At 38.5% G+C, this 64,815-nt stretch overlaps 7 protein-coding genes and 1 long non-coding RNA gene across 9 annotated transcripts; 4 read left to right on the top strand and 4 right to left on the bottom strand.

The window, feature by feature from the left end:
* Nucleotides 1-8,351: 8,351 nt before the first annotated feature.
* On the top strand, nt 8,352-10,100 carry LOC126783286 (protein ALP1-like). The gene has a single exon (XM_050508730.1). It carries the CDS (start codon nt 8,434-8,436, stop codon nt 9,772-9,774), a length of 1,341 nt encoding a protein of 446 aa, XP_050364687.1. The 5' UTR covers nt 8,352-8,433; the 3' UTR covers nt 9,775-10,100.
* A 2,114-nt stretch (nt 10,101-12,214) lies between these two features.
* LOC126782627 (glutathione S-transferase DHAR2-like) lies at nt 12,215-14,115 on the bottom strand. The gene is made up of 5 exons (XM_050507910.1): nt 13,919-14,115; nt 13,656-13,799; nt 13,458-13,575; nt 13,208-13,348; nt 12,215-12,497 (listed from the first exon to the last, which is right to left on the bottom strand). Exons 1-5 carry the CDS (start codon nt 14,065-14,067, stop codon nt 12,408-12,410), a joined length of 642 nt encoding a protein of 213 aa, XP_050363867.1. The 5' UTR covers nt 14,068-14,115; the 3' UTR covers nt 12,215-12,407.
* A 1,927-nt stretch (nt 14,116-16,042) lies between these two features.
* On the top strand, nt 16,043-22,189 carry LOC126782555 (zinc finger protein ZOP1). Of its 2 annotated transcripts, XR_007670773.1 has the most exons (10): nt 16,043-16,192; nt 16,735-16,935; nt 17,186-17,282; nt 18,481-18,576; nt 18,678-19,081; nt 20,805-20,858; nt 20,938-21,040; nt 21,424-21,504; nt 21,625-21,676; nt 22,044-22,189. XR_007670773.1 is itself a non-coding variant. In XM_050507818.1 (6 exons), exons 1-5 carry the CDS (start codon nt 16,184-16,186, stop codon nt 19,040-19,042), a joined length of 768 nt encoding a protein of 255 aa, XP_050363775.1. In that variant the 5' UTR covers nt 16,043-16,183; the 3' UTR covers nt 19,043-19,081; nt 19,972-20,553. The 2 variants fall into 2 exon arrangements, 1 of the variants encoding a protein (XP_050363775.1); XM_050507818.1 differs by lacking the exons at nt 20,805-20,858; nt 20,938-21,040; nt 21,424-21,504; nt 21,625-21,676; nt 22,044-22,189 and adding an exon at nt 19,972-20,553.
* Nucleotides 22,190-32,463: 10,274 nt separating this feature from the next.
* On the bottom strand, nt 32,464-33,924 carry LOC126783408 (uncharacterized). The gene has a single exon (XM_050508870.1). It carries the CDS (start codon nt 33,785-33,787, stop codon nt 32,567-32,569), a length of 1,221 nt encoding a protein of 406 aa, XP_050364827.1. The 5' UTR covers nt 33,788-33,924; the 3' UTR covers nt 32,464-32,566.
* Nucleotides 33,925-37,177: 3,253 nt separating this feature from the next.
* Nucleotides 37,178-38,556, top strand: LOC126784687 (uncharacterized). The gene is made up of 3 exons (XR_007670973.1): nt 37,178-37,421; nt 37,582-37,645; nt 37,784-38,556. It is a non-coding gene; the product is annotated as an uncharacterized LOC126784687 (long non-coding RNA).
* A 6,491-nt stretch (nt 38,557-45,047) lies between these two features.
* Nucleotides 45,048-50,063, bottom strand: LOC126805503 (polyadenylate-binding protein RBP47-like). Its single transcript, XM_050532278.1, has 6 exons — nt 49,464-50,063; nt 47,872-48,352; nt 46,370-46,455; nt 46,166-46,296; nt 45,833-45,929; nt 45,048-45,493 (listed from the first exon to the last, which is right to left on the bottom strand). The coding sequence occupies exons 1-6, from the start codon at nt 49,872-49,874 to the stop codon at nt 45,356-45,358; spliced, it is 1,344 nt and encodes a 447-aa protein (XP_050388235.1). The 5' UTR covers nt 49,875-50,063; the 3' UTR covers nt 45,048-45,355.
* Nucleotides 50,064-51,426: 1,363 nt separating this feature from the next.
* LOC126783398 (uncharacterized) lies at nt 51,427-54,968 on the bottom strand. Its single transcript, XM_050508859.1, has 6 exons — nt 54,625-54,968; nt 53,895-54,121; nt 53,552-53,810; nt 52,319-52,498; nt 52,081-52,236; nt 51,427-51,865 (listed from the first exon to the last, which is right to left on the bottom strand). Exons 1-6 carry the CDS (start codon nt 54,652-54,654, stop codon nt 51,692-51,694), a joined length of 1,026 nt encoding a protein of 341 aa, XP_050364816.1. The 5' UTR covers nt 54,655-54,968; the 3' UTR covers nt 51,427-51,691.
* Nucleotides 54,969-62,528: 7,560 nt separating this feature from the next.
* LOC126784447 (2-hydroxyisoflavanone dehydratase-like) lies at nt 62,529-63,731 on the top strand. Its single transcript, XM_050509910.1, has one exon. It carries the CDS (start codon nt 62,563-62,565, stop codon nt 63,475-63,477), a length of 915 nt encoding a protein of 304 aa, XP_050365867.1. The 5' UTR covers nt 62,529-62,562; the 3' UTR covers nt 63,478-63,731.
* The last annotated feature ends 1,084 nt before the right edge of the window (nt 63,732-64,815 follow it).

Below are 64,815 nucleotides of genomic sequence, written 5' to 3'. Positions count from 1 at the left end.
CTTCAAACTATACATAAGCGTATGGAGCTGCGAAACAACTCACAATCTACAACAACCCCAAAAGACAAACGATCCAAATTAACTCCGCCATAGAAAGTTTCTTGCCTCGGAGCCCCAAAACGTCCTGATCTTTCAAAAAGTGGGAATACCAATTATTCAAGCACACTCAATCTGAACAATATTTGGTGATAAGTTGATTGAAGGAGAAGTTCTCTAAGTTGTATGAGAAAAGTAATTTTCGATGTATCTTTGATTTGCTTGTCTATGTTGTTATATTTAGGAAATGGTCTAAAATGTCATATATTAAATTATGGTTTTATTATGATCTCCAACAACAAAAGGGCAAAAGGGTCAAAGTGTCATAAAAATGCCAAATGACCAAACTTAGCCCTTTGATTAGCTCATGCCCAAACCAATTGGTGGTGCATATAAAGACAAGTGTCATGATACTAATGACCTAAACCTCTATTCACAAATATAATTTGTAAAAACATTGCAATTATACATAATTATATATATAGCCTGAATCTTGAATATGACATATGTACGTTCATGTTGTTATTTTTTTCGGTCTAAAATCAAATAATTAACTTTTCAAACTATTCGAAATTAAAAAAAAGCTACATAAATCAAAATGATCAATTATTATTTTAGTTTAATGTAATCATATTAAAATATTATCAACAAAACCATATAGGTATGCTCAACCAAACATACACCTTAAAAATTAATTTAACACAAATTCAATGTAATTTAAATTAAATTATTTTATAATAAGTTTACAAATTCGTAAAATATTTGAAATGACTAAAATTTAGTCATTTCTTACCGGAGATGGTGTATTGGATTTTAAATAAAAAAATAATATTTTAGGAGTCTAAATTAGCCTAGGCCCCAATATAGCCCTCTAAAAATAATAAGATTGCTATGAAAAATTATGTTATTGTTTGAGAATGAAATACTTGTATATTATTGAATGATATGGGGGCCTATATATAGGCATTTACAACACCACAATCCCGTAGAATTCGGAGTCCTAATCTACTACGGAGATGCTAATCTATCTCCTAACAGGAAACCTATTAGGCTAAGACACATACAAGGGTAGAATAGTAATTCTCCTGGAACACTCCCCCTTGTGTCGCATGCCTAGGTTGCATGGTGCACACATCGTTGCCTCGGTAAAAACCTTGTCAAGCAAAACAAAAACCTCTTGGGTAAAACAAAAGCTTGATCGAAGGGAAAACAAAAGCTTGATCGAAGGGAAAAAGAGCACAACGCACCAACTACTTAAGGATCTTAACATGTGATGTAGACTCCCCCTGAAGTCTACCAAACTCTAGTGTTCCGATAAACGACGCATGCCAATGCTCTTCACATGTTTCACAAAAGTAGATTTAGGCAAAGACTTGGTGAACAAATCCGCAACATTGGATTCTGAACTCACTTGATTGATCTGAACATTCAAGAACTTCTGTTGTTGAACGTTGTAGAAGAACTTAGGCGAAATATGCTTGGTGTTGTCTCCCTTGATGAAACCTAACTTTGTCTGCTCTATGCAAGCAGCATTATCTTCATAAATGCACGTAGGTTGATCAGTTGTAGAGACTAATCCACAAGAATCACGAATATGGCGAACAAGTGATCGTAGCCAAACACATTCTTTCACTGCTTCATGGAGAGCGATGATCTCCGCGTGATTCAAAGAAGTAGCAACAAGAGATTGCTTTGTGGATCTCCAAGATATCGCCGTATTCCCAATGGTAAACACATAACCGGTTTGAGAACGAGCCTTGTGAGGGTCAGAGAGGTACCCTGCATCAGCATAACCAACTAACAAGTTGTTTGGAGTCTTTGCATCGGGGGAAAGAGCTGCACGGGACCGGTGACTGCTCTCGGCACCGCGCACGGTCTCCACGCCATGGCGGCCGGCGGCATCGCTGCGGCGTACGGCGGCAAGGCCGGGGTCGGCAACGGCGGTGGTGTGGGGAGATACCGTGGCGGTGTTCTCTCTGCAATAGGGGTAGAACAATCCCATGTCAATGGAACCTTTCAAGTATCGAAACAAATGCTTGATTCCATTCCAATGACGTAGCGTAGGTGCGGAGCTAAATCTAGCCAATAAGTTCACTGCGAAAGATATGTCCGGTCTAGTGCATTGAGCAAGATACAATAGTGCCCCAATCGCACTAAGGTATGGAACTTCAAGACCAAGAACGTCTTTATCATCCTCTTTAGGACAGAAGGGATCCTTCTTGATATCTAGACTTCGGACGACCATGGGAGTAGACAATGGACTGCATAGATCCATATTGAAACGTCGAAGCATCTTCTGCGTGTAATTTGACTGATGCACTAAGATGCCGTCGGCCCTATGCACAAGCTCAAGGCCGAGACATAATTTCGTCCTCCCTAGGTCTTTCATCTCAAATTCCGACTTCAGATAAGACACGGTCTCTTCAATCTCATCAAGAGTACCGATTATGTTCATGTCATCAACGTAGACCGCAACGATGACGAATCCGGAATTTGTCTTTCGTATGAACACGCATGGGCATAGTTTATCATTCTTGTAACCCCTTCTCACCAAGTATTGATGCAACCGATTGTACCACATTCTTTCGGATTGCTTTAACCCGTACAATGAACGACGTAATCTGACTGCATGAGCACTCCGTGGTCTGGAGGCACTTGATGGAGGTAAAGGTAGTCCCTCAGGAGCTTTCATGTATATCTCTGCATCAAGATCCCCATAGAGATAAGCTGTGACCACATCCATAAGCTGCATGTTTAGTCTTTCGGACACTACCAGACTAATAAGGTAGCGGAAGGTAATGATGTCCATAACAGGAGAATAAGTCTCTTCATAGTCAATACCAGGTCGTTGTGAGAATCCTTGCGCCACGAGTCTTGCCTTATAACGCACGATCTCGTTCATCTCATTATGCTTACGAACGAAGACCCATTTATGTCCAACAGGTTTGACATCTCTTGGAGTCAATTCAACCTTTCCGAAGACTTCTCGCTTCGCTAATGAGTCAAGTTCTACCTGGATTGCTTCCTTCCACTTCGGCCAATCTGCTCTGCGTTCGCATTCAGCTACAGAGCGAGGTTCAACGTCGTCTTCAGATATGATCTCAAGTGCGACGGAATAAGCGAAAACGTCATCAATGCATGTAGTGGCTCGGTTTCGGACCGACTGCTCACTTATGTAGTTCACTGAGATTTCGTTGTTCTCTGGCATCAAACAAGGTTCCATAGCGTCCCACGGTAACACTTGAGTTGATTCATGGACATAGCTGTAATCAGAGACAACTTCATACGATGGTGATTCATCGTTGATGACGCGCTGTGCCTTAGTCATTCGCTTCTTTCTAGGTTTTGAATCCCTAGAGTTTATCGGTCTCCCCCTTTTTCTTTGAGGAGCCGAGGCCGAAGCTGTTCCATGCCAGGCCATCTCAGCATCGTCGCCACAAGGGGCGCCGGCAACACCACGGCGTACGGTGGTGCCGCCGTCGGCCTCCGTCCCACTGTCAGGGGCGGTGCCAACGTTGCTAGGTCCAGGAGCTTGTCTTCCACGCCCGTATTTCGGGACATCCAACCGTGCCGGTACGTTCGCAGCGGGTATGTTTGATCTCGTCACTTTAGCAATATCTACAAAGCCGTCGGGCATCGAATCCGCGACTTTCTGGAGGTCGATAATGCGTTGTACTTCTAACTCACTTTGAGCAGTGCGGGGATCATAATGAGACATAGTGGGGACACACCACATCAATTCCTGACGTTCAATTGGAATGATAACATTCCCATCTCCCCCTAACGACGGGAAGCATGTCTCATCAAAGTGACAATCTGCAAATCTTGCCGTAAAGAGATCTCCGGTGGTTGGTTCTAAGTAGCGGACAATCGTTGGGGAATGATAGCCAACATAGATACCTAATCGTCTCTGAGGACCCATCTTAGTACGCAGCGGAGGCGTAATAGGCACATAAACGGCGCAACCAAAGATGCGTAAGTGTGAAATATTGGGTTCGTAACCAGTTACCATCTGGTACGCACTAAACGCTTGGTTAGCCGCGGGTCGGAAATGAATAAGTGTCGCTGCATGCAACACTGCATATCCCCACGCAGAGACCGGCAGGTTAGTACCCATAACCATTGCCCGAGCAACAAGCTGAATACGCTTGATGGTAGCCTCTGCTAGACCGTTCTGTGAATGAACATGAGGAACGGGATGTTCAACTTCGATCCCAATAGACATGCAGTAATAATCAAAAGTTTTGGAGGTGAATTCTCCAGCATTATCCAAATGAATGGATTTGATAGTATAATCGGGGTGGTGAGCCCAAAGTTTGATGATCTCAGCTAATAACTTAGCAAATGCAGCATTCCTTGTGGATAGCAATGCGACGTGTGACCAACGCGTCGATGCATCAACCAATACCATAAAATATCGAAAAGGTCCGCATTCTGGTTGAATAGGTCCACAAATGTCACCTTGGATACATTGTAAGAATGGAATGTTCTCGGTTGAAGCCTTAGCAAAAGAAGGACTTCCTTGAAATTTAGCAAGAGAACAAGCTTTGCAAAACGAGCGATGGGCATCAGAAATTGCCATGGAGGCATGTGAAAGCACGGGAGGCATCACAAGCTCCTGTGAAGGAGGGGATGCCGCCACCGACGGCATGAAAGCCGAGGAGCTGCCGAGTGGGGCATGCTCGGCCGCGCCATGCGGTGCATGGGTAGGCACGGCCTCACCGTGCGGAGCACGGGTGAGGTGATCCTCCAATCGCTTCCGGGACTTGAAAAATGGATGACCATGTGAATTCTTAAGAATTCTAATCATCATATCACGTCCAGGGTGCCCGACACGGGCATGCTAAAGCATATAAGAGTCCGAATCACAAAAGTTGCGTTCAACCGCATATGATTCAAAGATCCGAATGGAAGTAAGATACAAACCATTCCCAAGACTCTTCATCTTCTCTAAGATGCGGCGATGACCTGCTTTCTCAGAGGTAACGCAAAGATATTCCTCTCCATTCTCAACATAAGTATCGAGGTGAAAACCATTGGCACGTATGTCCTTAAAACTTAGCAAGGTGCGGGGAGACTTCGGCGCATAAAGAGCGTCTACGACGTTAAGAGTCGTACCATTAGGCAACATGAAAGAAGCAGTGCCTCTTCCTTGAATGATGGATTTCGAGCCAATCATTGTAGTCATCGAAGAAGTCGAAAACACTAGATCCGTGAACAACTGCCTGTGCCGTAGGACAGTGTGGGTGGTTCCGCAATCAGCTAGACATTCGATTTCACCGCGGGACATCTACAAAATGACAATTAAGAGAGTCAGCGACACGGGAACAATTCTATACAATACGCCGTAGGATATTGTAAGAATGGGAATCGGAACGAAGGTCGATCCCATCGAATGTATCACATGGCAATAGTACTACATTCTTCAACTAAAGAGTTGGAAATCATGGTATTGAAGCAGTGAAATACCAAACAGTAAACTAGGGTGGTATAAACCATCCAAAAATGGTGTGGAAACACACACAAAGAGTACCGGTGAGTGCATATAACGGACTTGGAGAAAACCGGAAAAACAAACCGGGAAACCATGTCAAAAGAACTCTAAACCGGGTGAATTTTGGACGAGGAAAACGTGGCAGCAGGGGCTGCTGCAATATGCCGGAAGAATCACGAGAAAACGACGAAAAAATCATCGAAAAACTCGGTGGAAAACCGGCGGCACCTATTGCCGGAAAAACCAGCCGGTATGGAGGCCGGGACTTCAGGTCCGACAGGGGACGCCGGCAGGAGCCGAGTGGCGGTGCCGGAAACGCCGGAACATGGCCGGAAGACGGCGAATACGCCGGCAAAACGTGCCGGAAACGCTGGAATAGTAACCGGGGCCGGCCAAGGCAAAACGACGTCGTTTTTTGACGTTCCGAGGTTCGTTTTCCGAATTTTAAGTTCCAAATTCACAATGTAGTGCTATTGGGATCCCATGTAACCCAAAAAGCGTCCAATTTAAAAACCACGTGAGTTGCACACGTTGATCATCATGCTAAGTGTCGGATAAATAAAATTCTCAAAGAGATCGTCTTGTAAGCAAGAATTGAGAAATTTTATTGAATGTCAATCTTTAATACATCACACATAAACTTCTAATTCCAAAATCAAAAGACTATTACAAAGTCAATGAAAATAACAATGGCGGTCGGCCATAACAATACTTGAATCATAAAGCTAAAGAAGCTAAAACGACTAATCAAAGTCGGAAGTATCCATGGTAGCAACCGGAGGCCTAGCTTTAGAAGCAAGGGGCTCGGGTTTCATGGAGATATGGTGAGTCTCGATCTCATGGTCCTCATCCACATGATTCGATTCAGGTTGTAGAAACTTCTTGTAGGCGGAGTAAGCCTTGATCATCTCTTTGCTAGCGCGACAATCGCGATCAAAGTGCTTGAAGGAGCCACATTTGAAGCATGGAGACTTGCCATTACCGGAAGTGGAGGCATTAGGAGGCGCACGGCCTCCTTGGAGTGTGGGACGGGGACGGCCTCCCCCTGAGGGTGCGGCGCTGCCACCATCACGGGTCCATGTATTGGACCGAGGCCGAGATCGGCCTTGTTGCCTCCCACCACGAGAGTTGTTATTTTGGTGCTGATATGGAGCGTTCCTTGATTGATTCTTTTGGTTAGGAGCTTTCCCATAGTTAGCCTGTGGCGTAGAAATTCTTTTAGTGCCAACAGGTCTAGTGTCGTTGTTGAGGAGAATCTCAGAATGTCTCTCCTTCTTAGCTAAGAGTGTCATTAAGTCGGCAAAAGACCGGATCTTCCCTTCCTCTACATGAGTGCGGTACGTATGAGCTTGAACCTCATAGTTGATTGGAAACGTGTCCAATGTCTTATTGAGAAGATCTAGGTCGGTCTTGATGACACCAACGGTGCCAAGATCGGATTGCAAGCATAGCATATCCTGATTGAAATCATCCACTCTCTTATAGTCCAATAGACGGATGTTGTCCCATCTAACGGTCAATTCAGGAAGAAGCTTATCATGAACGTTGTTGTACCGCAAGCGTAGTTTGTCCCATAATTCTTTAGGATCTTTTACGGTCAAGTATTGCCTCTTGAGAGTTGCATAGATGTGACGTCTCATGAAGATGAGAGTCTGAGTCTTAGCCATGGGTGGGAAATCAGCAGGAGGGTCGGCAAACATGCCTTCAATCCCTCGGCTCTCGAAAGCGAGTTCCATGTCGGAAACCCAGCGGTGGTATTCCTTTCCTTCTAGATCAAGAAGGCCAAATTCCGGTCGAGATGGCGATGACATCTACAAAACGAATACGGAATCGATTAGATTCAAGTATAATAGGAATTAGAAGGGGTGACGTATATGGTCACAAGAAAAATCGATGCAAGTGACGATACTCATGATCGCATCCAAAACAGCGGTGCACTCAGGCGACCACACGAAAATCGATTAACTTCCCTTTCAAAACAATCGTGACTCCCCCAGGACCGTCACACAGAAAACATCGACCAAGAGGGGAAACCCATCCCTCTATAGTCTCATCGGCGTTATAAGAAAGGCCGGAATTAAGACAAGAAGAAGGCTAATAGCGCCCGATATAATATATCTATACGTTCAAAAGCGGGAACGTTTATAAAAATTTACCTTGGGAGGTTTGTAGTATACGGGAGTAGCTTCTCTTGAGCGAAGTCCTTGCTTGTGACTTTCACGTCTCTTGCGTGAATATGCGGGAGGAGCAATTTTGAGTGATTTGATGCGGGAACTTGCGGGGCAAAAAGATTTCTTTGCAGAGCGAATGCAGAGGAAGCGCTGCGGGGCTGCGGGGCTGCGGGGCTGCGGGGCTTGCGAGGGCAGGGGCTGCGGCGGCGGCGGAGGAAGGGAAGAAGAAAAAATTTCGGAAGGCTCTAAAAGATTCAGGGTTTTAGGGCTTCGTGCTGATAACGTGTTTGAGGATGAAATACTTGTATATTATTGAATGATATGGGGGCCTATATATAGGCATTTACAACACCACAATCCCGTAGGATTCGGAGTCCTAATCTACTACGGAGATGCTAATCTATCTCCTAACAGGAAACCTATTAGGCTAAGACACACACAAGGGTAGAATAGTAATTCTCCCGGAACAGTTATGACTTATGAAAATCACAATGATATTGATCTCTTGTTTAATGTTTACGTAATTTTTACTACGGTAAAACTTTCCCATTCTCGTAAATATTATTACTATAGCACTTGCCATAACTTAATGTGAAAGGTAGTGAATGGGTCGGTAAATAAAAACAATTTCATCCGGTCCAAAAATCCTAGATCGCTACCAAAACCATCGGCTCTTCTTCTTCTTCAGTCAAAAGTGGACAGACACTGACGGAGGCAAATCGGAGAGCCGCCATGGATCAATCCTTCCTCCTAATGCTCTCAAACCTCCTCCACCTCCACAACTCCATCGACCCAACCACCTCCCTCATCTCCTCCCCCACCTCCACCTCCACCCCTTCCTCCGCCTCCTCCTCCCCCACCTCCCTCCTCACCTCCTCCTCCGCCGCCCCTCTCCTCTTCTTCACCATCGCCTCCGTCCTCTCCTACATCGCCTCCTCCCGCCCCTCCTCCTCCACCTCCTCCTCCTCCCCCTCCCCTTCCGCCTCCTCCTCCGCCCCCGCCGCCGCCGACTACTCCGTCTCCGCCTTCCGCGCCCTCTCCACCGAGCACATCTGGTCCCTCGAAGCCCCCCTCCGCGACGCCCAGTGGCGCTCCCTCTACGGCTTGTCGTACCCCGTCTTTACGACCGTCGTCGATAAGCTCAAACCCCACATCGCCCTCTCCAACCTCTCCCTCCCTTCCGACTACGCCGTCGCCATGGTCCTCTCCCGCCTCGCCCACGGCTTCTCCGCCAAGTCCCTCGCCGCGCGCTACTCCCTCGAGCCCTATCTCATCTCCAAGATCACCAACATGGTCACGCGCCTACTCGCCACCAAGCTCTACCCTGAGTTCATCAAGATCCCCGTCAGCCGCCGCCGCCTCATCGAAACCACCCAGGCATTTGAGGAGCTCACATCACTCCCCAACATGTGCGGCGCTATAGACGGCAGCCCGATCAGGCTGCACAAGCAGAGTAATCTCCCTCTGAACTTCAAATGTCAATACGGCTACAATGCCGTCCAGCTGGAGGTGGTTGCCGACCACAAGAAGATCTTCTGGGACGTCTGCGTCAAGGCTCCAGGGGGCACCGACGACGCCGCGCATTTTCGGGAGAGTTTGTTGTATAACAGGCTCACTTCCGGCGACATTGTGTGGGATAAGGTTATTAATGTCAGGGATCACCCCGTGAGGCCTTATGTTGTGGGGGACTGGTGCTATCCACTGCTGAGCTTCTTGCTGACTCCATTTTCGCCGAATGGGATGGGGACTCCTGCGCAGAATTTGTTCGATGGGATGCTGATGAAGGGGAGGTCTGTGGTGGTTGAGGCGATTGGGTTGCTCAAAGGGCGGTGGAAGATTCTGCAGGACCTGAATGTGGGGATTAATCATGTGCCGCAGACTATTGTTGCTTGCTGTGTGCTGCATAATTTGTGCCAGATTGCGAGGGAGCCTGAGCCGGAGCCGTGGAAGGACCCTGAGGAGAATGGGATGCCTCCCAGGGTGCTTGACAGCGAGAAGTCGTTTTACTACTTTGGGGAAAGCTTGAGGCAAGCATTGGCTGATGATTTGCACCAGAGGCTATCATCGAGATAGGGCATTTTTTTTCCTTAGTGAAGGGATGGCTGTCCTCAGCGGTTTAACCTATGTAAGAATTTCCTTTCAAGTGTATTTCTTTTGTTGTTCATTTTCTAGGTAGGCTGCAGAATTGTATTTCGAATGAGTAGAGCTAATATGTAATGACTGTTATGTAGTTGTTGGGACCAATTGACTTGGTAATGAATTACTAGATTGATGAAAATTGTGGAAATACACCATTTGTTTATCAATTGTGTTGCAATTGTTCTTGGGTGATGGTGATCAACTCATCAACTAGACGCCAGGGTAGTAATAATATGATCTTAAAGGATGTTATTTGGCAATCTTTAGTAAACATCTTGTGCACTGATGTTGCTTTGAGTGGCAAGTTGCCAGTCTTGACCTGCAGTAATATCTTTAGTATTCGGATATTCATGAGGAGGCATTCTTTTATCCATTTTGATTCACTATATGGCCTATCTGATAGTTTTTATGATAACATTTCTTCTTCAAAGATTTCAGTCTGCTGCTATATTATAAAGCATATATAGGGGCATTCTATTGTTTTTCCAAGTGGTATACAGATTTCTGGTCTTCTGATAGATAGATAGTTCGGATCGTCATCAGTTTTCATGTGCATTGTCTGATAGACCGGATGATACACAGGTACTACAGAATCTGCTCTATGAATAATGCCAAAGTGTTATTTGTTTTCTTCTGCCCTTCTTTTGAATCTTTTCATGAGCTGATGTTTAGCTCCTGGTGTTTGAACTGTGCTGTACATTCATAACTGGGGTTCAAGCATTGTTTTCTTGATTTTGTTGTATGGTTTATGTGTGTTTGACTGGTGGGTCATTTTCACTGGCTAATGCCATAATTAAGCTAAGCAATAATCACTAGTGGAGATATTGTGCAAAGAAGAGTCGGGCCAAAGTCAAAGTTGGGTTTATTTTTGTATCCTCGGGTTTTACTGGAGGCTGTTCTTGATCACTGAGAATAAAAGTCTGCTGATGATATTGTGTAGGAGGTACTGTAGAGTGAAAATGCAGCTGGTTTTTGAGAGAACGTTTCATTTTTATACTTTTAGTGACCTTGTTCATGGGGTACTAGGGTCAATTGACATTAATATTTGGATTATTTTGTAAATGTAAGGTTTTTTTAATTGATCAACCCTGTGCCAAACCAATGACTTTACAAGCATATATTATGTAAACGTAAGCTTAGTTTTACTGCATAAACAGAGATACTTCTACAATGGATTAAAAAGAATTTATTTTCTTTCCTTTTTCTTTTTTGAGCAAGAGCTGAAGCTGTTGTTGACGTATTACTGCATAAACAACCAAGAAATTTCTTAAAGCCAATGGCTTTAACCTGTTCTCAGCGCTTAGTGGGATTTGTTTTGATGTTTGCACAGTTGATAACTTTACTGTATATAATGCCTCTATTGTGGATTTACTTTCTAACTGCGTTCTTCAAAACATTACTTTCTAACCGGCTCACTTTGACAAGAACTAAGAAATTTCCCTTTTCCTTTTTGGATTAAGAAAATCTTCACATGAAAAGATTACTCCTAGTCCTACTAAAATTCCTCTGGTACTATGGAAAGGGAAAACAAGTCCTATATATAGAGGCCCTCGGTCTTACTCTAATCATCAATTTAAGCTTCAATTAAGAATTTTAGCCAATATTTGTTCTCCAAAGATGAGTTCTTCAAACAATTTCCAAGGGTATGAAGCCAAGGATGACGACAAGAAGTCGACATCAACAAGAACCCCAACAGACCAAGGATCCACACTACCTCCATCTAATCAAGCTTCTTGTCCGCCAGCCCCAAAGCGTCCTCCTCCAAAAACTACGCATAGCGATTCTTTCAGGCCACTCAATTTGAACACAGTATGGTGATAAACTATTGATTAAGAGACTTGGATTTCAAAGCCTAAGAAAAGTAGTTTATTAGATGCATCTTTAGTTTGTTCGTCTATTATACTATGTTTATGTAATTTCTTTAATAATAATTTTGATGTAGAAAATAAATTCTCCTACACAACAACAACAAAAAATTCATCTATTTTGTCAAATTTACTTTTTCATCTATCGTTATGTAGAGTACTCAGAAATATTTTTCTCTAATGAGTGCCGGGTAATATGTAATTAACTGGCATAAATACGAACAGTCTCACAGGTCTAGAAGTCCCAAGTTGTTTTTCAATGAAAAGATCATGAGAGTGATGAGACCATCGGCTCTTCAGCGGAGAAAAGATTCTTGTGCCCTCCAAATGTTCTCAAACATCCTCCACCTCCCAACTCCATCAACCAAAGTTACCAAACCACCTTCTTCATCTCCTTTCCCATCTCCACCTCCATCAATAGTTCTTTGCATTTAGATATTTCACAGGAAATTTTTAAAGGGTCCTCAAAGATACTGAGGGTAGTAGTTTCTAATATAACACAACAGTCAGATCCGAGTACACATCCAGAAATTTTACTGTGTTACCGATAATTACCATAATAGCATAGCTGGGTGATAAAGACTTGATACATTTATTCGACATAGGAAGAAAGTCTAGTTTAGTTATCAGTTGACATCCATAGCTCAAAGTCTCACACATTACATGGCATAAATAAACTTCAGCAGACCTTACAATCTAGACTTATTTGGGGTTGACTTTCGGCTCCCATCCTGCAAATATGTATTTATCTTCGGCAATGGTCTTCTTAAAAGATTCCCTTGAGAACAACAACTGCAAAATTGATATTAAAACACAATTAGAAATCAAATTTCCAAATTCTAACTTAAGCCTACTTCACTAGATCGCAGTATAATCATAACATGGAAAGCCGGAGAGTCTCAGCCAGAGAAGATATAACCCTTTCCGTTATTTTAAATGCATCGTGCAAAGTTTGTTAAGGTCTAAGTCTTACGCACACAGTAAAGGTGGTATCAAAAGTGAACAAACAAATGAGAAAGGCCAGTCAACAAACTTTCTCATACAAACTTTCTCATGGTCAAATGAGAAAAGCCAGTTAACAATCTTTCTCAAACACACAGAGTAGGTGATGACATAACTCATAAGAGGCATTGGTTTCTTTTACTTTTTTTTTGTGACAAAAGCATTTGTTTCTAGTCTCACACTGATCAACTACTTGCCAGTCAAGAGCATGGTTTTCACACATCAACAAAATTTTACCAACATAAATAAGCACCATATCAGCTTCACTAGATTATGCAAGAACGCTAGCTCAAAGAACAGAAATAACCTAATATATCAGTAGACACTAGTAGTTCTCAAGAGCCAAATTCTATGCAGAAAATGGATTATAAACAGAACAGTGGATTTTCATTGCATCAGCATTGAAGTAAAAATAAAAGGAACAATACCATTTCATACTTAAGTAAACATAATCGGCACAGTTGATATCCTAAAGTATGGATATTGTTCAAACGGCATACCTCAGTGTACTTGTGGTAATTGCTCAAACTTTTAGGGACAGTCCACCTCTTGAAATGACTAAGAGCCACCTTCAAATGGTACAATTTTGGTCCCAAGCTCAGATCAACAGCAGTGACCTTCTCTCCAGCAATGTATGGACCCTGTTTACCCCAATCATATTAGCTCATATAACAAACATACTAGTACAAAAGACAACGATTTTCATTTTCAAAGAGTTATGTTATTCTTAATCTGAGAACACACACATACATGTGCCTTGAGATGGTCATCCAATGCCTTCAGTTCATTAAGCAAAGCCTGTTCTGACCCATCACTGGGATCCTTGCTCTTGAGAAATGTCACAAATGACCCAAAAATCTTTGACCCCCTACAAATTACAATATGAAAGCCCAAATATAATCCCACATCAGCAGCACAAAAAAAAGAATCCCAAGAGAAAGTACATACACTGAAGCAAATTCAGGAGGTGTTTGGAGGCAAGGTTCAGGGTATTTCTCCTCAAGAATCCCAACAAGAACATCAGAATCAGAGACCCATTTGTCATCAAACTTCACCACAGGCACCTTCCCCTCCGGATTCGCCTCTGTAAACCTATAAATAACAAAAACCCAAATCCTCAAATGATGCAAAAACCATACATTTAATAAAGCAAATCAAGTCTCTGTGTGTGATCCATTAAGAGTTGGAAAGTTTTGAGGAAACAGAAATACCATTGGGGCTTGTCAGCCAAGTTGATGAGGTGGAGCTTGTAGGGCACTTTCTTCTCCTCCAAAGTGAGAAGAACCCTTTGGGTGAAAGGACAGTCCCCAAGAAGTTCAGGGGCACCTACAGCAGCCTTGGCAGCAACCTCGAGAGCCATTTTTGATAGCGCAAAGATTGGTCGGAAGAGAGAGTGGAATGGAATGGAGTGAGAGTGTTGCTGTGGTTATGGATGAATATATACGACAAAATGGGGAATATTGGAGTCGGTGGGTGTTGGGCCCAGAACTTTATATCGTTAGCTCGCTAAAAATATCGATGAAAAAGAAAGGCATTTTACACGAGTTTTCGTTTTCTCTTTGAAAGAATCAAAGGGATGAAACACATTTTAATATTTATTCGATGTTGAATTAATTAGGGCTGTTAATCGGTTTCGTTGGAACCGAACCGTTTAACAGCAGTTCAGTTCGGTTCTTAGAAAAAAAATAAAGTTATACAGTAGAACTGAACCATTTTTAAAACAGTTCGGTTCGGTTCAGTTCTAAAATCTAAAATGTATAAGAACCGTTTGAAACCGTTTTGGGACCGGAACCGTTTGCAAAAGGGATAAATTGTTTTAAACTAAAGTACTAGTTATACTCCATTTGGTGGAGGACAGAGACTATGTCCTGGTTTGGAATTATCTTGTCTCGAATTATCGATCTTCTCTCATTTCTTGTCACCAGATATAAGTATGATATGCTCAAACTAACATAAGTCTTAAATTTAAGAAAAAAAATTTTGGAACCGTTTGGAACCGTTTTGGAACCGGAACCGTCATAGAACCGTTAGGAACCGAACCAAACGGTTCTTATTCTGAAAAATACAAGAACCGAACCGTTTAAATAACACGGTTCGGTTTACGGTTCCATCTATTTTTGACTGTTTTGGAACCACTTACAGCCCTAGAATTAACACATTGGATGATCTTTTGGTTGAGTGTGTTTCTGAGTCTAGGGTGGCTTAAACCAAAGAAAGTGAAATTTGCAATGTCACCCACTTTTTACTTTAGAAATATATAAAATGTTCTCTTCAAATTGTCTAGAGATAGAGACATCTTTGACAATTTTATCGTAGAAAGTGAATCGGGGATGGGGATGTTGATGAATCTATGACATTCAAGATGAAAACGATGGAGATGAATTTTCTCATTTTATTTCATAACAACTACAAACTATAAGAGCAGATATATATATATATATATATATATATATATATATATATATAAGGTTTTGGACAAGTTGAACAAAACCAATCCTAACAACTAAAACTAGCACTATTTAAATTGAGATATAAAATCCTTAGACTTACTTTAAGATTAAGGTTGAGTTTGACCCAAATTATGGGCTTAAATTCTTAAATAATTTAACTAAGGTATTTAGTGAATCAACTTATTTCCTAAATTTACGAACTGCAATGCAACTTTTAAACAAATTATAAAAGTTATAAAATTGAGTTTTTAAAACTGCTGCTGATTAAATAAGTAAACGCACATTTTTCCAATCACATTTCAGAACCAAACTAGGACTAAGTATGGCCTAACATGCTTCAAGGTGAATGAACAAATCGGGAAAAGAGCAATAGCATTAAATGCTTGAGACACCACAAACTCTTCAATCACTCCCAACAACTCCAACATCCCAATATCTTCGACAGATGGGGATGGGGATGTGTAGATTGTAATAGGACGTGTTCAATTCCAATACCCTTGATCAATCATGGAGTAGAGGAGTCATAATATTCTGCGATGGCAGTGTCGAAGTTGTGAGATAATACATGCATTCTCACTAGGAAGTTAGCCGCATTGCTAATATGTTGTCGAAGTCTGGTCTGGATGGAGCTACCTCCTCCACAAGTGATGCTTTTCTTACTTAATGCCTTGCGTGATTTAGTAATGTAACTTTTTGATATATATGTTTCTCAAAACAAAAAAAACAAATCTGATATATATGTAGTTTCTTCTTTTCAGACTTTTTAACACGAGTGTTCTTTACTTATTTTATTGATAAATATGTCAATAATAAACACTAGCATATCCACTCTTGCTCCGTGTGTGCCCGTTGGAAATAATATTTGATAAATAATTACGATAAACATTAAGTTATAAGAGACAAATAATTTTGAAAGTGAGCTTTCAGGGTCAGAACAGACCGGCCAAAATCCGATCCTCTTTTTTCCCCCAACAGTCTGATTCTACGGTTTCCTCCCACCAGCTTCAACAACCCTAATTCGCCACCATGACTGAGGTAATCTTCTTTCAGTTTTCTCAAATTTTGATGCGCGCTTGTTAAAGCCTTTCTTGATTCTACTGATTCTTTTGAATTCTGATTTGGTTGGGTTGATTTAGTGCTTTGTATTGGACTTTGATTATTGGCAATCACGACCAAAGTTTATGAGTAATAAACGAAATTGAATAGCACAGTAAGATATGAGTGGCCTTGGCAATTGGCATTGTTAGAGTTAATGATTTTATTGAATTTAGGTTGATTAGATGGTAAAACAATTTAATTTGTGTTTGTTAAACTGCAATTGAAGCATTTTTATTGCGATTTTCGACTGAAAGAATGTGTATCAAGCTCTGTTTCGATGTTACGACTTGAAAGTAATGTAATTACTTACAATCAAAGCCTTGGAATTTAGTTTGGATTTTGCAAGTACAGTTGTTCTGTAGTTCATTTGTTGTTGGCAAAAGAATTTTTTTCGTGGAAAACTTTGAAATTTTTGTATACAATACATTGCGTCTGTTGTTAGCTTGCGTCGTTAATGTTTTTGTTTTTCTCTATTGCAGTATTGGGTTAGCCAGGGTAACAAGTGGTGTGATTTCTGCAAAATCTACATATCAAACAATCCTTCTAGCATTCGAAATCATGAGCTCGGTACGCGTCACAAGGATGCTGTTGCTAAGAAGCTTGCTGATATGCGAAAAGACAGAGCTGCTAAGGAGAAGGAAGAAAAGGAAGCAGAACGTGCCCTTCTGCAAATTGAAGCGGTGAGTATTAGATAATCATTACAAAGCTGTGATAAATTTATATATGTGCTTCTGTTCCAGTGATGGAAGAGTTGGCAATTCTATGATGGCAGTGCATCACCCCTTTAGTGATACCGATACATTAAAAGGCTTCTTATATATTTGCGCCCCCAGAGTTGTTACAAACTTAAAGTTGAGGCTTCTATCCTACGAGTAATTGATTCTTTTTCTTTCTTTATGCTGAATCTCTCTCTGACTTAAATGTTTGCAGAAAACTAAGCGCAGCTATCAAAAGGATATGACGAACTTTCAGGAAGCTAGAGATACTCATGCTCTTGCACTAGATGTTGGGGACGATGGTGAAGAAAGTAAGTACTATATATCTAAATTTGTCAATTTTAGATTAACACTGTTCTCTTAGATAAGCCTTGTGTGATCACACCTTTCGTATGTTGATCTTTCAAAATCTGATATGGAATGATTATTTGTCCAGCTGGTTGGATCTGTCAGATTCTAATATTATCAACCGATTTATGCGCGCATAGGTGGAATCTTTCTCATTGTCACCTAAGCCATAAGTTTTATGGTCTGAAAGTACTGTGTACTTGGCCATATTCTAAGACCCCAGCTGTGATCATTTTCTGCAGCTCAGCTAATTGACTGACTCACTAAGAACCATGTCTGGGCTATTACTATGATAGTTTTATATTACACAAGCTATATTCCTCATTCTTTAACAAGCTAAGCTTGAGGAGTACTTTTTTGAAGTAGGTCCTTACAGCTTATGTAGCCACTCTATGCTCAATTTGTCTTAAGTATGATATGATCACCTGTAAAGAAATTTACCAAAGCACTTTACAAAAGAAACAAGAAAAAGAAGAAGGAAAGAACAAACAAAAGTATTTAGCAAGAATCTTCTTTCGTTTGAATTTTTATGATGTTTCCTTAACACGCACAAGTTGTGTAACAATAAATCTAAAGGCTCTGATGTAGGGCTGGGATAGATATGTATCTGAGTTAAGCTGATTAACAATTCATATTTGTTGATTAACAATAAGCTTACGTCATTAGACATTTTTTGGGTCTAACTCAAGTATGTTTTCGAATGGTTCTTATGCTATCCTTGCTGTGGTCTAGATTCATCCCTTAACCCTATTCAGTGAACTCCTTTGCAGGCTGGTCAAATTCTAAAATGGACTGTCAGGGATGGCATTGCTTGTGAGTAAATAGTTATTCTAGAAAGAACAGAAGTGTGCTTTGTGGTTTGTTCTGTTGGTCTTGTTTGGTCTGGTAGTTGGTTCGCAACAACTAACAAGTTTGTAAAGCTGATTTTCTTAGTGTTAAGGTTGGAACAAGTTAAAACCAATTGACCACAATTCTAATAATAGCAATAATTTGTTCCAACCGGAGACGTACTAAAGTCAATGATAGTTGTTCTAGTATCTTTCAGTTGTTTCACGATGTAGTGTTATACTTTTATTGTTTTCTGAATGCCTTTCTGTCGAAGGATATATCCTATGTCATGCCTAGTACTGTTAAAACTGATTCAACTGTGTTTGATGACAGCATGGTGGTATGACAGCGCTTCTGGGTATTACTACCATCAAAGTAATGGCTTTTGCTATGATGCGAACTCCGGCTTCTACTATTCTGATGCTATAGGTATCAAGTAATTTCATGTATATTTAATCATTGTGCTGACTTGATTGCCCTTCCAGAATAAACGATATTAGTTGATTTGCTAACATTACGATACACAACAGGCAAATGGGTGACACAGGAAGAGGCATATGCGACCCCTCAGTTTTTATTAAAATCCAGATATAAATCAACGATGTTGAAGAAGAAAGTGCCAAATTCAGGGACTGGATCAGCTTCAGAAAATAAAGGGGCTGATAAATCTCAAAATGGTCCTCCACCAGGACCAGTTGTTTCAGCTACTTTAAACCCTATGAGATCCGTTAAAGGTGCTCCCTCCAAAGTTCTCGTTGGCAAAAGAAAGAGGCAAGAGGTGAAGCCACGGGCTATGACTGCAGAAGAGGCAGCTGCACTTAAAGCAAGGGAGGCCGCTAGAAAGAGAGTTCAAGACAGAGAAAAACCATTGCTGGGCCTTTACAGGCCACAATGATTTGTCTTCTCACTCAAGTTTGTGTCTGCAACATAAGTGGTAAGTTCTGAATTTTTAATTATTTTTAATATATTTATCAACTACTTCTTTTGTAGTTTCATAAGTCGACATTACATCATACAAGCTTTCTGCTGGACACTGGTTTGAGCCCTACCTTATTCGAGCCAATGCTTTTTGCTCCCATCTCCTCTCTTCCCCCTTATCATACTGGTTTCCTGAATGGTCTAATTTTCATGTGAGGTTGTGGGAATTAGGGCCATGTTAATGTGTACAAGCTTTCTGCTAGACACTGGTTTGAGCGCTACCTTATTTAAGCCAATGCTTTTTTCTCCCATCCCCTTTCTGCCCCTTATCATACTCTATCTGGTTTCCTGCATGGTCTGATTCTCATGTGAGGTTGTGGGAATTGGGGGCATGGGAATACCAGCTTTACTAATGAATTGCTTGCATAATACATCTCTAAGGTAGCGTCTATGCACCTCAGAGCATAAAAAGACAATTTCTGTAGTTCTAAGGCATATGTCTAAGGGGTGAGGCATCAACACCAGTCTTTAGTGATCTGAGGCATAAATGTATTTATGATCTGCCGAAAGACAATGCCGTAGTTCTGACACATATGTATCGGGGGCAAGGCATCGACTCCCACTTTTAGAACTTTCTTCGAAACCCATCAATGTTTTATGGTCCCAAATGGCATGCATTTTTATAAGAGCAACTCCAGCAGCTATGTCTTTTGACAGAGTGGAGCTTCAACGGTGAAAAATGACATAAATTTTGGCTTCAATGGAGCTGTTAAATCCGACGTGGATTTTGACATTCCTCTTTTCACTGTCAAATTTGACAGTTCTCTCTGAAGCTGTCAATTTTTTCCTCATTCTCTTCTTCTCCCAATTTCATACTCTGATATTTTTCTTCTTACCCCGATGTAGTCATGTAGAGCCCGATGAGAGGAATGCGATCCACCACCATCTGCCATACCTTTCAGGCACACCTTGTTCCTCCTGATCAACTCGATCACCTCCTCCGGCACCTGCGGCATATCGCCGGTGACCTTGTACTTCTCGAAGTAGAGCGGCGCGTCCATCACCTGCTCCACAACGTTGGTCACGAGCGGTCCGATTCCGTCATCGGGGATTAGGGTTACGGCGCGCAGAGCATCGTTGTTGGGGCGGGGCTTGTAGGTGACCGTTCGGGTTTGGGCCGTGAAGGAGGGAGTGGCCGGCTTTGTTAGACGGTGGCGGAGGATCGGTATGGATCTTCTCGCTCTTCACTCCCCATCTGGATGAAGTTCCGGACGTAATGAGGTTTTTTTTTAATACAATTCATTCTAATATTTGACATTTGCCAAAAGACTTCACCATTGGAGGAGAAACCTTGTAAATTTGACATTGCTGAGAGGGCTGTCAAATTTGAAATTGCCACAAGCTAAAAGACATCTCTGCTGGAGATGCTCTAAGCTATCTAAGTGAGTGTTAAAAACCGCGCACTATGCTTTTCCTTCAAAACCATTGTTGCCACAATCGTAATTGAGAGAGTATCAAGGTATGTGATTTTCAATTGAGAGAAACATAGATGGTAGGTATAAAGGTATGCTGATAATTAGCTAGCTTCCAAGTTTTGAGTCATTGTCATTAGAATCGTATGTAAACAATTCCCCTGGATTTGTTCTTTGTTTCATAGTATAATTGGGAAGAGACTAATCTGATTTTAGTTGTGAAATGGTTGTTTGGATTTTCGTTTTAATGGTTTTCACTTTTTACAGGCAGCAGCACTAGAGGGACAGAAAACCACTGCTGCTTCAGATTATGTGCTCAAGGTACCTACCACTCCTGTAACTCATCTTAGTATTTGTCTACATATAAAGATACATACAACTTCTGCTCACTGATCATAAGGAACCTACTTGCAACCAAGAGAATTTCAAATGCCGGCAGCAATGCCCTTCCTGCTGCTAAGAGACGCGCGGCAAAGCATATGCCAGTAAGATTCCAAACAAAGGTACTGTCATGTTCAAACCTTTGCTGCTTTACATCTGAATTATGCTAGTTGGTATATATTCTTACTAGTCCAGTGCATTAGTAATGTTGGTGAAGTTGGTAAACTCTTTCAAACTTTCTTGTATTTCTTTTACTTTATCCTATGGAACGCAGATAGCACCAGTTAATAAAAGGAAGCTGCCATAGGCCATACGTTACAATTAAACATTTGAAACCATTGCCCTGTAATTTAAGTCTATTTTCCCATGCTCACTTATAGCTACAGAATTGGTGATGTTAACAAAAGATTGAAAACCACTGAATCTATGCTTAGATTATTATCTCTCTTTTATTATTTTTATTTTTTCCATCAGATCAGTTCATTTGTTTCTTCTTAAACTGCAGGAGTTTTGTGTGAAGAAAAGAGACCATATTGAAGTAGTATGCATGATTGGTGTTTATAGATTTGTAGTGAATGTGTCAGATGTATCCTTTTTGTGAATTTTGTCATACAATGCAAACAAGACAGTAACTTTATATAATATGTCCCATGTCCATTCAGTTAAAGAACAATATTTCGTTAATATTTCCTTGACCTTCTTTTAGCTCTATTCTGGAATTGAAGAGTATGGAGTCAGTGGAGTGGTTCGCATATATTGTAAGTAATGCTATATTTGTATCATATGTTTATGAACTAACCTAAAGATATGCGGATTACTGACCTAAACATATCTTTGGATTTACTGCCAAAAATATGAATGTTTGTTGCTTTGACAAGTTGAGCTTGAAAGCTAGTGAGTCTCATTCTTTTCTTCTTTCAGTTGTTTCCATTTGCTGCTCTCAAGCAGTTTCATTCTTGTGAATTTTGCAAGATGAATATTAAGTTCTTAAATTACTTTTTGGGTTTAGTCATTACTGATTTTAGGTAATTGAAAAAATGTTAGGTGCTCATGAGGTTTGTTGCTATCTACATTTTAGAATATGTGGCTTCTCTTATGTTGTTGCTTGTCTATACTTTGTTTCAGTCTTAGTGCTTATGTGACTTATGTGAGTATTGATGTCATCCATATCAAAGAAGGCTTGCAGCTGTGGGGAGGAGCTGTGGGGAGGAAGAGCCTTAGTACTGATACTTAATTTTTGATGTTTAACTATAATATATTTGTAATAGAAATTCTGTTATTCATTGCCTTTTTGAAAAGATAGAAATTGTTAGCAACTGCTTGTGTATCTGTGGTCTGATATGAAAACTAAAACATGATATCATATATGTTTTCCTATATGTTCATTCTGGATAGGAATATGATCAATGCAAGTTTGTAAACTTTATGAATATATGGTCTACAATACTGGTCAACTGTTGAGCACCAGGTGGCACTCAACAGTTGTCCGATCTAACTGTTTGACCATATCAGACGGCTGTTGAGCGCCACCTGGTGCTCAACAACTGACCTGGTAATTAGCACCCATATGGTCTAATATCCCTCTCTCATATATATTAGCAATATAATTACATGATATTATGTTATTAACAAATAGTTAAGGCTCTCATAAAAACAAGGAATTTTTTTAATATTAATCTCTAAACTCTTATGACAAGGTCAAAGTAGCAATTAAACTTTAGTAATTGTAGTGCACAAACTGATTATTTATTTATATAGTTTCATGATTAAAACGAAGTTGTAAGCCTCTAATGTTGAGAATATATTTAATTAACAAATTTTAAAACAATCTATAAAATCAACTTGAAATCATTTTACATGTTCAAATTGGTCATTTGATAAATTTAAAACAGAAGCCAGTTTGAATTTACCAAACGCTTTATCACTGCTTCTGTCACTAACAGTCACTTATAAAAGTCAGTTTACCAAACACTCATCTACTTTTTTTATCAGCTACTTATTTTCAGAAATAAGTATAAGTCAGCTTTTTAAATAAGTTCAGCTGCACCAAACACAGCCTTTGGTGTTGGGAAATAAGCCAGAATCCTCTAGAATTGTGGGGGTGCAGCTGTTTTTGTGGTTGGTCTGGATGGAAAAAAAAAAGATAATCTGAAACTTACTGTGTTCTCATGAAACTTAAGTTTCTTATGAGATAATAAATGGGAACTAAATAAGAAGGAAAGTAAGAATTACTAATTGAAAATAGGAAAATTTGTAAGTAGTCGGGAATCTCGAGTAACGGGCCAAGCCGCTAAAGTCTCAGAGTTTCAGAAGAAAGGGAAGTAATGACTCCAACCATGGTGGACTAAATTCTTAACCAATCACCAAACCAACTTCACTAATAACAGATTCTTGAGAAGATGTGTATATGCTGTAAGGAATTTTGAGAATTGCTGTCTAGGCAGACAGCTTACCATATAGATCCACCAGTGGGGATCAGATGGAAAAAAGGTTATACGAGTTAGTGACCTAAGAGTCTGTCATTGCTTGCTGATTGATATATGTAGTTGTTTTGTCCCAATTTCAAGACTCATAGATATACATATTTACAGGATTGAGGGCTTGGTAGTTGCTTATTTTCAATTTGGAGCCTGGACTAGTGATTACACATGTTCATCATTTTCCACTATTATAGCGAAAATGACATCTTAAGTAACTACTTATATCTCTATTGTTTCCCATTGCAACCCCTACTATGAGATATGTACATGATGTATCTTTTGTAAACTAATGCATGTTCTTGGAACTATTTTGCATTACTTGAAGAATGCGGAATGCTAGTGTGTAATCATGCAATGGCTGGTCCAATTATATTCCTATAGCTAATGGTTGCTTGGTGGCACTGCAAATTCGGTGAGTTACAGTACCCGGCATGTTATCTGTAAAATGTTGTCGCATTATTGATTAGGTTTTGTCATGAAAGATGTTGATTAATAGGTTCTTTGAAAATGATGGGACTCTAGGCTTTCTTCCATCTGCAAGTGCTGGACAATAGGCTGAAAGTAATCTCATAGGTCTGACTTTTGTTTTTAAGTTAACTTCCTTTTCCCTTTCTAGCATTGGGGATCAAATTTAGTTTATGATTCAGAAACAAAGAGTACCCTGCTTTTCGAGGCCATCACTGCAAAGAATTTACTAGCTGACATGAGCAGCTTGAAGGTGTGTAGGTTGTAGCATTGCTTGTATGGCATTTTTATTTAGCAAACTTCTGTCAAGGTTATTGAAATACATAGCAGTAATCAGAGTATGAGGAATTTACGGCACTCATATGCATAGAGCGGATAAACATGTATGGTGCCAGTTCTTCCGAGATTTTACTCGATGATTGATTATACTTCATCGTCTCAGTAGATTGTTTGATTATGGACATCACATTGAAAATTTCAGGTAGAATATTACCTTGGTATTTATTTTTATTATTTTGTGGGATCCGGATCCTCTCCTGATCCATTATTGCCTGATCTTGCTTGACCTTTTACCAGATATTGGCACGTGTATATAATCACATCTTAGGGCTCACCTTGCTTTTCAACCCTATTGTTACTCTTTTCTTTAATGACAGATGAAATAGGACAGACACTGACTCCCACAATTTCTCTCAGAGTCGGTGTGTTTATCATTCCAACTTGGAAATTATTTATAAATGGGACGTGAAATATAGACCACTGAATTTCATTACATCAACTTCTCTAATATTAATTTCGGTCTATCAACTAACCCGATAAATGTACATAACATTATTAACACCGTCAAGTTAGAGACAGGTGTCATAATTTGAAGGGTAATTAGGTCAGTTTTGGACGCCCAATCCTTCTCTCTGCTCCTTTACTCCACCGCAACTTCACAGATAAAAACTGAGATATGCCGATTGAATCAATTGATTTGATGGATGATTGAACTCCTCACGATTCCTCTTTTCCTTATAATCAATCAGCTACCATTCATCTTCCAATTGCCTAAACAGTAAACAAGATCTCTGACCCGCACTATTGAATTCAACTCTAGGTATGCTCCTGATCAAACAAGTAAAAAAAGGATTTGGGTATGTGCATTAGTGAATGAGAAGGAATGACTGAGGACTGGAGCTAACAAATTTGGAAAGCACTGAGAGAGAGAGAGAGAGAGTTGTAGTGGTGGTAGCCAGCCAGCCTAGGTCCAAACATGCTTGAATGCTTGATTCTATCTGCATATCAAGATGGTTAGCAGGAGCTAAAGAAGAGGAAGTAGAAGACCTAAGATGAGAAAGATTCTTATGGAGCTGATGATGTTGGTGGTGGAGATTTGCAGACTCCATCTCCAATTCTACTCATGAGAGAGAGAGAGAGCCAAAAAAAAGAAGTGAGGAATAAACCAATTATGCCCTTCACCTATACCCGTAATGTCATGCACACTGACGGAGTCAATGACGTCCTGTATGAATATTGAGTTTGGGTTCATATCTGATGTATCAGAGTTCATGTTTTCAAAATTATTGTACTAAAATTCATAATGGGTCATATTTCATGTACTACTCCTGAAATTTTCCCCTCCAACTTCCTCTCTTCCATCGCCAAACTTTAAGTAATCGGCATGAAATTCATCTTTCTCGTACCCTTGAATCACCTTGGCTAGGTTCACCTGGCTCATCTACTTCTTCAGCCGTCCCGTCTTAATCGGCATGGCTGCCGGCCGGAGGGGTCCTCTTATTTGTTTACATTCCAATCTCATCTAACAAGTTGCAATTTTCTGCTAGAACAACGAAATAAATACAAAATTATTGACACGTTGGTCAATGAATTAGGAGACCCAAAAGTTGATCAACCCATATTCATCAACATCAACAGTCGATTTTCAAGAAGTTGAGGGTGATGTCGCGAAAGAGAGAATATGAGCAATGTATGAGAGAGAGAGAGAGAGATGGCTGGGATCTGCATATACCCAAACCACGGTAAAGAAGAAACAGGGGAGAGGGAGCAGTAAAATCGAAGAGAAAACGCAAGTGTTGTTAATCACTACGTGGCACCATGATAGACCATTGATGTTGTTTTACACGTGTAAATATCTGGTAATAGGACAGGCAAGGTCAGGCAAATAATGGATCAGGAGAGGATCCGGATCCTATTGACCGGTAGAATGTTCTCATGCTGAAAATTGTTCGGTGGATCAGTAATTCATCACCTCCGTTAAAAACACTTTTGGAGTGACCATTTTTCCCAACTAATAACACAAATTCGGCAGGTGTTCCCTAACATCTCATTATTTGTAATATAACGTAGCTTGTGTTGATGATTGTGTCCAAGAACACTGCTGAGTAACTACTACCAGCCTCAGGTGTCCAAGAGGACCAAGACTTTGTAAACAGAGGCGTTTCTTACTGTCGAATTTTTAACGGGCTGGATTCTCTCTCACCCAACAAGAATGGAACTTTAGGTAATTCTTTTTCACCTTGCCTACATGCCACTTGAGCCTGAATTTTAGAGGCGTGATGTTTCGATCGGTTGCTTCAAGCAGATGCTGAACTGTTAGAAAGGAGAGATCTCACATCTAAAAAGTGACAAAAAAAATAAAGCTTATAAGTGGGTGGATAATAACCAATTGTACCGAGGCCTTTTGTGATTAAAACCCAACACATGTGAGGTGGCTAAGTTGGGACAATATCGATACAGTTGGTCTACGGGCCACGCTTGTCGCTGTTTAACATGGTATCAGAGCGGGTCCCTCTCCAGTTGCGCCTCCAATCTGTCGTGGGCCCGAGTTGGGTGACACTTTGTCATGGGCCCAAGATGGGTGTCATTATCATGTCATCGGAGAGTTTCTGATTGGATGGTCACCAAGTGTCGTTGATTACTAGACCTTGGTTTATTTCATCCCAATATGTGGGATGTTAATTTGTCACGTGCAGACCTAAAATTAGGTTGTACGTGAGGGGGCGTGTTGGAGAGGAGAGATCCCACATTTAAGAAGTGACAAAGAAAATAAAACTTATAAGTGGGTGGATAATAACCAATTGAACCGAGGCATTTTGTGATTAAAACCCAACACCTGTGAGGTGGCTAAGTTGGGACAATATCGGTACAGTTGGTCCACAGGCCACGCTTGTCGCTGTTTAACATGGTATCAGAACGGGTCCCTCTCCAGTCGCGCCTCCAATATTTCGTGGGCCCGAGTTGGGTGCCAGTTTGTCATGTCATCGGAGGATTTCCGATTGGATGGCCAGTAAGTGTCGTTGGTTACTGGACCTTAGTTTCTTTCATCCCAGTATGTGGGATGTTAATCTGTCACGTGTAGACCTAAAAATTAAGTTGCAAAAATATAATTGTACTATAAGTTAATCATATCAGAACATTAATAAGTATAACTCTTTCACATTGTTCAATTTATAAGGAAAATGCAAGGACCTGGATACAAAGAAATTTTAAGGAGAGAGCTACAGTAAAAGCAAAATAGCAGTGTTCCCAAGTATAACTCTTTCACTTAGAGGAGTTATAAAACGTTTATTTGGAGTTTGAAAAAAAATTGAAAGATTTTAAAAGACATGCAAGAATCTTCATTCGAGAAGCAAGTGAATATTGTCATCGCTAATATGACATTTCATAATTATATATGAAGATATGTACATCGTGATAGACACTTTGTCCGAGATGAAGAAAAGGAAGGTGGGTGAAGATGAGGAAGGATGACGTAGAAGAACAAAATCATCATGGTGCACAAGAAATGGAGACATTAAGAAGTAAGATTGCTCAAAGTTTGATAGATGCGCGTGTTTGAGTGTTCATGTATTTACATGATCCAAATCAAAACCCAAGTTATCAATAGAAGAATATATTTGTTTAAGATAATTTTTAAAACTATCTAATATTAATATGTCATCTATTTTTATTGTTTTAAAATAAAATTGACCAAAAATTATCTTACATGTCTAAATTGGTCATTTGACAAACTAAAAGCATAAGTTAGGTTGAGTTTACCAAATGTTTTGTCATTGCTTATGTCACTAACAGCTACTTATATAAGCATGTTTACCAAACAATCAGCTACTTTACTTATCAGCCACTTATTTTCAGAAATCAGCATAAACCAGGTTTTTTTTATAGACCCAGCTATACCAAACATAGCCTAAAGCTGATGAGGTATGGATCGGGATCTGGGGTCAGGGAATCTTGGGTCGATGATTGGAGTTCCCTTGGTTGTGTGGTTGTTGTGCAATTGGGGCTAACAAGATCTAGGTAGATCTGGGTTTTCTCATCGCCAGCACCGAAGTCTCGTCGTTGGCTGGGTCTATTTGGGTCTACCGCCTATTTTGTGTAGGGCTCTGATGGTGTGGGGCTATTGGGCCTAGAGCTTGTGGTTTGGATTATGCCCTGGTTTGTCCTAAGGCCATGAACAGTTTAGATTTGGTGGTTAGCATATTGCTATGCTTCGATAAGTCGTAGAGTATGTTTCTTTTTTATTTTTTTATTTTTATTTTTGTTTATTTTCTGGGATAGCTCTTAAAGAATAGACACGTGTTATGTACTAAGTTTGAATTTCGGCTCAATACTTTTTGTCTGCCGCACACTAATAGCGGATGAGTATGTAATGACTATTTAGTCATTTTATTTTATATAAAATTCTAATGGATTCCATATAAAAACAAAAACAAAAACAAAAAAACAAAAAACAACCACCCACTATATGGATATGTTAGCAAGATAATGCCACGGGCGTGCAACATATTTTACTGTTAAATGTACAATTAATAGTACAAATAAAGAAATATTTAGAGGTTTGGTGACACCAAACAATTTCAATTCATGTACATGTTATACACGTTAAACGTCAATATCCATTCATCAATAACTCAGACGCGCCATCAAGGCATGATCAAGTGTTAAGCACGTAATACATTATGATCGAGATACCATCGCATGATGTTAGATTGTATTCTGGTTGGTATGTATTGTCCAACTTATTGAAATGTGGGAGTGTAAGCAAACTACTCACTTTATATGATGTATATTAATTTGTTGCCTTTCGTGATTCTCCAATCTTAAACATGCACTCAAGTACGTACTCAACTCATACATTGCATCATTTGCATGGACAATCGATTCCCACATTGATAGCTACATGTCAAGTCTTATATTTATGCTGAGGATAATATGGATGTTGCGTAGGGAGAAGATACAATCACACACCGACTTCATTCAACATCTTATGATCATCGATCTATAATCATCATCAAATACAAGCGAGACGATCTTTTCATCTTGTTTTCAATCGGTATTAATAATTACTGTATAATTAATGTATATGAGGATGAAGCATCTTGCCTATTGCCATAATTGCATCAAGTGTCCACATCTTTCCACTCCTGGCCTTTCTACTCTAATTTCATATTCGTACGATGTAATGTGGGTCTCCCCACATAATCGACATACATGAAAGGAAGTTTCTCATGGCCGAACTCGCATTAGGATTGTAATTAAGTTGATTAGTCATGATGTTAAGAAGGATTATGTTTTTTTTTCCCACATTGTTTGAAACTTTAACTCTTTAAGTACACCATGACATTTGTGATTGTGCACCAAATTACTTTTGTTGAATTGTTAAGACAAAGCACATGCTATGGACCTAGAATTTACAATAAGCTACACTATTTTCATCATTGCAGCTAGTGTCGTTCGTGGTGTGATGGCCAAGTCATCAAATATTTTTGATTTAAATGAACTCGAATGATTCTTCACCTTTTGCTTGATTATTGGTGGCAAACAAGTGAAACAACCCCATTTTGGCATTGTAGATGACTTTACACTGTAAAACATCAGTGCTATAATGATTATGGCATATAAGTCTTTTTCTTGGTCCCATAGGTGTGCTGCATATATCAATCCTTGCTGATTTTAGTCGGCAAATTTTTATTGATAAGGTTTTCGTGTGATATAGCCACTTACTGGTATCATTCGCCAAAGTTACTATTGCAGTACGAAGTTCCGTCAAATATTTCGCCTTTTACCAGTTATTTTAAACAAAATTTACTAGATCTCTGATTGTAGTTAGTTTTTACGTCGCGAACATTAATATAATAAAGTCGAAAACATACACGGGGATTTACACATAGCTGAAATGAAAGTTTTGAGTTTCGCGGATGTATACTTGATTTCCTATCGACCTTGTTCAAGTTGATAATTTGCCCAAACTTTAATTTACTTGATTCAGACAAGCTAATTAAATATCTAGTGGTACTCAAGCTAGGGGTTAGCTTACAAGACTTACCAACTCTTTCATAGCATAGTATTGACAGTAATTATGACAATTTCATTATCATAAGTGTACATAATAAGTAAACAAGTACTATAGCTACCTCAAGACTCAAGTGATATAGCTACCTCATAACCTGATTGAGGTTCCTGCTGATGATAGGAGATTATGATCGAGTGGCGCCACCTCATGACTTGCTACTAGCAGGGCCGGACATGAGATTTGGATACTTGAGAAGTTCCAAAATTGGTGCCCTGTAATCATCCCAAATTTTTTTTTTTTAAAAGATGATACTTATTGTTTTTCTATTTGTTGTATGGATCAATGAATATCTTAATTAACTTAATTAATGACGAGATTATAATTGAATTTTTGGATGAGAAACATAATTAGAAAGCCCAATTACCCAAATTACATACCCATATTGGAAACATGCTGGTTTTTATTTGATTATGTTAATCATTTTGGTGCCCCTTAAGATGCCCTTAAGACCACGCCTGAGGTGGCTGCTGCTTAGGCTGCCCTCAGGTACGGGCCTGGCTGCTAGATCAATAAGAACTACTAGAGTTAGAGCTTGGCTTCATTCGAATGCAACCTAATTGATACCGACTATTAATTTTTTTTTCATTCAAGTTGAACTATTGAGAGTTTCACATTTTGTTTTTGAAATAGAAATTGACCTACGTAAGGGAAGCTTCACCAATAATAGGCTTCTATCATATTTTTTGTCTTATGGGGAAAGAGATGCATGTATCATCCTAGATATACATAAGAAAGACGACTAATTAATGTCGGGGTGTGGCTGCAGAACTAACTAAACTTAATTAGACGAGATGCAGTGATATTGAAATTAAGATACAATATTTTGTGATTGAGCCAGTTTGGTAAATAAACTACTCTACGTTATTGCCAATGAATTACTAGCATAATAGATTAACACGCTAAGACAAGTCCAAAATATCAATTGGCCGATATCCGTAATGATCGCATTGGGTAGACTCTTAATATATTGTCCACAACCAAACACAAGTTGCTGCTTGTAATTAATCCCTGGTATATGTAGGGGCGGAGCTACGTTGAGGGAAATAAGTGTCATGGGACCGCCAATGTGTCAACACATCCTTGCCAACTAGTATAAATTATATAACTTTGATGGAAAATAGAGAAACTCTGCTATATATGGCACCCTATTTGTTGGTTTGATAACATAATTAATAATTTACAGTAAAATACTTTTTTTTAAAAGGGTTTGAAACCCCACCTAGCCGGAGACTCATCCTCACGTCCAGAGGATCAGGATCCTCTTCTAAGCTTATTCTCTCCTAACCTACCTAAGCTTTTACAGAGATTGTGACAACTGGCATTTTACATATCTAATGGTCCATATCTTCACCAACAAGAAAAATTGCTGATTTTACAATTTGACCCTCCATATATACTCTCTCACTCTCTATGTTCATCTTCTTTCTCATTTCCCAGATCAGAGTCAACACTCTTACTCTTCATAATTATACTCAAAACCGAAAGACCAGGAAATTGGAGCTCCGAATTGCAAGAGCACGAGGTTAGAGCTCCGGCCGCAAATCCCGTCGTGGAAGGGATGCAACGCCAAAATTCAATTCCTTAATTAATCAATCAATGGAATATGTGAACTCATTGAGTTGGGCATTTGGAAAGGAAGTAAGGAAAATGAAAGCTCTCAGTGAAAAGGAAGGAAACGAATAGAAGAGATAGCTAAGGAAGAAAAAGAGAACTAAACTGATAAGAGGGATTTTAGGCCATTAGATCCATATTTGGAGACGTGTCACAGTTGGAATGAAAGCTTAGGTAGCTTAGGTGGATAAGTAGCTTAGGAGAGGATCTGAGTCCATGTCCAGACGTGGCATCCGGACAGTAAAATACTTTAACCGTGCTAAATTAATATAAATTTTTTTTGGCAACATAAGTGTTAAATGACTACTCATACTTTTAAATTTCAATAGAATGAGTATTTTAGAGCATTTTTTAACTTATTTTTATATCAAATTTATCAAATGAAGTTTGAAAGTTAAGTTTTTGGTGTTAAATCGTAAGAAAATTGTATCTATTATGTAGCTTCTATACTGAAAATATATATACTTGACAACTGATTTTAAGGCTTTTGCGACTGGCCCCGAGTCTTCTTTTGCTGGCTCCGCCACTGGCGTGTATGTAAATTTGTCTCATATATCTGAGTCCATTCTAGTGATTGGGACACCACCATGAATGAACATTCATAAATTCCAAGGTATTTAAAGTTTTAAACCAATATGTATTGGAACCAAAAACCCAAACGTAATTTTATATCCGATCAAAGAGATTCGACAGTAAAATTGAACGAAAAAAGCTATTTACAGCCGAGATCGATCCCATCAGCCACGTGCCAATGACCCGAAAGCACCTCTGGAAATTTCATGCACGCCATGGTTGAACCCCAAGCAACCTAAGAGCCCATGTTTGTAGGGCAACACGGTCTTCCTTCTCATCTCCTCCGTCACCGCCCGGTTCACCGTGTAATGTAGCTCGTGCGGCGAAACAGGTCCTCTCCTCCTTGAGCTAACCGAACCGACACTGTCCGTCGACCGGAAGCTAGAATTCTTCACATCTTCCGACATACTCTTCTTTGTCGACAAAAGCGAATACTTCCTTAGAGGATCCTTCCCCGTCGTGGCTCTACCTTCCGATGCGCTCCGGAACAACAAGAGATCCTTCAGCTTCCATTTCTTGTTCGCTTTCGAAAACGAAATCGCTGACAATAACGAATTGTAAGCCGCAGAAACAGATGAAGGAGTGGCCGGCTTGATAGAGCTATTAGAGGCACTCGTCGTCGGAGCAGGTGATGCGACGTCATCGAACATGATGTCCGGAATCCTCAATGGAGACAAAGACCTGGTTCCTTTTCTGATTGAAGAGTTGACGTGTCTCGAAGGCATTCTCGACATTCTTTCCCTTCCACGTCGATTCTGAAACTCTTCTTCTGCGTAGTCATATTCATCTCTGTAACAATCTTTCCTAGTTTCTTCCAGGGCCGCCGTGAAAGGATCGGAATCCATTTTTCTGTGATGATGACGTGGAGACAAAACGTCTTGGACAATTCGCTTACCTTGGCATAGTACTCTAGACGATCTCGGCGACGGCGACCTTGGAGATAAACCGGAAGACGATCCCGGATCCTGATTTCTGTTAGTGTTGACGTGTAGCCGAGGAGGAGGCTTCAGAGGCTTGATCTTCCCTCCGTCAAAGAGCTCGTCCGCTGGCAAAGAAGCTCTTTCCAGTTGGCCACTGAAATTGAACTCGAAATCTTCAACATCCTCGCCGTTGATTGTAGCCCGGGACTTTGGAATCCCCGGCTTTTCTTCCCACTTGAAAGGGATAGTGGCAGGGGAGTATTTAGTACTATTAGAACTATGATTGTAGTCGAAGTCATTGAACTGGCGGTAGAAGGAGGAAGACCGGTTGGGGCTGGTGGGTGCGCTGAAGTAGTAGTGGCCGAACCGGGTGGGGCTCGACGGGGCTGTCAAGTATGGGGAGGAGCAGGCGCTGTCGAAGTTGAAGTCTGCCGGAGGCACAGGAATTGCTACTTTCATCTCCATGATTAAGAGCTTGCTAGCAAGTTAGCCTTGGATTGGATTTTTGGTGATGAGAGGGTTAAGGAATTAAGGTTATGGAATAGTGAGGGAATGAGGATATATAGGAATTTGAGAGGGGAGATGAGGAAAGAGGGAGGAAGGAAAGGATTAGTGGGAGAAGATTGACTAAAAAGATGAAGATTGGTCATAGACGCCGTCTTTATATGTGAATTTCTACGTGCTACACAGCAACCTGTGACGTTATTTATTGTATTTTCTTTGTTCTACAACGTGGAGGTTGGGGTTCGCTTTGCTTTGGTATGGTTACTGTTATTCACAAAACTTTGTATCATTTGATGCTTACGGTTCTTGTTTTCTTGTTTTGTTTTTTTTATTAATCAACTAATGTAGACCACTACTATTCCAAATATATGACGTATGTTTGAAATTTTCGCCTTTTGTTGAGTATATGCAATGTACGTTACGTAACAATTGTAATACTGGAATCGACAGCCCATGTTTCTAATTTTACACCAGCCGCAAACTATACTTGTACGTTAATTAGCGAGATCTAGACTATAAGCAGATTGTGTAGCTAAGAATATAATTAGCATGTTAAAAGATTAACTTGCCGATTATAATACATGTCGATTTCATACTATTCATGTCAATAGTTCATAAAGAGGAACCATAAAAATGGTGGAGATCCGAATTCTAATTGTTGCATGTATATGACTATTTGACGTCAGAAATATATACAGTGATCAGATCCTATTACTCATCATGGACAGCGTCGAGTCAATCAGTGTTAAAATTTACTCTACATATATCAGTATGACCGATTTGTATGAAATTGTATGCATTGAGGTTTACTTCCTACATTCATTTTTATAGCTATTTGTTTCAGTTTGTACATATCTAGCTGAATAAAATATTCAAGATCGATGTCATTCTTATCTAATATTGTGGAGAAACACAATCATTAAAATTAAGATTTTGTGTATCTAGCTATGCCTTGTACACAACGACAGTTTATAAAACTGATGTATTTGCCGGTATAAAACAAGTGAACTAAATAAAGTTAAATCTATGTGCCAGCAAGCCAGAGGTTGAGAACACTAAATTGTCAACTTTCATTATCCTCATATAGTTGAGATTTTATTATAATCGATTGGATTCAGGAACAAGCTATAGGAGGATCGGCCTATTACTTGGCAGCTAGTATTTTTCCACTATTTGTTTACCCTCTTATATTTGTTCCTGTTCATTTGTTTCCATCAAATCAATTTATAACGGCGTATGCTAGTTCTAATAGATAGATGACTGTGATTTCCATATGGGATACAGTGATGTGTTGGAACTTACCATCAAGCAAGATTTATTCCGGCGAAGTCTGCTCTTTCTCTCGTGCGGTAATCTCATTCCCAACTAAAAAGTAAACGTTATCGAGTATAGTACTTTAACTATTAGTCATTTTAATTTTTAGTATCTCAAATTTCTATTTCAGCTTAATTTTAGTTTATTACGTCAACTAACACCGTAGTGACCAACTTCATCTCCCACAATATTTAGAGCCATTTTCGTCACTTCTATTTCCATCAAATTTTAATTTATATTAAAAAATAAGTTAATTAATTCATATTATTATAAAATTAATAAGCATCATTCATTTATTATAATTATTACAAACAAGTTAAAATTTATAATTACAAAATAAACCAACGTATATTTTCATATTGTATATGTTCATTAACCAATAACCATATTGTTATAATAATATGCTAAAAAATTCTATCATAAATATTTAAATATTTCAAACGCAAAAGAAAATACATTTGTAACAATTGGTTTGAATGATATAAAATACTGGTTATAAACTAATTAATGAACTCAATGGGAAATAAAGTGACGAAAATGTCTTTAAAATTGGTGGGAAATAAAAAATTGAAATACCAATACAATAATTTTTAAATATGAAGTATTAAAAGTTAAAATAACTAATAATTAAACAGTGTTGGTTGAATTCACCCCGACTAAAAACAAAATGAAACGATGAATACTTGGGAATTCAACTCGGTGAAATTGACTACTGGAGCGTGATCGATCCATTCATTACCAGCAAGCAAATAGCTCAGGCAGTTAAGGCTGTTAAGCTAACCCTCTGACCAAAAGATGAAATGACTCAGATACACTGATACAGAAGTGAAAAGAGCCAGCAAGACTATCTTGTCAAATTTAAGAAAATGTCAGTGACCAGTAACGTACAGTTTTGTCAGAATATTGTAACTAGCTATCTAGGGTATCTGTTTAATTTGTTGCTCTTTAATCTTTATTGTAAGTTTTTGATCGATTCAATTATATATGCCCAGAATTAATTGGAAACTTAGAGTTGACCTTAATTAAGCACCAAACTCAATTTGCAAAGGAAATAGCTTGATAAGAATGTAGTAATGCTAATGTAAAGGTGTAATTAGTTCTACTATTCTGATGAGAGAGTTGAGCGTATTAGGTTTATTATGTATTATCTTTTTATCAACATTCCCTCAATTAGACAATTAGTAACTTAATTACTTTAATTATTTTGGCTTGAAGTTCTAGCTAGTATCCTAATTTCTTACGCCATCTATTTCTTACTCCTTTGTTCTAAAACGACATTAATTTTAACAGTTGGAAATCAGCGTATAGGATTCAGAATTGTGAATATTTAGTTTAAGAAACCTGATTCCCATTACGGAGGTTTCTATATGACTATATATAGTTTTGTTGTGGCTAGCAGTACGACCTTCCATTGTTTGTTTTGTGGACATGAGGCTCACCCCAGCTTGGATATGAACCAGAAGATCAATCTAGCTTTTTGGCTACATAATTTCCCTACCGGTAACAAAAGAGTTTGACTTTACAATTAACCTCTTTTTCTCTTTTCTTTGTCGGGGAAATGGACTGTATTATTCTCATTCCTTTTCCTTGTTTGCCACAACCGTGCATGCTTACAAATTAAAGGTCTTTTTCTTTCTCACCTTTAAGCTCGATGATTTGGAATCGAGCACAACCTATATGATGCTTCCTAATTACTTAAAGTCTTTTTTCTTTCTCACCTTCTAAAAACTGATAACGGTATGAGAGTAAGATTCAGTACGCTGCAATTAGGGCTGTAAATCGGTCCTAGTTCTTAAAGGAACTGTCGGAACCGAACCGCGTAAGCTCAATTTAGTCTGATTCCTAAGAAAAATTTACTCAATTTTTAGAAGAACCGAACCGTATAAAAAATAAACGGTTTGGTTCAGTTTCTTAACTTGAAATTCGTCTGGAACAATTGGATCTTTAGTGTTTAGTATTGGCCGTTAGATTTCTATGTTTAAGATATACTACACGGCCGCACAAAGCCACAATTCCACAAATCTTCAACTTCTCTGCCATTCCTCGACTTACAGACCTCAACTTCTCTCTGCGCTGGCCGGAGTTGCACCTCGATAGCTCATTCCGCCACTATTTATCTGCCTCATCGTCTTCATTCTCATTCCAGCCTTGACTTACCCAGCAGCCTGAAGGTGGAGAAAGAACACAAAGGATAGGAAGGTGGAGATTTTGTTGGTCTCACACTTTGAAACATTCGTTCCCTGAGCTTTCGTGCTTCGAATATGTCAATCAACTCACTTGGGTTGGTAAACACACTATCTATTTTATCTAATCATTATGTACTTCTGTTTCAATTGCTCGATCAGGACATTACATGACTTATAGTTTAAACTTCCTCTATTTTCAGTTAATTGAATATGTCTAATTCAAATTTGATTGTTTTGTTTATAATTGGAATACAGAGAGTAAGAGAGAACGTTGGTTGGGAAGTGAAGCTTGCAGACCTATTCAGAATTAAGAACGTTGGTGGGTATTCATATTTAGCTTTGTTTTTGTAAGGTTGTTCAATAATTAGTTGGGTGATTTTCATCGGGTCTGGACTCTTACTTTTCGTTTGATATATGTTTTGTAACTTTGTTTGCTTTACTTGATTGTAATTTGCAGGTATTCAATGTTCAGAGGCTTCAACTTCAGCCCCTACAACAACCAAAACCAAGAAGAGAAGGCAGAAACAAAAAATTAAATGAGGAGGATTAGAAGCCTTTGGGAAGGTATGAACTGAAGATGTTATAGATGATTGGCATTGTTCTTTGTTTTGATTTTTTTGTGTTGTCATTGATCTTAATCTCATATTATCAAAGTGTTTGTGTTTTCATTGAATTTTTTGTTATGAGTTTGTAATTGGTTGCAGGTGTTTTAGGATAGTTAAAAAAAATCATTGGTATATAGAGTGGAGAATGACAACAGAAAAAATATCTCGGTGACCAAGTACATGTTTAAGGAGGGCAGCCTTTATGTGATTGTGTGTTAAATGACATAATATTGGCTCATCACCAACTTCATTGTTGCTATTTGCACTTGTGTTTATGGGCAGCTAATGCTGGATTGGATTTAGGGGGGGAAGATGGAAGTCTTTTCTAGTTAGCAACTAGTTAGTGCTAAAATTGTAAAGCATATGGAGACACATGTGTTTTTGGAATACAATTGTTAGATAATTATAATTTTGTGTAAAAATTTAGATGAGTGATGGGCAATGTATTTCTACGTACATGCTATATTTGACCATGATTAAGACCCCTAATGCTATGTTGCTAATTTGCTATGCAATGAGTGACTTGGTGGCTACATTTATGGAGGCCGAAGAGTAGGGGTGTAAATGGGCCGAGTCAAGCCGAATACTGAGTTGTTCATGTTTGGCTCGTTTTCATTCGATCAAGTTCGAGCTGGGCTAAAATTTGATTTTTTTTCCCTTCATGTTCAAGCTTGGCTCGGCTTAAAAAAGTTCGAGCTGGGTTCAGGCCAGTTTGAATCATTTAAAATTAATATTTTAAAATCAAGAAATTCAAAATTTGATGTTATAACATCATATAAAATCTCTTTTAATTAAGAAAGAAATGAATAGTATAATACATTTTTGTGGCTCCATAACGATTTGACGATGAGAGTTATCTGTTCCTTTAGAGTTTGGCCATTTGTGGTGTGAAAATTTTATGGAACTGATCGAATTATGGCTCATGGTAAACACTATTTATATAGTGTACAATAAGATTAGGGTTTCATTTTAATTATTATTTATAATACATTTTTAATATCATTTCTCATATAAAAATTATAATATATATATTATAAAAGTTATCAAGTTAAGCTTAATAAACGAGCCGAGTTTTTAACGAGCTCGAGGTACCTCACGAGTTAAACGAGTCGAATACTTGTTGTTCAAGCTCGGCTCATTTTCAAGGTCGGGCTTAATATTGAGTTCAAGTTTGTCTCATTTAGCTTTATCAGTTCAAGCCGAACGACCTAAAATCGAGCCGAATACGAGCAGCTTGAGCCTACTTACAACCCTACTGAAGAGTAGATTGGACTCATTGGAGCACTTCATTGCAAGTTTATTTTTATGTTATCGGTTGGAACTTTGTTACTTTGTTGGTTTGTAATTTGCAACTATGATTTCTTGAGTTTGTTCCATGTTTCAGTTTGACTATTTGGATTGAAGCACTTAATTTCAAGTTTATATTTATGTTATCTATTGCAACTTTGTTACTTTGGTGGTTTGTAATTTGCAACTATGCTTTCCTCCGTGCTTCAGTTTGACTATTTGATCAAATGGTTGCAATTATCTTGTTTTCTTATGGTTTGTTTGCTCATTGAGTTTAAGAAAAGTTTATATTGTTGAATGTTGATTGAAGAAAAAGCAGAAACCATTTGGAACCGGAACCGAATGGTCCGGTTTCTTACAGTTCCTACATTTAAAAGCACAAAAACCCAACCGTTTGAATAACACGGTTTGTTTTACGGTTCTAATTATTTTTAGCAGTTTTAGAGCTGTTTACAGTCCTAATTGCAATGTGTAGTGATTAATTTTTTTTTTTAGAGAACTACCAACTATACATATCATTACATTCTCAATTTCGAACTGAAGTTGCTGCATATATAAAAACAAATATTACCAAGTACAAAGGAAATAAATTTTATTAGTTAGTAAATCAAAAATCTCAAAATATAAAACTCGGATATTTCGTTAGTTGCTTGACAATAATCACTACCAAATTGTTATAATGTTCACCCATTCTTAATTAGTCTATCGATGCACCTCTTCTCTATGTAAGCTAGCGATGCATATACCTACATTGGCAGATCCAGCCCATGTAAGAATTCCCCCCCCCCCCCCCCCCCCCCGCCCCCCAAACTTTTATTATATTAGTGTTAATTAGCCCAAAACAATATATATATATATATATATATATATAATTATACACATATATGTACAGTCTCTATCAAGAATGAAATTCCAATTTTGGCACACTTTTCGGTCAAATTTTTTCACCATAAGCGATTCAATATATAGATATGCTATTCAAGATCATCTCTATAAAGTTTCATCCAATTTGACAATGATTTGAGCTTTCAAAATTGAGATTTACACGAACGGTTCACGTTTAACAGTTTTAATTCATTCATTGATTTAATCTAATTTCAATACCTTAACGATGTCCGAATTAGATGAAATTTTGTAGAGATGATCTTGAATAGCATACCTAAATATTGAATCGCTTATGGTGAAAAAATTTGACCAAAAAGTGTGCCAAAATTGGAACTTCACTCTGAAATTTCAGAATGAAGCTTCACTCTGGATAAGTACTACATATATGTATATAATTAGATTTCAAGTATGTATTTCTCCTACATTATAATATTCTTCTTCTTAAATCATCAAAAATCATCAATATAACTCTTCTAATATTCTTGCTACTCTATTATTGAATATGAAATTACAAATATGAATTATTAAGTTTCAATCTAATTAATTTCATAAAAATATTTGTTGGAGTATTTTAAAATGAGAGATTCTATTCATACCTCCCAAAACAGTATTTAGACCTCTTTACTAAGTGGATCTCCATTTTTCTTTTACAGATATCTAAAATGCTATTTAAACCTTCATAGTTTTCCTAAAATGCCCATCAATAAATTTGATATATCAAATCAGATTACAATCAATTAATTTCTTTCGTACTTTATTTCAAATTCATTTATTATATACAACTTGAAAAATATATAATAATCACACAAACTATCATAATTATCGAATTAATTCACTCTTCCACTTGTTTTCTAAATTCATAATAAAATTGATAAACTATTTTTTTCATTCATTGATATATATTATATCATATATATATATATGTGTGTGTGTGTGCAACTCACCAATAATTAACATCAACGTATATGAAAATATTCTAATCTCTTATGAACGAGTTTTGTTCTTTGGCTCAAATCAACGTTTATGAGAAATTTTAGATAGTTATATAGTTTATACATTCAATTTGATATTAATCATCTACATTTAATTATTTACTTATGATGTTTATCAAAAAAGAAGATAATCAATTAAATCATTTTATGCAATTTGATATCCCATTTTGGGATTTTCTAGCAATAAATATAAATGATAGTCATCTATATTTTTAATTTAGAATAGATAAGTTAAGAATTATTTTCTGTTAATTTCATATGTATTGACTAAGTCAAAACTATTTAAGAAAATGAGAGAGATCTAAGTGTTATTTTTAGAGGTATGAATATAAGCTCCATATTTTGATTTGTCATTGATTTTTAGAATATCCTTTTACATTTATTGACACTTATTTTCATTTTTAAAGACTCATTAACGTCTATAGTTTGCATGATATATATTTGTACTCCATTGTTTTTTGCCTTTGACCAACTTCAAGCCCACCATATGTTTGGATCCTAAATCCGACACTGTATACCTATTACTTATTAATCAATCGATCGTTACATCCATTATTATAGCACATTCATTGCTTGCAAAAAATTTATCCGATAAATAAATTAGTCTAATTGCCGCAAAAGCATATATAAACTTCCCTACACGTTAATTCCGTCATACTTGAAACAACAGAACAAGTCTAAGGATGGTACGTATATATACATATCACACGCATTAAGAATTTAGAACATTTTGACCTGCATTTGGTGAAATTATAAATTATTATTAGTATCACAAACCTATTCAACAATCAATCAAGCGGCCGAGAAACATTGTAATAAACATTAACAAAAGTTGCAAACAAAAATTAGCTGCAGGCTTGCAACACACTTTTGTTTTGTTAGGACAAATTTTTCTACAACTTAGCAGGAATCAAAAATGTAATTTAATTTATTTTTAAATTCAATTGACGCATGTATGTTTTAACAACCTCCTATAGAATACGACGATGGTTAGCTAATCACATCACAGCTTCTAGACATCAAGATCCATGCTGAAAAATAGGGTCCATTTTGTTTGTTATTATATATATATATATATATATATATAGCTAATCAGAAAATTGCCACAATGCCCTCTGCCTCTTTGTTTGATTTTTTGTAAAACCCTCTCAGTGGCATATATGTTGGGAGCAGAAGATCCGCTAGTGGTCTTTGTCTTGTTAGTCAATAACTACGGGCTTGTCTGCTGTGCAACAATGTATGGTATACACACAATTATGTGTGGTGAAGGATGGTTATCATATAATGCACGTGTGAGTGTGTGTATTTGTATGTGGAGAAAAATACTGTTGCATATCATGCAGCAGCGTAGAACAAAATTTTCCAATAACTACCGCGCTTCCATCATATAGATGATCACAGTTAATATCTGATGGCCAAAAGCATGCGGAGTGAATTCAACATGCTTTATATCACTAATTATACACACTAGTATTTGAATTTGTGGTGCATATTCTATATATTACTACTGAAAACTCAAATATCAACTATAGGTCATTTACATTTAGATTCATAACAAAAAAGAAATCTCTTATTATTCGATAAATAGCGAAGAAGTGTAAATTTTGAGCCTGATATATATATCATTTGGTCCTGTACAAATGTCTTTCCATCCGTAAGTGATTGACTAGCCTGTAATCTCTAGTTGTTGGTGTATAAACAAAAATTGCAACCTCTAGGTATAGAACCTTAGAGCCTTTGGATAGTAGTTTCGGCTTTCGACTATTCTATATATGCTTCCACTTGTAACTGAATTCTGGACTGATGTTTCATGCAACAAAAATTGCACACCTATTTTACATGATTGTCACGCAAGCATTTTTATACATTATCACCAATTCTCTCTCATTTTTCTGACTTTGCATGATGCAACTGGATTTCTAGTTAATTATACAGTATATGATATACACATGTCGACTTGCATATTAAAAGCCCTCTAATCTGCCCGAGGAAGCAAAGCTAGAAACGAAACAAAACCCATTGAAAACATGTGATATCTTCAAATATATATATTAGCCGTTTATTTTATTGCAACTATTTTTCTAGAAAATTCAATGTCAATGCTACAAGGGAGAGATGCCCATTTGCAATTTTGCATGCACCTCTATTGGTAATATTAAATCGTTGTAACAACGAGGCGTAGTCGTCAATGATTGAACTATTGAGTTTTGATACTTGGATACTCAACCACTTACTTCCCCCTTTGGCCAAATTTGTAGGTTCTGACGTTCTGTAAAATTGTATATACATGAAACCGTTAGAACACAATCTCCTTCGCCCCTTGGTCTGTTGAGAACCTATATAGAAATGAAGCCGTTAAAACTCAAATCAGCTTTAGTTTACCTTATTGTTCATACAGAAGAGTTTACTCAAACTACCAGAATTGACAACTCAGAACTCTTAAAATGTGTGGATATTGTAAAATGGGTTTGTAAAGCGTTTGAGCGATATCTACACCAAGTAATGGAATGCGTAAACGTAACTTTGATAAGGAGCGAAATTATACAGAATCATGTTATTTCACAACGGAAAGACGAAGGTTAAAAAAAAAAAAAAAACCCCGAGCAATAACTGGTTCCTCAAAACCACAAGGTCCTCGCAGGTTGCCAGATTCTGGGACCCTTCAGGGCACAGTTTCAGACTCTTAGTACCCCAAAACCACCAGAGTCGTCCGAACTCCGAAGAAAACCAGACAGAACTGCAGCAATTAAAACTCAATGACCTCAATATATTCAAATACATCATACCATGGCATCCAAATTCAAACACATGCATATCAAACCCATCTGAGACGCCCTGAGCCACAGAGGACTCCCACCACCTCCAAATTTGTAGGCTTATAGCTGAGAATGTGAAGCAACATATCAAAGCGTTAAACCTCAACTAGAAGAGCTTGCTTTTATAGTCGCAAATACATCACAGCACATTAATGTTATGGTGATACTTCCAAATCAGAATTCCTTACTCCTTTCAATGTGAGACACAGAGCATTTGCCTACAAACCAATGCTTCTCCGAGAGGATGGACTCCCAGGCCCTCACCCATTATAGTTTACGCCCAAGCTCCCGCAAAAGCAATAGGTTGCTTGTGCTTAGAACCCACTGCCATCCGAACGTGCTAACCAAAGATTAACACCTTACTAAGGCCTAGCACACTACCAATATAGGACTTGGGGAGTAAGAAGAGATACATCTCTACTCCATCAACCATTCCTGCTTATACTAAAACCAAAACGAACCATCTTTAGAAGAACGAATCATTCATACGGAAAGGAGAACAACAGGCTATGAATGACGGACACTGTTAAGAAAAAATGACTTCATTCACTCAATTGAAATTGAACACGAGACATATCAGCAAGGCAGAAGGGAATTCCACAGCCACATAAACACAATCAAGGATACACACCAGAGAGACTAATCCAATCCACACTAAAGCAATGGTCAAGTATCTAATCCTCCTATCGACCAACAAAAGTATTATCCCACTCAAACGTACACATCAACTCAAAATGTATACAGGCGGCTTTACTTCCTAAGAAACAACTAGAATTTACTGTGGCAAGTATATATGTATTGATTACACAATAATAATTCTGTAATGGATGGACGATGGCCTTTCCATGATAGCCTTAAATTAAGCAGACGAATTATAGCCCAAGGCAGCTTTACTTTCTAAATAACTGGAATTTACTTGTACTTTTTGAAGAGTAGAATTTACATATTGTGTCGGGTACGAATGTACGATCACACATAAAAAGTCTATAATGGACAGCCTTCTCCAAGGGGATAAGCCTTATTTAAGCTGCCAAATTATAGCCGTGGATAGAACAAGAAACGAAAACAAAACATTCCATGCAATGATAGTAGGGACTCTTCACCTAAAAGACCAGGCATTGGGCTAACAGATCACAGGCAATAAAGAGTTAAAGACTCAATTCTTTTTTCCATATTCTGGTCTCAGTAGCTTCCCAAACATGTCCATATTATCTGGGATCTCAAAAATTCCTGTCCATTTTAAAATTCAGGCAGCCCCAGAACTCTTAATAAAGTATTAATCTCACACATCGACTTCAATCTGGCAACAAAATTCCACATCTTACAGATTTAGCTAAATGAGCAGCTAAATCTAACCTACAGAAATTAAAGACACTGATAACTATATTCTAAGTGCACTCACAAAAGTTCAGTTTACACATGGCTAGCAACGGCAGTCTTCCTGTTAAGAAGACCCGTTAACCGCACCTGAAGCATGCATACTCAGATCAGGATTCTGTGGAGCAGCATTTGCATACCCACCATACCCCTGCCCTCCATAATGTCCCCCATTGTTCCACTGGTTACTTGAGTCTGATCTCCACTGCGAATTCACATGAAATAAACAATCAAAAGAGAGAAACTTAGAGAGAGAGCTCGGGGGGGGGGGGGGGGGGGGGGGGGGCAATTTTGTATTGCTAAAACTCTGGAGAGGGTCGCACCCCAGACCACTTTGGAGCATACCAAGGGCCTGATCGCTAGACCAATTACTCATTGGTGCTAAATTGGCGAATTTCAGCCATAGGACTAAAAAATGATATGAGAAACATTACAATGGTACTTAATGAATTGCAATAGGGAGGATAAGGTCGGTCCCACACTTCCCACTCATGTGAAATTTTAAATCTTTTATAAACAAAGGAAGTTTAAAATGTGGTATTACCTGCTTGTTGCCTTGACTGCGACCCCAAGACAGACGAACTGTTTGCTTCCCAATTACGGTCGCATTCAGCATATTCATTGCATTCTCAGCATCCTTCCTACAGGTCAAAATAACGTGGTTGTAGTTCATTATATTACATACCAACACACAATATACTGTCTTCAGTCTTTGATACTTCCATTGTAATTCCAATTTTGACTGAACCCTTACGTTTTATGTGATAATTTTATCAAATTATGTTCAGTTAATCATAACATTGGCATTGCAATAACAAATCAAACCAGCTAAATCGCTCATTAATAATAATCGCTTTATTTCTATCAGGAACGTTACCTGCTAGCGAACTGAACAAAACCACATGCTTTTCCAACTGGTATCTTCACAGAGATAACTTCACCAAATTGAGAAAAAGGCTGCCTGAGGTCTTCCTCATTGACATCAGAATCAAGCCCTCCAACAAATATCTACAAGGGAGCCAGACTAAGAAACCCTATCCAGTTGAAGAAATTTGAAGCTGAAAAAAAGAGTGGGACTCACAGTTGTGTTATTGGACTCGCCATCGGACTGAGAACCTTGGGCCATGGCACCATTTGCATGTCCACCACTTCCAGCCAATACCAATGCTAATTAAAGGAGGAAAAGTAATATATTCACTACTAACTTAAATAAAACAGAATGCAGCATTTTCTTTTAAAAAAATGCCCATACCACTCTACTCGTTTTGAATGAACAAATACAATGATACACTGAGGTTGCCACTTATGAGTGTTATCATCATTTATACGTTTTTTCAAGATACAATATTAAACTTTTCAATGAAAAAATATTTAAACACAAAGAGATCATCAAAACAAAGAGCAAATAAAAGCTCTAATGAAATTCAAGAAGTTGACCTATTTTTAAATCAACATTTCAACTATTTCAACATGAATGGGGACAGTTGTTCAAATAATACCCGCGATCAAAATATGGCCATCCCAGCTCAAAAACTAGCTTCTTTTATCAAAGCAGTTGATAGTGTGTGTAGCGGCGGTTCCACCGCCTGAATGTGGCTGTAATTGAGGATAAAAAAACTAACAACCTTGTGGTGCTAAATCAGAGTTTGCTTCAGTAGAAGCTATTGATTTTCCCCAAAAAAGAAAATAAAAAAGGAAAGGTTCATAATCAAAATGTAAGAGCATTGAGAAAAGAAACCAGATGGGTGCTTTACACATAAAAAAAGACTCATCGCATAATGAGATCAGAAAACCTCAACACACTTTCCATTTAATGACTACAGCTTCAAATACTTTTCAACATGCTCAGGAAAGGTAAATTGGTACATATGGATTCTGTTTCTAGTAGTCAACTTGTTCAACTGTGGAATGTATGAATATAGAGTTTTTAGAGTTTTTGTGAATTCTCAATCAATGATTACAATTTTATGACTATACCCATTCTTGCCAGCTCTAATTGCAAATACAATATAAAAATCACTACCAGAAACATCATTTAGTATTTAGACGGCCTTTACCTAGGGATACACACACTGGAAAAGAATGAAAGAGGAAGAACATTATCAAGAACGAAAGCTACAATCGAAGATATCAGATAAAATAAATAAAATAATACAAAGAAGATTACAAGACGATGCACCGTGCAAGGTGCCAATTACATTCAAACCTGCCTTTTAAATTTAAGGGCCCTAAAGGAATTAAAATGCCTCCAGCAGCTCAGTTATGAAATGATGATGAGATGCTCTTTAATGATAGAGCTATGAAATTACATTTGACAAAGGTTGGTGATACTATGTTGTAATGACTTATTCTAATCATTCATCAGAAATTTAGCAGCAATCAATACTAACCACCACCCTAAGCTTGAGAAATTGTAAAGTATAAGAGTAAACGCCACTTGCGTAAAAAGCAGTAGGAAAGGAAATAACCAAATAGGAAAAAGAGAAAAAAAATGCAAAATAGAGATAAATCCAGCATGTTGATGAAAATTTTTTGAAAAAAATCACAACTCATATCATGCAAGATAAACCTGTCCAACCATACCTTGTGAAGAGTACTGTTGTTGATAGCCAGATGATTTTTTGGGCGTTGCAACACCAATACGCATGGGCCTGCTTGAACAATACGCACCATTCATTTCCGCAATGGCCTTTGTCCTCTCATTTTCATCCCCAAACCTAACAAAACCATAACCCTTTGAACGACCAGTATTTGCATCTTGAACAACTTTTGCCCCCTTCACAGATGAGTATCTACTAGCAAAAGTTTCTTGCAACATAGTGTCAGTAACATCTGTAGCTAAATCTCCTACAAATATAGATAGATCTGAACTAGTATCTGCCCGTCTGTCACCCGCACTAAAGGTAGCCCAGTTCAGACGAAAAGGCTGCTCCGTATTTGGCATAGGAGTACCATTATAGTTCTGTAGAACTTCCTCAGCTGCTTCACGTGAATAGAACTCAATAAAACCGTACCCTTCCGTCTGACCTGTTTGCTTATTGCGTATAACCTTTACTGAAGAAACCTGCACAATAAGCATCGCCAAAAGCAGATAACCAGTTAGTGGCAATGGAGGATTCTTATCCAAGAAACATATACTAGAGTATTTTTTGCCCAACAATAAAAAGTTTGTATATATGAGTGCATGTTTTTAAATTTTGCTTGATGTACACCATTGGATTTCATCAGCATCGTGACTTAACATTGTGACATAGCTAAATTTGACTATAAACTCATATCTTGAATATAAGTGACCCTGAAGCAGGGAGGTTTGTTCTGTACACAGGTGTGCGAACTTTTGAATGATATGTTTACGCCTGCTACAAGGAGAGATTGAGCCCACTTTATGTTTGAAAACTGCCAATGTGTATATTTTAGTTTTTAAAGCTCCTGCCTCTATTACTTTAGAAACGGATTAAATAGCCCGAAAAGATGAGACAAGAGTACAAAAGGAATAATCAAAGACAGATGCCATGACATTTTGGCATACATTTGGGCAATAGTAAAAAAGGAGGTTCTGCAAAGTATCAAGAGAACTTAGAGATCTCAAGACCATGATAGTGCTGCACCATCTAAAGTAAAAGTCAGTTGCCTAAACTGTCAAGGCAGTTTTCTCTTCTCTGCCTATTACGACTACCACAAAAGAAGGATTGTTGACTTACTTTAACTGAAAAGGCAACCTATGAACCATCTAAAGTACAGATATGTTAGTCAACAATTGGACAGTGACTTAAAAATCACACGATTGGTTTCCAAGAAACTGACATTACAATCAGATTGTTAGGCATTAGCAAACAGAACAACTGCTATAACAATCTGCATTGAGCAACATGGCATCCACTCAGAAATGACAAGATAGTCAAGAATACCCAACTAAACTTATTCAAGCACCCTAAAAACCTGGATTGTGTACATTTCTAGGTTAAGAAACTTCATATTCTTCCAAATAATACTATCTAGGTCAACCTAGCTAAGGACCACAATCAGTCAAAATACAAAGAAACTAAATCACAAGGTTCTCAACTAAAATCAATCAAACTGCAGCAATCTAATCACCCACTTAAACACTAACACTACATTAATCGACCAGTCAAATCCAAATTAAGTAACATTTCAATCAAAACCCGAGCAGATACCTGTCCAGTGTAGGCGAAGCATTGATGAAGGTAGGCCTCATCCATCCAATGATGCAAATCTCCAGCCCATAATGTCCTGACCTCATCCGTAGGACCCATCTTCTGCTGCGCCAGCTGCTGCTGCTTTGGCTGCTGCTGGTACGCCGCCGCCGCCTGAGCCTGCTGGTAGGGATTGTGATGCGGATGCGCGGCGTAAGCAGGCATGTAATGCTGCGGATACACCATCATTTGCTGCTGCATCATCGCCATAGCGGCCGCCGGATACTGCATCGCCATCCATTGCTGCTGCTGCTGCTGCTGCTGCTGATGCATCCACTGCTGTTGCTGCTGCTGCTGTTGCTGATTGGGCTGGGCCTGCTGAGGCGTGGTGCTCAGATCGCCGCTGCCGCCGCCGTTGGTCTGCTGGGCCATGGACTCGGACTCGGACTCGGGCTCGGATTCAGTGTATGAGGACTATGGAGTCGTCTCTCTGCACTCTCTCTGTGAACTCTGCCGGGATTGGGGGAGAGATTTGAGCTTGGGAGAACTAGAGAGAGAGAGAGAGAGCAGAGAGAGAGAGAGAAGGCAACAAAGGCTGCGCGCAGAAGAGAGAGAGGGTTTGAATTGACGAGATGAGGTTTTTAAAGGGAGGGTGGGGGGTCGGTGGTGGTGGGAGTGTGATTTCGAGATTTAGATGAGGCCTCGTTTGCTACGTCGGTAAAAACTCACGTTCGCCGTCCGTGACGTGTGGGGCCCAACGCGCTGTGATGGGGTCTGGGCCGTTTGATTGCGGGGTGGACAGCGGGCAGGGGGGTGCAACTTGTGGTTGGGTGAGCTGGATTGCATCTTAGCAGAGTTTGAAATCTTAATTATTGGGGTGTTTTTTGGTAGTTTAGTGTGAATTAGTGAAAACCTAATTGGACTTTCGGCTTGTGTTTTATTTCATTTTCACAAACATTTTAAGCAGCATTTATTTGTAACAAATTATGGATGTGATATACAGAGATTTATTTATGACTAACTAACGGTCATATAAACTACTAAATATTAAATACTCGAGAAGATAATACGAATTGAATGAAAATCAGTCTCAATAAAAACATTGATTAAATTATAAAAATGTATACCACAGAGAGCCTAAGAAACCTAATCGACGCCTCTCTATAGTATAGATTTAACCTTTACGAGAAGGTAAATTTGATCCTTTTTACATGGTCAAGCAAATACATACATACATACAACAGTTTCAGTTCCAATCCTCCCAATGGAGCTTTTTCGCAATTCTCGTGGCAGACCTTGTACACTGTATCGTATTGCAATCGAAAAAGGGATGCAAATCATGCAATCTGGGCATTGACCCTATGAGATCGATTGTCAAATTTTTTTAAGTTAAAAACACAGAAGTGGATGTATATATTAATTAGTACTAATTGATTTTCTTGCTGAGTGATGTTATTTAATGACAGCACCCCTCAAACGACAACGTTATTTAGGAAAATCAAATCTTCTTTCTTTGGTCAATAGAATCCCAACCTTGATTCCTTTAAGGAAAATTTGACCAACCTCGTGTGTATGGTTCGGACAAGGAACCTACTACGTTTTCCCAGTCAAAGTAAATTGTCTAAAAACTCTGGTTTCCTTCTAAATTTTAGTGATATTAGTACCTGTTTTCCAATCAGAAAGACGCTTTATAAGGGTCCATGCTACTTGCTTCTCTGCTTGTCCGCAAATCTTCCTGGGAACTTGGGCTAAAGATCCAATCCTCGATCCCACACACAAGGAAGGTTCATACAAACTGAGACCTGTCTCAGTTGGATTTGTAATACATAACTGAGTATGAATTCACCACTCAATGCTTAATAAGCATCCATGCCTTAACTGAGGCCAACTAGAACTTGGCCACTTAATGCTAAATTGCTGATAATAATGTTGCATTCCAAGCTTCTCCACAAAAACACGAATATACAGACAGAAGCAGTAAAAGAGCAACAAATTTCTCTATTGATTAGCATGGATACAGCAACGTTGCTTCTCAGCAAAAACTGAGTAAAGAATAAATTGAATACTAATTTGAGCGTGGTAAAGGAACAAAATTTAGGTGACAAAGAGGCTAAAATAAAATAAAATCTTCTGTGGCTGATGGCTTCACAGAAGGGAGGGTAACCTGATGGCTTCTGTGGTTAAATGCAAAAGATAACCAAAAACTACTAAATGAACAAAGCATGGTATGTACATCATCCCTATTGCCGTTACCTGTGAAGACCTGCATGGAGAAAGCTTTCATAATGTGTTCCGTTAAGTGCTTTTTGGACATCACCCCAATTCTCAACCTGACTAGACAAGGAACCTTTGTGTATCTTCACCTGACGACTCTTTAAATCCCTTTGTGGGACCTTGAGAAAATCTTGAACGTCTTTTAATTTCTGCAAACATGCAAATTTAAATTTCAGAGACTTTGAAATAAACCTGTGTTATGCAACTGTTGCAAGTATAAGAACGAAAAGTTGAGAGTGAATATAATTGTCTTGCAGTGCTGTTTCTAAAGACTTGGAAACAAACTTGTGTCATGCAACTGATGCAAGTATTAAATTTCATCAAACAACAAAACAAAAGTTGAGTGTGAATACAATTGTCTTACACTGCGGTTTTTAACAACATCCTCATAATATAGGATTAGATGTCGGGTGCTGTTGAAATATTGCAATGCTTTGGTAGTTGTATCCTCAACTTTCTTCAGGTCGGCTAAAAGCAAAGTTGCATTGATTGTAGGCTTGTATTTTGCAAGTATCTCTGCCTGCAGCCATCAAATAAAATCAGCTGCAAAACAAGTAAAATATCTTGAGAGAGAGAGAGAGAGAGAGAGAGAGAGAGAGTACCTCATGATGAGAATGCACATGAGACTTGTGGGTTCCGTTCAGTAGCTTCACCTCTCGATCATAAGTATTTGCGAGCACAGAGATCATCCTACGCAGCAGATTCCTTCGAAAGAGAAATATAGCAGCAACACCGCGAGTGTTGAAGTACTCCACTATTTTTTCATGATTTTGCATCAACCCCTGCATTGATTGTTAGATTAGATGATTAAATCGCTGTTCCGTGTGTTTAACAAGAACAACAGAGCATAATGACATTTTATTCTTTGGAACGAGGTTTTGAAAGTATTCCGCCAAACAGTATAAACAAATCCACAACATGAGGCAGAGATGATGAAAGAAGTGCAAACCATTTGTTCATCGGGAAAAAGGTGAGATGGAAATTTAGATGGCCCCAAATCAAACCACCACATGGGTCTAACTGATTGGTTCCTCCCTCACCTAGATTTATGTTCACAGAATGGTCATCTTATTTGAACTTAAGATGTTACTAAATTGAACCCTATCTCATTAAATTTCTATGCTTTAAGAAAGCAAACAACTGTTATAACAGGATACTCAAAAAGACATGGGAAAATCTGAGCAATATCTACATCAGACCAGTTTGTTCACATTGCTCAACCGCAGGTGTGATAAGGTGACAAGTCCATAGCTTGGTAGACTAGATACAAGCACCCCTCTCTCAAATATACAGCTGTATCATCCATGCAGATTATGCAGCACAAAAATGACATTCACGGATTGACAATCTTTCAAACTTTTCAATTTTTAGGGAAGCAACTATAAGCTTCAAGCTAAGTAGTTGTATAAAAAAATTTGAAAGGAGTACATCTACTCGCATAAACATCAAGCTTAACATATGTTGCTGACTATATGATGTGTGCTTGATATATATGTTTGTCACACTGTATTCTCTGAACTAGTTCCACTATCCTAATATGTCATAGAGGTTACCCTATTCAATCCTCAAGATCCTCTAACACTGCCCCTTAGTAAACATTTTCCTCAGGGACACTTGGTGCTTCATTTTGGGACTTATATAATACTTTGTAATTGTTATTACAATAATAGAGACTACAAGACAACTTTAATCCAAGAGATGATAAATACTATACGAGTATCAGCCAAAAGGAGAGAAACCCCACAGCAATGTTGTAGTCTCTCACTCAACAAATTGAATACGCTGCTACGAAACAGAAACTAGTTGAAAAAAACAATATGCATAAGCAAGCATACCTGGTTAAGCATCCACTTTAAGCCAACTGCAGCTGTGCACTCATTTTTTGAGGCACTACTGAGCCAATCTAGACTGTATACTCTATCCAAAGTCTCCGAAATTGTTGACATGTTACTTCTCCTGACTTTAACAGAGAAGATTTCCCCATTTGAGCTTATGTTAGTATGATTATTCAGTAGAGTCTCAAACCAACCACTCCCAGACCTCTGCATCGAGAAAATTGCAAAATATCTCACAGGATTGCACGCACATTCAGCCCTATTTATATGCACAAGAGACGTCACATAATTGCAGTTCAAATAGAACTAAAACTTGCAAGGAGAAAAAAAAAATCGAGCATACCTGCTGTAAGTTGTGGGCTTTGGGAAGTGCACATAAGGCGCTTCTTCCGGTTCAATATAAGGTTTCTGGCACGGCTTTTGAATCACCTCAGGGATGCTTAAGAATCTAATTGAGGTACCAGTTCTGATTTGCTTTAAACAAATTGAGCATATATAGACACCACAGACCATTACAAACAACACGACAATCGTCCTCAGCAGCAAAGGCGATTTCTTTGGCAATATATCCTGTAGTTCATGAAATTTGAAAACACACAATAGAAGTTCAATCACAGAGAATGACAATGACAAGGGTAAATGCTAATTAGTCATCACAAAGGTCCGAACTTTGCAAGTCCAATCTGATCTAGCTAGCTACCCAGAAGTCTATGAATACTGCAGAGATTCTTATGATCTAGATAATCAGCTCATTTAGTTGTCAAGTCTTGTCCAATGATACGATTAGGAGCCGTTTCTATTATAATATGATAGAAAATGAAATCTGGGTTTGCTTCAGCTTGAAAGCATAGACAATAACACCCGAAATTTCAGGACGAAAAGACTAACATCTCAATACCCAGATCAGGGCTTTCACATGCAACCCAATAAAAATAATCGAACCAATGAAAGGGAACAGAAAAACCCAAAGCAAGAATGAGGTAAAAGACAAACAATAGTATCAATCAAAATGGTTAAATATAAACACAACCCTTTTTGAAGAGCTTAAAGGAGAAGCAAAGGAAACAGCAGACCTTGGTGAAAGAGCTGTGATCATCAGCCATTGTATAATATAGATGCTTGAAAACAAAGCCAGTTGAAAAGCATTGGCAGAGTCTCAGAATGTTCTTCCTTCTTCTTCTCCTTTGGCTTTGGCCCTCATAATGACAGCCATTGATCTCAAAAACTCAGAAAGATGAAGAAGAGAAAGAAATGAAAGCAAAAGCAAGTGAGACAGAGATTTTAAAGGGGTTTGAGCTATTTCTCGTGAAGAAGAACAAAATGATTAGAGATGGTCGAGACCCGTTGGCTCTGCTTTTGTGTGTTTCTCTTACGGGGACTCCTGGAGTGTGTACACGGGATTGGACAAACGGCGTCGTTTTGGGGGAGGATTGTAATCGTAATCATCGTACAGACCACTAATCCAGGGAGAAAGGACATTAAATGTTTGACGATTTCCCAAAAGTGCTGTTGCGGATTCCGACCTAAATTGCTTTGTTTACTCCAATTTTTGTTGTTTTATTTAAACTTTTAGATTTATTAATTTAATAACGTTTAGTTGACAAGCCGACAAGTCCACAACAATTTGTAATGGGCTTCACGTCCGCTGGAATCAAAATTCAGTATTTTGTGTCTTACTTAATTTCACTTTGCAAAAAGAAAAGGATAGCTTGCCTGAGTTGCCTATATTTTTCTCATTTTTTTTAATATTTTTTAAAATAGAGAAGTATCTTGAAAGAAAAACATCATTAGTATGTCTTCATTAACGTAAATAACATAATGAGTTAATGATGTTTATGATCAACGGATGTAACGGGTCAATCAACAATTATGCAGCCTTAATTATTTTTAATATAATTATTATTTCATTCAATTGTAATCATGACTCCTACATAAAAGAGATTATCAATAAGATGAGCAAATCATTCTATTTTTCCTACAACACGTTATCAGCACTTTACTTTAACTATGAGTTTTTAGCCAAATAGAAAAAAAGAAGAAAAAAACCCTAAAATTTCTTACTGTCGTTGGCTCCTTTCCTCTGACGAAATAAGTTAAGAACAGTGGTTAGTAACTTAGGGCACCCGGATTTGTTCTCCGGCCACCGAAATCAACCAGCATTATGGTTTTCCTCATTAATAATGCTGGTTGATTTTGGTGGCCGGAGAACAAATCCAGATTGGGTCCGCTGTGCACAGAGGCTGCTGGCGTCGATCTCTGCGGTTCGGATATGGGGTGCGCCGGACTAAGGAGATCACAACGCCGTGATAACATTGGAGGTTGCGAGGCTTGCTGTGGTGTCGCTGCAACGGTGAGGAGGTTCTGGGTTCTGCATCAGTTCCATGTTGATGGATTAGCTGGGGCCCGTTGTGCGAGGATGGTGCAGCAAATCCTCATCAAAGTACGATGGTGGCCATGGAATCTGGGCGTCTTAGATCGCCGCTAACCGCCTCTAGCCCAGATCGGTGCTTCAAAATGATCGTGTTCCAACCCAAATCGGCAGTTGCAGTTTGCCTGACCGGAATCCGTCGAACTCGATGAGATACAATCTCGACCCGGCCACCTCGACTGGGTTTACTCGACCAGACCACACAAAAAAAAGACTTTTACCTATGGTAAAATCTGTCGGTAAAAACAAATTGTGCAGGTAATTCTCGAAATTACCAAAAAGTTAATCTTAGTTAGTATATATAATTTATTGTTTTACAGTGATATAATTATAATTGTTTTATATGTAATGTATCACTTACCTTGTGACAATTAATGCGAGAATTGTGATGATCCAATCGAAAGTGCAAGAGCAACAACATTTACACACAGTTTATTCGGTAAATTCACAAGTAAGATATAAATTAGTGTTGTCGTTTTTATCAAATTTCATTCAGATTTGATGAAATTTTGCATGTCTCTGATTTTTTAACGTGTTATACGCTATGCCATTTTAATTTTTATTAAATAAATTTGTGGCCTGCATGTAAATGATTTATAATGCTATTATCTGGCATTATATTTATATATCGCATTAAGTATATGTGAGCAAATTATTTTGTGAATATTACTTAACCTTGCAAAATCATTTAACTACGCTAAATGATATGCTCTACTTATTATACATGCTATGCCTATGTTATTTTTAAATAATTATTTTACTATGCATGCTGTATGAAAATGAGCATTTTATAACTAGAAAAAGGACAAACATATTATTGTGATAAAATATTTTCACGAAGCATTGGAAAATAATGACCATTGCAATTCTTGGCCCTGCAATCCAATTTTATTACTTGGAAATTAATCAATTTGTATATCTTTATTGTGATGATGTAACTTCATAAAACCTCAAAGTTACTATAATGTATATTGGTATATATGTTTAATTCGTGTATGTTTATTTAGAATTTCAGACTACGAAATTAATAAGTTGTGTACTATATCTTCAATTGGTTAAACTGGTACAATATTTGTTACATATCGTGCGCGGTCGCACTGAAGAAATCTATTTGGCAAAGCCTCGGTCAATGAGGTTTTATTATGTGAAAACACATCTTTTTTGGTTGACCGTAGGTACAGACAATCAAATCATGTTTAAAACGGATGAAATTAGAATTTATTTGTGACTTTTTATAGGATGTTGTCTAATAATTCTTTTATTTTTTCAAAGCCTTAAATTAGAGTATTATATATTTTTTTCTAATACAAACCCGCAAGACCTGGCCCATAAATGTTGGCAGAAATCCTGATTCGTCTAGGATTTGACTTCTAGGCTTTCCTAATGATTCTCCATCATAATTACTAGTCTTGAACGAATTCCTAATACAAATAGGACTCTTCATGCAACATTAATGCTCAACTGGTTCGATCAATACTCCTCATGTAGCAAGGATTCCTAGCATCATAAGAAACAACTCCTTATTCAACTCAAATTCATTAATTCAGTTCATTTACTTTATTTCTCCATCATTGTGAATCCATGACACTTCTAATACAAAACTAAGTAAATATTGAGATAATAAGAGAGAAACATAGCAAAAGAAGGGTAGGTGAACCTATATTTTCATAGACATATTTATGTTGATCAAATACCCCCATAATTAAGCTTTGTTAGTCCCTAAACAAACTAAAACATGAAAAATAAAAACTAAACTACATTAGACTCTACTACTCTAACTACTCTCAACATTAGTCTCAGGAATCGATCCTTCATATCATATGTCATGCTTTCCAAAGTTTAAACAAGTCATAGGCATTATACATAACAAGTAGGACTTGGGAGTGACCAAAGTGAATATATAGAGCTCAACATGAAATAGCAAGCAATGATCACCTTACAAAGGATCACTCTTTTAGTCTATACTCAAAATACATGGGTTAAATTCACTCAATAGATATGGCATGCAAGCTCTTTAGTGAAAACATAGATATCATGAAAGATATCAACTACATGAACCAATGAACCCAAACCATAAGTTCAACATTTATGACTTATCTCCACAGATCAAAGGCTATCCCATTTCAAGGATCAAGAAAAGTCTTTCATTAAGGTTGTAATGGGGCTAACCTCATGGCTAAGAAAAAAAGGATAAAAAAAAGTACAAAACATTTAAACCAAGTAGAGCATACCAATCATCCTCTCTTGCTTCCTCAAAACAATGACCAAATAATATCTTGTTGGGCCATTACTTCATTCTAAACTCATATATAAGGACAAAGGCAAAAATAGAAAATTGCTAGGCCTTCAATTAAAACATATCTCCTCATACAAAAACATAAGGGGACTTAACTCATATCTTTCTCATTCTTATTTATGTTGTACACATATGCTTAAAAACTTCTTCTTTCCTTTTATTTTTTCATTTTCTTTCTTAGCATCTCATCTTTTTCTTTGAATAAGTCAATCCCTTCTCCCACACTTACTCGTCACACACCTTATCTTCTTATTCAATGAATATCACGCAATCACCATAGCATAGCCTTACTAAGAACAAAGGTAAAGATACAACTATACTAAGGCTCATGGTATAAATTAATATGGGTGATGAAACAAAGGCTATGTGTCACGGGTCGACTTTTGTAGAGCACAAGCGGACCGTGCGGCACTTACTAATCGATGAACGAGTAACAAGTAAGCCAAGTGAGTACCTTGCAAGGGACAATGGAAACCACACGATATTAGTATAGTGTTAGTGGCAAGCAAGAACACAATTTATATAGTTGTTGGGCAATCTCATGAACAATTAAATAGGCAACAAGAATGATCTCAAGGGGCACAGATAATTGAATAATTCATCTCTTTATTGATGGTAAGACGTTAAGGGAGGCGCAAGTACATGTGCTTACCTATACTAGTTCCGTAGGCCAACCGTCGCCGCCTAGGAACCCCTCCCTATAATAGCATATTTTGTAAAACTAGACTTGGCAGGGGGAAACATGAAACCTTTCCACCATGAACCTACTTAATAAAGGAAATTACAGAAAATATAAATTACAATACTGCCACTAGCACGCAAGCAACCGACCATAGGCATGACTCATGACCTTGGACAAGGTTGCTTGCGGCCTTACAAGTGCTGCCCCTAACATCCTCCCCCACTAAAGCTGTCGGCGCTCTCGACGACTGCCTTGGAGTTGAAGTCTTCAATCTTCTGCTTGAACTTCTTCAGTGTCTCCACATTCTCCGAGCTTACTTCTTCATCTCCAAACTCCTTCCACTTCACCAAGTACTGTTGGCGTGGTCGCTCTTGAACTGCTTGGTTTCGCCCTTGACTTTGAACGTGCTAACAACTCTTTCGGCTAAAATCTCCTCGATCTCCTTTGGCTTGCTTGATCTGATCTCCACAGGCGCTCTAGCAGGCTTGTTGCGGGCTTGGTCTTCCTTGTCGGGATGGTGCGGCTTGAGGTTGCTGACATGGAACCCTGGGTGAACTTTCATCCATGGTGGTATGGCGATCTTGTATGAACACTTTCCTACTTTTGAGATGACCGGAAGCGGGCCTTCATATTTCCTGAACTATCGCTTATCTTTGGAACGGAGGAAGACTGGTCCGAAGACGTAAACACGTACAATAATCTACTCATTATTTGTACAAATCGCATCAACATGCTCAATATATAATTCTCATCACCACTGTGATCATATTCACAAACGAAATCCTAACAGTATATAATATAGCAAACTATATATATATATATGTACCTATTTACTATTTATACAATATATATATAATCCACTTTATTATATACATGTCATATTTCATAAACACGTCCGAAGACAAAACGTTTTAACAATTCTTAACGTTAAAACCACGTACAATAATCTACTCATTATTTGTACAAATCGCATCACATGCTCAATATATAATTCTCATCACCACTGTAATCATATTCACAATGAATTCATAACAGTATATAATATAGCAAACTATATATATGTACTTATTTACCATTTATACAAATATATATATATATATATATTCCACTATACATATACCTGTTGTATTTCAATATTTAAACCTCTTGCAAAATTTTGAATCTCCGTAAGGGTAGATTTGTAAATATGTGAGATTTTACTAACCTTATCAACTCGAGCGTAATTCCACAATTTCCGAAGGTAACTTATTTCCTAGATTTATCGATCACCTTGAAAAGATAAGAAAAGAATTTACATACGTTTCGTAAAACCTTTAAATGCCGAAACAGTAATAATCTGTTACTGTTCAGCAAATCTGGTTTTACGAATTTACTGTTCACTAAGTACTATTTACTGTGTACTATTCATGTATTTACTATTCATGTAATACTGTACAAATACACATCCATTACGTATTTCTGTACGGGTACATACTGTTTACGTATTTCTGTACGTACGAATACTATTCAAATGTAAATACTGTCTCAGTAAATATTAATTACTGATTTACCCTTCTGAATTTCCTTTTTACATTTACTGAAAGTAATTTATATTTACATTTACCGTATGTAAAATAAATTTAGATTTACCGTACGTAAATCACTTTTACATTTACCGCACGTAAAAATAAATTACAAAATTACCATTCGGAATCACTGTTCACGCGCCGCCGCACGTGGCGGCGCGTGTTCTACTCCGCCCCTACACGGCCCAAGGCCACCTCCAGACCTCCTCACACACTCGCACGCGCCGCCTAAGGCGGCGGTACTCCACTCTCCACCTACACCTCCGATCCCCTTCCAAAATTCTCGCAATCGATCCAGAATTCTCCCAATCAATCCCAAAACACCACACAATCACACACAACAATCAGTTTTATCAATTCTTACGTAGATCGATTCGTCGTCGGTGATGCTTGAGAGGCCGGCGACGTCGATTCGAGCAGTGGCGAGCTTGAGGGTTGCAGCGGAGGGTCACGCGGTGCTTCAGGGACCGGCAGTGAGGGACACGAAGGCTTGGAGGCGGAGATCGCGGCGTGATGTAGAGGGAGGCTCGGGGAGAGAGAGGAGACTCTTGGCGGCGAGATGGAGCGGCGCGAGCTCGGGGTTTGGCGAGGAGGATCGCGCGGTCCTTTTGGGCTAGGCGGTGTGGCCTACAGAGGGCCGGTCGGCGAAATCGCCGGTGAGGCTAGAGAGAGAGGGAGGGGAATTGGGGAGAGGCGAGAGAGAAGAGAGAGAAAGAGGGAAATAAGAGAGAGAGGCGCGGGGTGAGGGTTTCCAGAAATGGAAACCCTAACTTCAATAATTTTCTATATATACCTGTTTCTTAAATCGGAAACTAACTTCCATCGTTAATAACGTTTATGTACGATGTCCGATTCGAACGCGTGATGTGTCCACGAACTCGTATCGACGAGCTCTACAACTTCCGTAAAGGAAGTTTTCACAAACGAGCAACGGAATAAAAGTCTATATATTCGTTGCGGAAACGTAACGTTTTTCTAATTAAACGTTCCGAGAACATTTCCGTTTTCGTTTCGTAAAGTCGCAAACAACCGAATTCATTTTAATTGAATTTCACAACTTAATAAAAATTAAACAAACCAAACATCGTTCCGAAAAATCGGGTTATTACATGTCAACTTCCATGTTAGATGTAGGTATAAATAGTTAGTAGTCAGGAGCATGAGACTTTGGAGAAAGGTTTAGACAAACCATTGTAAAAATCCATGCTAGGATTTCAGTTTGTACTTTGAATTCATCAATGAGAAAAGTGACGCTAGTTCCACAAAACCGAGTATGCATGTGATTACTTGTTAACTCCCCCATACGCATTTGGAATTCGGGAAACACTTGTGCATATAGAGACTTGTGAGTTGGGATAATTACTCATAAGTTTAGAATATAAATATCCGCTGCGTAGTACAAAGAATCCGCACAAGGATTCAAGCATACACCATCAAATACAAGGTGTAGTGCAAGGAGGCTGGCTAGGATTGATACCCTAGCGCCATCACAGGTAGAAGGCAAGGCGAGAAAAATTTACTTGCGCACGATTATCATATATTGCACGTGATGTCTGTGACACTTAGCATCATGAACCTCACTTCTTTAATTTGGAAAGCATAAATTCCACGTTTAATTTCCAACTATACGTAGAGCTCGCTCGGATGCTTTATCAAAATCTGATAATTGACCTGCTCGTATTTCTCCGGAAAAAAAAATTCTCGTATATCAGGTTAACTCGACGAGATATGTAGAAGTTACGTAATTAACGATGTTATTACCGCAAATACAAAATGTGCCCATATGTTTCATTCGGAACAAACCTGTAAACAAAACTAACTATAGCTAACTCAGCTAATATTCCACAATAAATTAAAAGATTGCTCATGCTAGATTGCAACCTTCCTGACCTACACTTCCAAGCATGACTTGCCAGTTTGCCTAACATCTCCTTGCTAGCCCCTTTGGATTTTCTTTAAGTATCCAAATCCAGAACCAACTCATGATCAAGCAACAGCCCCCTCTTCTCTATCATATTTCTTCCGGAACTAGATTTAGCTATGGATTCAAACAACAGCGAAATAATCCATGATTTCCCACCCTTTTTCAAAGTCTTCAAAGATGGTAACATAGAGAGGTACATGCCACTCCATGGCCCCGTTCCGGCGGGACTCGACCCAACAACCGGAGTCCAATCCAAAGACGTGGTGGTCTCGCCTGAAACCGAAGTAAAAGCTCGCATTTTCATCCCCAAAATCAACGATGGAGGTCAGAAGTTGCCCCTCTTTGTCCATTACCACGGTGGAGGCTTCTGCATGGGATCGCCCTTTGGTGAGATTGGAAAGAATTTCCTTTCATCTCTAGTCCTCAAAGCCAACGTCATTGTAGTTTCTGTCGACTACAGGCTAGCCCCAGAGCATCGTTTACCGATCGCCTACGATGATTCCTCAGCCGCTTTGCACTGGATCGCTTCCCACTCTAATGGAGAAGGGCCTGAAGCTTGGCTGAACGAGCATGCAGATCTGAATAGGGTTTTCTTGGGCGGGGAGAGTGCTGGAGCCAATATAGCTCATTATGCTGCAGTCCAAGCTGGGGTTAATGCTCCAGTAGGGTTGAATATTGTTGGGTTAGTTATGGTGCACCCCTTCTTCGGAGGTAAGGAGTGTGACAAGATGTATCAGTTTTTAAGCTCGACGAGCTCTGGTTGTGATGATGACCCGAAACTGAACCCGGCAGCGGATCCGGACTTGGAGAAAATGCCATGTGGGAAGGTGTTGGTTTGTGTTGCCGAGAAAGATTGGCTGAGAGATAGAGGAGTGAGCTACTATGAGACTTTGGAGAAACTTAAAGGGGAAGGCTTTGCTGAGTTGTTTGAGACAGAAGGGGAGGACCATTGCTTTTTTCTGTTCAACTCCGAAGCCGACAAAGCCGGCCTTTTGCTGCAAAAAGTGGTTGATTTCTTCAATCTGAGCTGAAATTTTTGGTAGATTAATCAAAATATCAACATCCATCTAAGAGCTTTTTGTGAGCTAGAAGTGTATTTTATCTAATTCTTTCAGTTATCAAGTCATATATTCAAGTGCATGATAGATGCTGATCGAGTACGTGTACCTATTAGAACAGTCGTGCCATAATTGACGAATAACCATATGTTGCACAACGAGCTAGCATAAATATATATGTTTACCTTGTAGAACATATTTTTATCAATGAAAACGCTGTTACGCTGGAAATATATCAGAAGGCATGCAACAATTGTATTTGTATGTACAAATCTAACTAGTACAGTGCAAACTTGATGAAAGTTGAATCTGCAAATTTGAACAACCGAAAAGATGGGGGGGGGGGGGGGGGGGTCAATGGGTTTTAGACTTCACAACTGCTTTATTCTGTACCACACACGAGTAAAAGATAGCAGGCAGAAGATTTAGTTGTTGGAATGGAGTGGCTACCTCTGCATACTGAACTATGGAGAAAATGCACTGAGCGACACCACCAATTAGTCCATATATCTCACTAATCTCAGGGAGACTATCAGATGGTGTATACGGAGGAGCCCGATGATAGAACCACCACCTGTTTTTTCCCCGCTTCATCCACTTCACGTTTTCCTTTTTGCTCTTGTCACCGAGCTCCCAAATGGAAATGATTACAGCCAAGATAGCCAACAACATACCACATAAGGCATAATGGGGCTTACTGCTCGAGGATAGTTGCTCGAAAGTAGCTGAAGATATCTCTAGACCAATGTATATGAGAAACGATCCCCTCCACCGAAATACCCTACTTAGAGTAAATCAATAGTAACAATTTCAGTTAAAACAATGATATGAAGGAGCAAGCATGTACATTATATATGTACATACAGGCTTATTTTATATGTACGAGCTTACATTACTACTACCTTAGCCTGGTGGCTTGTTGAACAGGCAAGACAAATGAGAAAGATGGTGGGCAAAAGGCATAGTTGGATTGGATTATCAATATGCAGACTGAAGAAATAATGACAAAGATGAGAGAAAAAGTTTAAGGGATTTAATTCGATCTTTTTTTTCTTGATTGATAAGTACAAAGCTTTCACAGCTTAAAATGCAAAGTCAATGGACAAAACACAACAACTCTTCTGCCTACTCCGTACTAACTAATGGATAAAAGACTAACTATATATTTACCATTGTTTTAAAAAGCGAAGGCGTACCCCAATGCGTTTTCTTGAGAGCCTTGAGCCTTAGAACTTGAGCCGCATAAGGCGTAAGCCTTATGTTATAAAACATTAGTAGTTAAATGTGTAAATATATAATTATACAAATACA

This window comes from Argentina anserina, chromosome 2, assembly GCF_933775445.1.
Source record: "Argentina anserina chromosome 2, drPotAnse1.1, whole genome shotgun sequence".
Classification (NCBI taxonomy): domain Eukaryota; kingdom Viridiplantae; phylum Streptophyta; class Magnoliopsida; order Rosales; family Rosaceae; genus Argentina; species Argentina anserina.
This window is presented reverse-complemented; position numbering and strand designations above follow the sequence as displayed.

Excerpts from the sequence above, each read along its gene's own strand:
- LOC126783398 (XM_050508859.1), bottom strand. The coding sequence starts at position 54,654 with ATGGCTGATGATCACAGCTCTTTCACCAAG. Across the intron at positions 54,122-54,624 it reads ATCACAGCTCTTTCACCAAG|GATATATTGCCAAAGAAATC; the intron begins GTCTGCTGTTTC and ends CATGAACTACAG. Across the intron at positions 52,499-53,551 it reads TAAAGTGGATGCTTAACCAG|GGGTTGATGCAAAATCATGA; the intron begins GTATGCTTGCTT and ends CAATCAATGCAG.
- LOC126784447 (XM_050509910.1), top strand. The coding sequence starts at position 62,563 with ATGGATTCAAACAACAGCGAAATAATCCATGATTTCCCACCCTTTTTC.
- LOC126782555 (XM_050507818.1), top strand. Across the intron at positions 16,936-17,185 it reads CCCTTCTGCAAATTGAAGCG|AAAACTAAGCGCAGCTATCA; the intron begins GTGAGTATTAGA and ends AAATGTTTGCAG. Across the intron at positions 18,577-18,677 it reads CTACTATTCTGATGCTATAG|GCAAATGGGTGACACAGGAA; the intron begins GTATCAAGTAAT and ends GATACACAACAG.
- LOC126805503 (XM_050532278.1), bottom strand. The coding sequence starts at position 49,874 with ATGGCCCAGCAGACCAACGGCGGCGGCAGCGGCGATCTGAGCACCACG. Across the intron at positions 48,353-49,463 it reads GCTTCGCCTACACTGGACAG|GTTTCTTCAGTAAAGGTTAT; the intron begins GTATCTGCTCGG and ends CTTATTGTGCAG. Across the intron at positions 46,297-46,369 it reads GCGAGTCCAATAACACAACT|ATATTTGTTGGAGGGCTTGA; the intron begins GTGAGTCCCACT and ends GCTCCCTTGTAG.
- LOC126783286 (XM_050508730.1), top strand. The coding sequence starts at position 8,434 with ATGGATCAATCCTTCCTCCTAATGCTCTCAAACCTCCTCCACCTCCAC.
- LOC126783408 (XM_050508870.1), bottom strand. The coding sequence starts at position 33,787 with ATGGAGATGAAAGTAGCAATTCCTGTGCCTCCGGCAGACTTCAACTTC.
- LOC126782627 (XM_050507910.1), bottom strand. The coding sequence starts at position 14,067 with ATGGCTCTCGAGGTTGCTGCCAAGGCTGCTGTAGGTGCCCCTGAACTT. Across the intron at positions 13,576-13,655 it reads CCTCCTGAATTTGCTTCAGT|GGGGTCAAAGATTTTTGGGT; the intron begins GTATGTACTTTC and ends TGTAATTTGTAG. Across the intron at positions 12,498-13,207 it reads ATTACCACAAGTACACTGAG|TTGTTGTTCTCAAGGGAATC; the intron begins GTATGCCGTTTG and ends TCAATTTTGCAG.